The sequence below is a fragment of the Hemiscyllium ocellatum genome, chromosome 17 (assembly GCF_020745735.1).
Source record: "Hemiscyllium ocellatum isolate sHemOce1 chromosome 17, sHemOce1.pat.X.cur, whole genome shotgun sequence".
NCBI lineage: Eukaryota > Metazoa > Chordata > Chondrichthyes > Orectolobiformes > Hemiscylliidae > Hemiscyllium > Hemiscyllium ocellatum.
In genome coordinates this window covers 36,003,370-36,075,458 of record NC_083417.1, presented here as the reverse complement: position 1 = coordinate 36,075,458, position 72,089 = coordinate 36,003,370, and positions in this window count along the sequence as shown.

Here is a 72,089-nt window from a genome sequence, read left to right as displayed (position 1 = left end):
AGGCACAATGCAACAGAATTATTACAGTGTTAAGGTAAATACTGTTCAGGCCCACCAGCCTGCCCAATCAAGGGAGCCACACTGGCTCATTGACACGAATCTGACTGGGGCACACAACGTGCCTTAACTTTTAAAGGAGATTAAGTAAAATGAAGCATTAGCCTAAATGATGGCATCAATAAAATAAATCCATAGAAAGGTGAGCTGGGTGCACAGAAAGAGCAGGGAAAGCAACTCAAAGATCACAGTTGTCTGGGGCAGCAAGAAGAGCCTGGGAAATTGAGGCAGCAAACTAGGATAGAGAAGGAATGGCAAAGTAACAGGGGTGACAGGGACGGGAAAGGATGGTGTCGAGAGTGTGCTGCTGGAAATAGGCAGGATCCGAGGAGCAGGAGAATGGACACTTCCTGATGAAGGGTTTATGCCCGAAACATCGTTTCTCCTGCTCCTCGGATGCTGCCTGACCTGCTGTGTTTTTCCAGCACCACACTCTCAACTCTGATCTCCAGCATCTGCAGTTCTCACCCAACAAGGGTGGAAGCTAGCTATTAAGAGATGTGTGGATTGAGTTTATTTGGAGAGGGAGAAAGTGCAGAGGAATTGAATGAGGGGACTATAGGGTAAGGTTGGGCGTTGGGATCTCTATGGATATAGGATCTGGGGAAAAATAGGCAAACATTGAAAGTAAAAGATTTTAAGAGCAGGAGATTGAAGAAGGACGGGAGAAATAAAGGGAAAGTGACACGCCCATTCAGTGTAATGGGGGAGATACTAAATGTATTCACACTGGTGAGGGTAGAGGAAGAAATATTAACAGCTAAGAAATATACCATAATCATCTTTCAAAATTTTGATTTCCAAAAGAGAAATACAAATTGCAGAGGTCCCAGATTTGTTTGCAAGTGATAAGGCAAAATGAACACATATCTAATGAAAGCAATCCAAACAGAACGTAGAGGCAGAGAGTGCACAAACTATGTGTTGATGTCTTTGCTTTGAGAGAAAAGTATAAGTGCATATTAAAGGTCAATAAGGTGTAAAATCTATAAACAGGTACTGACCGGTCAATCATTAACCTTTCACATAAAGGGAAGCCAAAATTCACTGACGTGTTCGGGGAGTGGGTCAAAGCACATATCAGCCATGTAGAGTCATTCTCAGGCTGCTGTATGTGGAAGTTAATGATATCACAATGAAACTGCTACGCTGCTGGTCCTTCCGATGTCTAACAGCTGCATTGCAGGGGGAATGAAGGGCAAAGCGATTGATTCACTTTGTGCTATTTAGCACATGCATGAAAAGCACTGTTAAGATAAAGAGCACTCATAGTTTGCATGTAGCAGCACAGGAGCTCGTTATGGGTTATGGAGGTCACACCTCTCCATGTACAGGTCTTGACAGAACAGGCTTCCACCCTCGGCAGGAGGATCCAGACAAGGCCTAATGGTGCCAGTGACTGTGACAAGGAGCCAAATCTTGCCAGCAGACAACTGTGAATGAGAACTGCAGCATGCTTTACAATGGTGTACGTGTTCCACACGTGAGTATGCAAAGTCAAATTAACCTACCATTAAATGATCAATAGCTAGAAATGTTAACAGATTGAATGAGACCAAAGGAATTTAGATCGAATTGGTGTAACTTCCTCCAGTGTAGTGCTGTACAGAAGTTTTACATCGGTGTACTCAAAATAATTTTAATATTCTTCAATAACAGCAGAATATTGCAGATACTGGAAAACTGAAGTTAGGAAAAAAGAACTCAGCAAGTCTGGAAGCATCCATGGAGAGAGCAACAGAGTTCATCTTTTGACTCCAATCTGATTGTTCTTCATATTGAACTTGAAACATAAACTCTATCTCTTTTTTCATAGAGATGTGCCAGTTAGGTCGATTGGCCATGCTAAGTTACCCATAGTGTCCAGACTGGGCATGATAAATGTGGGGTTACAGGGAGAGGGTAGGGAGCTGGGTCTGGATGGGATGCTCTTCGGAGGGTCGGTGCAGACTCAATGAGCTGCATGACCACTATCTACACTATAGGAGCCAGACCTGTTAAGTTTCTCTAACATTTTCTCTTATTTGTTAATATTCTTTAAATTACTTTAATATTCTTCAATAACAGCAGAATATTGCAGATACTGGAAATATGAAATTAAGAAAACTGAAATTGTTGGAGAAACTCAGCAAGTCTGGCGACATCCATGGAGAGAGAAACAGAGTTAATCTTTTGAGTCCAATATGAGCTTGAAACATAAACTCTCTCTCTCTCTCTTCATAGAGATGTGCCTGTTAGGTGGATTGGCCATATTAAGTTACCTATAGTGTCCAGACTAGGTGGATTAGCCATGGTAAATGTCAGGTTACAGGGATAGGGTGGGGAGATGGGTCTGGATGGGATGCTTTTCGGAGGGTCGGTGCAGAATCAATGAGCTGCATGGCCACTATCTACAATGTAGGAATTCCATGATCTATGATCATCTCTGATCAGATGCTGCCAGAGCTGTTGAGTTTCTCTAACATTTTCTCTTATTCGTTAATATTCTTTAATCCTTCTACAAAGTGGTGCCAACACAGCAGCCACACCTGCTGACTGGTTTGTCACCATTTTTGATGACTTTGGAAGATGAGATTTGACCTCTGGTGACCTAGGACTTGCTGGCTGTTTTCTGTGCAATCTCCTCAGCCTGAGCTGCTGATGCCTCGTGGGTCACTGGCTGTCCAGAAGTGCTCAGCAAGACACCTCTGCTGCCAGGATAACTCCTGCCTGGTGAGTTGCCATTCCACCTCCAGTGTATAATGGCAGCTCCTTCACCCCTGAGGAGATCAGGTACATGGAGAGATGCCAAGGTCCCTCACCTCCTTCTTGCAGAGCCAATGAATGCATTCTTCATTTGAATGAAGCTCTAAGTGTAAATCCAGGCCATTGCTGGTCCAGGCTCTCCCTGATAGCTGCTACCTGGCTAATGGAGATAACCATGCACTCACCTTACAGAGGAACAATCTCAGACTGAATGTGGAAAGACTCCACTGTCCTTGCTCAATGTGCAAATGATCTCCAGTACTGCCACCGGGTGTTCCATTGCTTGCTTCTGTACTTCTGAATCAAGAGGGTCACCGTCTGGAGTGGCCTCAGCACTGGCCTGTTTCCGAGCAGTCTTCAGAGTGGCAGAGACTTCAGCTATTGCTTCCTCTTCTAGTAACAGGTCAAGATCAATATTCTAGATAGATTACCCATCGGGGTCAATGTCTCTATGCTGATGGACAGTGGGCTGGAATGCTTTGATAGTGCATCTTCTGGCTATTCCTCTTCAGAGAGGTCTTCTACAGGTGACAGAGAGATAAGCCTGGGGTCTGGAGCTCTTCCTCTTCTGGCCCATGCTGGGCTTTCTGTTCTAGATACTGCTCAAATAAACATAGCACTTTGTTAGTGTTGGAATGCACCATCCTTACCCAAAGTCTCTTTAAAACATAGATGTTTAATGGACAGTTAGCATTAGTTGCTTTCAAGCATTCTCACGAGACTATTGGATATATCAAATTTCCCACTTGCACAGCTCGGCTCCCTGTGCTCAGCTGCCAGCTCAGAGGGCTTCTCCCTGAATGTGGTGAGGTTCTGACCTCAGGCATGCACCTACTCAGCCCATCTCACCCTGAGTTGTGCACATTCACTGGCTGTGCGTGTTTCTTGCAGGAGGACAGAAGCATTAAGAAACATTAGTGTAGGTACACAAAGACAATGCCTGCAGTTAGAAATGTGAATCCCTCAAGCTGTGATGGTCCTTTTTTTTATTTGTAAGAAGAATCCTGTAATTGGAAAAGTTAAAACTTTAAAACTTTTATACAAAAGAGGATTCAGTGTGGTCAAAGAGCTAGAATTTATGGACGTCAACTTTACATAATGAGTACACCTTATGTCCTTGAGAGGTATTCATCCTGAACTTGGTACATTGTGGGATGGTGTCTTTGTCCATGCAAGCTTTTGGTGTGTAGCTATGTAATGTACACATTCTCCTCATTGCACTGGAAGATCAATGATCAAAGATCAATGGTGTGTGACTTGCTGACTATTGTAGCTCCTTTTCTGTTTTAACAGGGACCCCTGGCAGATGGCAGAGAGACAGTAACAATGCGCTGGAAGTGCTACAGGAGAGGTAGCTGCAATTAAGTGACAAACATAGATAGAACATGAGCCATGGTTAGAGATGCAGGGCACCAATCCTATGTCTGACAGTGTGTGCAGTGGCGAGCTCACAATGCTAACCCACACTCATGCACACCTAAAATAAACTATGGGTATTTACCTTCATAATGTACAAAAGATCATCCCCACCCCCCTCCCCCCTCATGCAGCACTGTCCAGTCTCACATCTGGTTGCTGCCTTGGGTGTCTCAAGATGACCTCTTGTTGCCATACCTGAGCAGCATTGCTTCTATTCATTCACAGATATTCTGCAGGAGACCACTAGGGAGGCCTAGTGAAAAGTGTGGAGCTTTCTTTTGTTGTATGTTTAAAATTTCCAAGAGTGGGAGACAGGGTCCACTATGGTCTTACATAGCCTGGTATGAAATGTTTTTTAAATACCTTTTAAGTACAGCATCAGGGTCAGAGCAGGTCTGTCCTGACACAGAGAATGTCCTGTTTTCCTACCTCTACATATAGCCTCAGAAATGAAAATTCCAATCTTTGAGACATTGAAAAAAGGGATCATAAACAAATAGCCTGTTATAACCTCAAAGAGTTATCGATCAAGCACAGTTAACACTTCTCTATCCTGGGTAAAGAAATTTATTCAAATAGTCATTTTATAAGAGTCTGGGGCGAACTCGCAACTTGGCTTCCTAATTTGCAATGTAACACTCTTGCGGCAGTATTGAATGTGAGAGAATAGTTGCTTTCTTGTCATTAACAGTAATTTCCTGCTGTCTTTCTATACTATCCATTGTGTTTTTGACACTTCTCAGTTCTATATCACTACTGGTTTACTTTATGTATTTAAACTGAACAGAGAAGGAGCTTCTTCACCCAGAGGGTTGTAATCTATGGAATTCCTTGTCCAAGGAAGTACTGTACTTCAGTAATCATTTTGAAAACTAAGGTAGATACATTTTTGAAAAATAAAGGAATTAAGGGATACAGTGAGAGGGTGTGTAAGTGGAGCTGAGTCCGTGAAAAGATCAGCCATGATCTTATTGAATGGCAAAGCAGGTTCGAAGGGCTGGATGGCCGACTCCTGCTGCTAGTTTTTATGTTCTTCTTATGTATGCATCCATTGTTGTGATTAACTGGTTACTTTTAGTACTAATATTTTCTGCAAAAGATCAGCATTTCTTTATGTACTTCTTGCCTCAGCAAGATAGAGGTGGGGAAATTTCTGTTAATGTGAAAGAAGGCAGGTCTGTTTTTATGATCAGGGTCTACCCAAGGGATCAATATCAAAATTAGGTTCAATATGTTCAGGACTATTTTGTCCCCATTGGTTTCACTTCACCTCCAAAGTCCTCCAAACTGAGACGGCCTTGTCCATAATGACTAATATGAACTTTAAGGCCACTGGCCAAGGAAATATATATCAGATCAATGAACCTGCAATGAACCACCACTCACATTAGATTACTGATGGATCACCAAGGTTAACATGCGTTCCACAGTAGGAGATGATTCTTCATCTTTTCATGAACTGCTGATGCTTCTAACTCCTACAGCCAAAAGACTTATTAATACAGAAGTCCTATAGTGAGGAGATGCAATCAAAGAACCATTGTTTCTCAGCATTTTAAGGTCTATCTTGATTTTTTCCACCATGATCCAATCATTTAGAAATATCAGGCTTTGCTGAAAGAACTTGTACATTTTAAAATGATCCTCTTAGCCTTTTTACAACCTTGTCTCCCATTGCTTTACTGCATCACTAAATTAATGGTTCTGTGAACATTTTGTTTAATTAAAAGTATCCTTGTAAATGGCTCCCTGAGCTGTTGCTCTGCTGCCCCACAATGCTTTGCTGACTTGCAAGGTTAATGGCTCCCATGGCTTTGCTGTCCTGCTAAGTTAATGCTCCCCGAGCATTTTGTTCATTGAAAATGTGTTTTAAAATGAATCTCTGAGCCTCTGTCCGACTGGCACTCTCTGGTTTGTTACCTTGCCCTGCTCAGTTAAGGGTTCTGTATCAACCTTTTGTGTATTAAAAGCCACGTTGTGAAACAAAATCAAATGAGTTTTTTGACTCCCCAGGATCCATTTTCACTTGCCTTCACCTTACATTAAAGAGGCAATGAGGATGATGATGCTGTACTTCCCACTTGCATTGTAGGGTGCTGTTGATTGCTAAGTGGATTTGCACTGATCAGAAACCCACCAGGGTCAAGTGGGAAAAGGTATCAATACACAAGTGGGAGGTTCTTTAGTACAAGTAGGATCTCAGACACATTTCACAGGAAATCTTGGGGCAATTGATCAATGAAGAATCTGTTCAGGAAAGTGGGTAATAGAGAATACAAACCAGGGATATTTGAAAGAATATCTTTGTTTGTTGGATTTCTGAAAAGTAGTGCGAGGATTGTTACAGATAAGGTATAAGCTTAGAGCAAGGGATTTGCTTTTCTTCAGGGCAACTTTTATCTGGATGGTGGAGAAGGAAGAAGTAGTTGAGGAATAGATTAGGCATGAGCAAGGTGCTGGCATAGAGGCTGCTAAAATCATGAGGAAACTAATGATGGGAAGAGAGTGTAATGAAGGTGTCAGGAACAGGGAATACCGATACCACATTATTTCTTTCCATTTTATAAAGGTACAATATGTTAGGAAGTTCTTGTTTAACAGTGAAGTTGGCACAAGCCAGTATCACGACTTTGACCAGACCTGAAGCCACATTGAGAACTGACTTGGGGATGTCAAGGGTAAGGCATCTTATTCTTATTATTGTGTTGTGTCAGGCTGCAGCAGGTAACAAACCACAATTAACCAATCAGTGATCCCTGCCCATGCCAAGCAGGTTGCAAGTACCATCATTAGAACAGCCAGCCATTCCATTAACCTTGCCATATAGGCAACATGACACAGTTGTAGCCTGCTGTTTAGCTTTACAACCATTGCAGGGTTTAACTCAAAGGACACATTTCACCATCAGGGTGAAAGAGTATGCAGGAGGTCAGATCGTCAAACCTTAAGGTTATGCATATGTGTGCACGGTTTCTTGCACGATGCCAGGGTGAAACAATTTAGAGTGTCTGCATTTTTTCCACAAGTACATAGATAACTTTTTGGTGACTACTGCCACCATCTATTTACCTGGAGCATGACAATATTTATAACATCCACAGTCTCAGCCTGAACAATGCTATGATACAACTGTAGAAGTACCCTAGCCATATTTGAGCAGATGTTTGGTGTTCTGAATTTGCATCACCCATGCACTGCCTGGCCAGGAAGATGGTCATAAAGTAGGTGCTGCATAGGGTGATGGCAGCCTGTGTCCTGTGAATTTCACCATCAATCATTGGCAGGTTATGGACAGTGAATAGTGGCTGGCCTAAAAGGACATCGATGAAGAGGAAATGGGAGAAGAAGCAAAACCAGCAATTGTGTCTATCTTGGGAAATCTGAGAATGAGTAATCAACCAGCAAACTCTCTCAAACCCATCAACACCTCCCTCCCCTTACATCTAGCCCAATCTTTTCTCCTTGGAAAGACAAATTACAAAGACCACTACAAAATGAAGGCATTGTAACTCTTAATGAATAAATCAAAATAGATGCAACTTTGAATTTTCTAATTTTTACATATTCTAATAAATTAGCTCAGGTTTCTCATTTAAATTTGCATCACCTAATTCCAGTACTGCAACATTTTGCTGTCCCTGTGGCTTCAGTGTAGTGTATGGATGACTGCTGTGGTTGTGGTAAGGTGCACTGCAATTATTTAAGTTGGGCCATTTCTAGCAGGGTTACTCTGAGAAAGACAGCTACAGGCTGGTGCATTTCCACTGTTATTAGAGGAATCTAGCTCTGCTGATTTGGTGGCACGAGTGTGTGCATTTTGTGAGGCTCTGACAAAGTCACTGTCCTCCTAAGGGAAGGCAACATCCACAGCTACCTCAGAGCCATTATCTCTCTCATGGGGTTCTGTAAAAGGGAAATCCTCCTCATTGACCACTTTTCTGATTTTTATGGCACTGAAAACCTCTTGACTATATCGCTTACATCTTAGTCTTATGTACACTAGGAACAGCAAGGCCCCCAGCAATGAGCCCTGCAGAGCCCCAGTAAAAATAGATTACCAATCATCTTGCTTCCTACTTCTTCCAGCCAATTTTGGATCCAACATGCTTCTTTGTCTTGCATTCTTTTGATCTTTTACTTTCTTGACCTGCTTGACATCTAAGATTGTACCAAAAGACTTGCAAAAGTCCATGTTGTCCAATCAAATGCAGCACCTTTATTGACACGCTTGATTACCTTCTCAGAAAACTCAATGAAATTTGTCAAATGCAAACCTCCTTTAATAAATCTTTGCAATTCCTGATTAATCCACGTCTCTCCTTGTTCAAAAATATTCTCTCTCTCAGAATTCTTCCTAGTAATGGCTTCACCCCCAAGGTTAATTTCCTGGTCTATTACTTCCTACCATTTTGTTAATAATTTAATTAAGTTACTTGTGATTGATTTAATAACAAAAATGTTCAGATTTAGGAAATCTCTTATATAAGAAAGAGGTGAAGCATTCACGACTGAGGCAGACTGCTGAAAGGAAAGCATTTCACTGTGAAACAGATTAGCCAAACTTTGCTACATCCACCTCTCCATCTCTAGTGCTAAGAGGCAGCCTGGAATCCTGAAAGTTCACAGTTTTCTGTTCCTTGCATTCAAGACCTTGATGTGAGAGGCTCCTCCCCCTGTTATGGCATCTTCTCCAGGCATCTCCTCCAGAAAGAAGAGGAACATATTTGCGAGTGGCCATATATCAGGCTTAAAATTCATTGTGAAGCATACTAATGTGATTCATTGAATGAACAGTTGAATGGCAAGATGTTACACAGCATGAAAGTGACAGGAAGGTGATTTGTGGGAATAAAGATAAGAAAAGTGCAAAGTTTTCTGATATGTCCATGTGACAGCAATATGTCACATATGCCATTTGTTGCTGTGAGGGCAACAGCAGCTGTTAACAGTTCAGCTGAAGAGATGAGGCTCAGTCCCATTGCTCATTAGAATACAACATTGGCAAAGGAAGATGCAAGTGCTTCTGGTTGGTACATGTGTCTAAAAGATGTAACAGGGTTTAATTCAGAAAACGATTCATGACAGGATATTATTGTTAAAATAGAAGCAAATGTGCCAGATGCTGGAATGAAAACAAATTACTGAAAATGCTCAGCAGGTCAAAGAAACCGTGTTAAAATTTCAGGTCAATGATCTTTTGTCAGAACTGCAACTGACTGGAGATGTAACAGATTTCAACAAGTACAATGAAATGACTGGGGGAAAGAAAAGAACAAAAGGGAAGATCTGTATTAGACTGGAAGCAAGAATAAATTAAATGATCAAAGGAGTGATGATGTTAGGTAAAGCATGCTGATAGTGGGAGAAGTAAAGAAACAAAAGTTGGTTCTTGAGAGCTTTACATCAGAAATGTTGCTAGCATTGTGATCCAGAGCAACAGGAATAGTGACTATGACCTGCAGCTCTTGAAATCAACACCCAGTTTAGAAGACTGTAAATGCCAAAGGTAAAGAGGTGGTGCTGTTCCTCAAGCTTCTGTTGCACCTTAATGGAACAAGTATGGAAGGTCAACGATGGTTAGTCAGGTCCTGAATTTGGTAGAGCTACCCAAAAACTCAGGGTCATGCCTGTGGACTGAATGAATTTGTTCAACAATATGATCACCAACATTGCCTTTGATTTCTCCAACGTGAAGGATTCCACCTACCAAGCAGCAGCTACTGTATGCTAAACTGAAAGAAGTAAAAGCAAATTGTGGTCACATCTGTTTGGAGTCCTGGACAGTAGAAAGAAAGGTGAGAAAAGGACAGGAGCTGCATTAATAAATAATTCGGTCCTTGGCTAACTTTGTGAGGTCATGCTGAAGCCATATCCTGGGGTTTTGCCTTTGACGCACTCCACGATATCTTTCCATGGCTACCAAATAATCGGACTTAAAGAGAGGACCAGAATATTCTGTACCTTCTTACTTCTTGCAGTAGAATCCCTAAAGCTACCTCACAGGATGTCTTATGACATTCCCAGTGATGAATATGATCTCAATGCAAGTATACAGCTCTCCTTACTTAAAATGATGAGTCCCTTGGCTATCAGCTCAAATTATTGGGGATTTATCCTCAGCCTAGCTGGACAGTTAGATGGAGATTTGTGCTGCTCTTTTTAAACTCCTTATGGCTTATTTTAAAAGCCAGCATCAATGGCAGCAATTCATTTTTGGTGGAATAACAAAACTTTGATATTTGAAATCAATTTATTGTATTTGTTTATACACAAAAGAATCTTAGAACTTCAAATTGAATGAGATATTTTTGGGTTAGGTTTTGTTAATGCATTTGATGGAGAGCTGGACTTGGCTGTTTTAAAGCTATTGCTTTTGGAAGCCATTATGTCCCTCCCATACTCTCAACTCCAAGTGATAACAGAATTACTGGCTAAAATTAAATTGTTTATTAAACTTCCATAATTTAATTGTGTTTCAGAGATAGAAAGGTGAGAAGAATTGAAAGAAAAAGTCTTAATTTAATTGTTCTCAGAAGAGTTTTTACAAATTTGTAAATCAGTTTTTAAGAGCAAGAGACCATTGGCCTCCATTAAGACTGCTAGACTTGTATGCTGAATCTTTCCCTTTTACAATGATGAAGAATCACAGGAATGCCCTCATGAGCTAAACCCTACATTTCACCAATTGATTGTGTCAACATGTTTCCCAGGATTCTCCAGCTTACTGGCCCCTTTCTCCTGAATAAAGAACAATTCACTTAATGCTTTCAAACCTGAGGAGATTATCTGCGCTACATGGTCTCAAGGCTCTGACTGTCTAACTGCTGGAATTCTGCAAATAGCAGGAATACTTTTTGCCAATGCACCCATTGTAGAGGATTGTCATTCCCAAGTGTTGGTAAATTAAATTATTTTATTTTATTTTTACTGTTCTATTGAATAGTTTTGTCTCTACTTTATGATATAGTTAACCAAAGCAGATTTCAAATTCCTTTCATATTGGCAATTCATCCACCATAAATAATACTTTTGAACCGATTTGAGAAGAAAAGGTATCTATATATAAATTTATATCTATCACCATCAAGGGTTACAGATTTGTGTCAAACAAAAAGCTTGTAATTGAGCAAAGACCAGTAGCAAATGAGAAAAATAAACAAAACATAAAAAATGGCAACTAATGTCTAAAAAATTAATAAAGAGGGAAAAATTAGAAGATGAAAGAAATTAGTTAGAAGTATAAAAACAAATATCAAATATTTAAATATAAATATTTAAAGCAGATAAGCATGAACATAAGTGGAAAATTAACAATGGACAGAATGGAAAAGGAAGAAGGACATTTTTTTAATACTGAGGCGGTGAGGATTAGACAGGGCTCTAGAGGATTACAAAGTAGCCAGGAAGGAACAGAAGAATAGACTTCGGAGAGCTAGAAAGGGGCATGAAAAGACCTTGGTGGATAGGATTAAGGAAAACCCCAAGATGTTCTCTCCCTACTTGAAGAACAAGAGGATGGCCAGAGTGAGTATAGGGTCAATCAGGGATGGTGGAGAGAACTTGCGCCTGGAGTTAGAGGAGGTGGGGAATGTTCTTAATGAATACTTTGCTTCAATATTCACGAGTTAGAGGGACCTTGTTGTTTGTGAGGACGGCTTGAAACTGGCTGATATATTCAAATAGGTTGATGATAAGAAGGAGCATGTGGTGGAAATATTGAAAACATGAGGATAGATAAGTCCCTTGGGCCAGATGAGATATACCTATGGTTACTACAGGAAGTGAGGGAAGAGATTGCAGCACCTTTGGTAATGATCTTTGTGTCCTCATTGTCCACTGGAGTAGTAATACCAGATGACAAGAGGGTGGCAAATGTTATTCCCTTGTTCAAAAAAGGGAATAGGATAACACTTGAACTTACAGACTAGTCAGTCAGTCTTACGTTTGTGGTGGGCAAATTATTGGAGAGGATTACGAAAGACAGGATTTATGATCATTTGGTAAAGCACAGTTTGATTAGAGATGGTCGGCACGGCTTTGTGAGCGGCACATCATGCCTCACAAGCCTTATTGCATTCTTTGAGGATGTGACAAAACACGTTAGTGAACGTAGAGCAGTGGATGTAGTGTACATGGATTTTAGCAAGGTGTTTGATAAAGTCCCCATGGAAGACTCATTCAGAAAGTAAGAAGAAAAATTACCTGTCTGGCTACATAATTGGATGGCCCATAGAAGACAGAGGCTGGAAGTAGATGGAAAGTATTCATCCTGGAGCTCGGTGACCAGTGGTTTACCTCATGTTCTGCAGGCATGTGTTCTGAGACCTCTGCTCTTTGAGATTTTTATAAATGACTTGGATGAGGACATGGAAGGATGGATTAGTAAGTTTGCTGATGACACAAAGGCTAGTAGAATGGTGGATAGTGTGGTGGGCTGTTGTTCATTGCAATGGTACACTGACAGGATGTAGGTTGGGAAGTGGCAGATGGCGTTCAACCTGGATAAGTGTGAAGTGATTCATATTTGGAAGGTCAAATCTGAATGCAGATTACAGGGTTAAAGGCAGCATTTTTCACAGTGTGGAGGAACAGAGGGATCATGGGGTTCATTTCCACAGATCAATAGATCCCTGAATGTCGCCACCCAAGTTGATAGGGTTGTTGACCTTAGAGTAGGACAAAAGGTTGGCACAACATCGCGGGCTGAAGGGCCTGTACTGTGCTGTACTGTTCTATGTTCTATAATAAGATTATTGTGGCAAAAACAAAAGCTCATAGTAGCATATTGGCATGGACAGAAGATTGGCTGACTAACAGAAAGCAAAGGCATATGGTGTATTGGCTTTCATTTGCAGGGGGATTGAGTTTAAGAGTTGCAAGGTTATACTGCAGGTCTATGGAGCCCTGGTAAAACCACACTTGGAATATTGTGTTCAGTTCTGGTCGTCTCATTATAGGAAGGATGTTGAAGCTATAGAGAGGGTGCAGAGGAGATTTACAAGAATGCTGCCAGCACTGGAGGACATGTCTTATCAAGAATGGTTGAGGGAGCTAGGACTTTTCTCATTGGAGCGAAGAAAGATGAAATGTGACATGGTAGAATTATACAAGATGATGAGAGGCATAGATAGAGTGGATAGCCAGAGACTTTTTCCAAGTGCAGAAATGACATCATGAAAGGGCATAATTTTAAGGTGATTGGAGGAAGGTATGGGGCGATGTCAGAGGTCAGATCTTTATAAAGAATGGTGGGTGTATGAAATGCAATGCCAGCAGGGTAGTAGCATCAGATACATTAAAGACATTTAAGCAACTCCTGGATAGGTACATGGAAGAAAGTACATGGAAGGGTATGTAGGTTAGCTTGGCCTTAGAGTAAGATGAAAGGTTGGCACAGCATCGAGGGCTGAAGGGCCTGTACTGTGCTGTACTGTTCTATGTTGTATAATAAGATTATTGTAGCAAACAAAAGCTCATAGTAGCATATTGGCATGGACAGAAGATTGGCTGACAGAAAGCAAAGGCCTTCTTTGTCAATTTGGCAAGATGTAATCAACGGTGTGTCTCAGGGATCGGTATTGGTTCCTTGACTGTTTTACAATTTATACAAGTGATTTAGATAAAGGAATGGAAGGACCAATGACCAAATTTGTTGATGACAGACAGACTGCAAAGTAAATTGTGAAGAGGATACAAGGAGGTTACAAGAAATATTGCTAAATTATGTGAGAGGGCAAAATGTGTCAAAGTATAATATGGAAATTTTCCATATAGGCAGAAAGAACAAAAAACATCCAAATGGTGAGAGATTGCAAAACCTCAAGAGGCAGAGGGATCTGGGGATTCTAGGCATGAATTGCAAAGAAGGTAATCAGGAAAACGAACAGAATTTTATCATTTGTTGCAAGGAACATTGAAGTACATCAGTAATAATGTTATACTTCGGTAACACAGGGGACTGGTGAGACTGCATACAATTTATTGTATTAGTCACCTCATTTAATGTATAAATATATTGGAGGCAGTTCAGAGAAGGTTTAAATCTGAACAGAGCAGGAAAATCGATGTTTCAGGCAAAAGCCCTTCATCAGGAATAGAGGCAGGGTGCCTGCAGAGTAGAAAGATAAATGAGAGGGGGGTGGGAGTGGGGAGAAAGTAGCATAGAGTACAATAGGTGAATGGGGGTGGGGATGGAGGTGATAGGTCAGAGAGGAGGGTGAGGGAAGGTAGCAAAGAGTACAATGGTTGAATGGGGTGGAGATGAAGGTAATAGGTCAGAGAGGAGGGTTGAGTCGATAGGTGGAAAGCAAGATAGGCAGGTAGGACAGGTCATGAGGGCAGTGCTAAGCTGGAAGGTTGGATCTGGGGTGAGGTGGGGGAAGGGGAAATGAGGAAACTAGTGAAATCCACATTGATGCCATGGGGTTGAAGTGTTCTGAGGCACCACTCTAATCTAGACTCTGGTTTCCAGCATCTGCAGTCTTTGTTTTTACCTAAAATCTGGAACAGTTGAATTTTCTTAAGAGGGAAGATTGGACAAAGAAGCTTTTATTTGTAACATTTAGAAAAGTGAAATGAAACTTGATTGAAACACATAAAACCCCGAGGGGTCTTGATAAGATAGATGTGGAGAGAGTGTTTCCACTTACAGAAAAATCTAAAACTAAGGGTCATTGCTTATGAATGAGGGATTACTATTTAAAACAGAATTTAGGCTTTTTTTCTCTCTCAGAATGTCTTACATCTTTGGAACTCTTTTATTGAAAAGGTAATGGAAACAGAGTCTTTGAATATTTTTAAGGCAAAGATAGATAGATTTTTGTTAAGCCAGTGGGAAAGTTATCAGGGCTAGGTGACAATGTGGCTTTGAGATTATAATAAGATCAACAGTGACCTTATTAAATGGTAGAACAGGCTCAAGGGACTGAATGGTCTTTATGATCTTCTAAAAGTGGCAGTATAAATAATTAGTTTCAAACTACCTTTCAGTTAGTTTCACTGACCAGACTTTGTTCGCATTCACCATTCTATTGTGAAGTCATGACAAAGTGTCAAACAAGTGATTTTAAAAAAGGTTTGAATCATATGTATGTGTGTTAAGTATTATTGGCTATAAGGCAGAGCGACAACACAGCTTCAGGACTAGCAATCTGGTCAGAGAGAAGAAAAGAGCTTGACAGATTAGTTGAAGAATTGAAAACATGAGAACAGGTAATTCCCCAGCAAGGAATACAATGGAGAGAGGTTTTCTGATAGAGTGCAGATTTCATAAATTGGCACCTTCCTTAAACATGGTAATGGGAAATTACATTTTTGGATACGAGGAGTGGACTATATAGCAAAATATGTTTTGTCTTTAATGTGACCCTACACAAATGCATAAAGTACAGAAAATGGTGCAGAAATCTTGTCTAATTAGGCTTTGTGACTTTTATTTTTTAAACATTATTTTTTGGAATGAAAGCAAACAGGATTGTGGAGTATTAAAGAACATATATAGGGTCAAAACTTTACATTTTCCAACTATTGAGATTTGTCACTATTGCCCATCAAGCAAAAGAATCATTTGTAGCAAATTATGTCAGGATTTCAAATTCTTTTCATATTATTTTAATTTTTTTCCATGACTATTTTGATTAAATGGTGAGTGCTGATTACTCCATTATGAAACTGGCTGAAATGCTTAATAGATGGAGAAAAGCTGAATCAACAATAAAGGGGTCATTAATCTGATAGCTCTGACTATGTTAATTCAGCTCACTCTCACTGTTGACCAAGTGGTACAAGGTAACATCTCCCATCTGATACCATCAGGCTTTAAATTTCAAGCAGTTAAATCAGACTGATGCTCTTGATGCTATACATATAAAAGAAACCAGGAAAGCTAGTTTATTTTACTATTATTGTCAAAAGCTATGGCTATAACTACACTGCCACGCACAGCATTATTTATTGTGCACAGGGCCAGTTGTCACCACATATGTGTCCATTCGCCTGTATGAGATACACATGTGAAACTTGATATATTAGAGAACCATAATATTGTTTAGGAGGCATTTGTGCCACCCCTCTCTTTTCCCATGGCCCTCAGTATATTTGTTGCTCGAGAATAGCCAATAGACTGCAGACTGACCCTCATTCCTGCTGACCATTGTTAAAAAGACAGGTAAATGCAATTATGAAGTAAACTTATCCATTTCTACAATCAGTGGAAAAAGTTCGATAAAAATATAAATAATAAACATATTATATATGTCACCATCCATTTGCGATCAGCTTTGGAGGCATGATTGAGTCACAAACTGTAGAATAGCTGCAGACCTCCGTTATATGACCACATGGTGAACGCCTAACAATGACTTTCAGATAAGACATTGGTTAGCATTACGACCTTGATAAATCATTACTTAGAAATACTTGATTAAAGTTATGGATGGTTTAAGTCAATATTTTGTTTTTAAAATCAGCTGCTAATACAGTATGTGCATAATTGTTGCAATGATTTTGATATCTGCAGCTTATTTCTTTTATTTTAAGAAAACTGTATGAAAACATACAACACCTTTTTATTTTAATTTAAACCTTTCACTACTTAATTTACAATGAGCAACACACGTCCTAGAATCAACATTTTAAAGCCCTGCATGAAGTAATTCTGATTTTGCAGTGATAATTGTTTTCTACACCCATAATTGAACTTCTCGTCACAGCTGCTGTTTTACTGGATTTTGCAATTCTTGATTAAGTGTTTTGCAGGTCAAGTTTTTTAAACCTAGTTAAATAATATTAGAATTATATTAATTGTAACGAAAATTCTATGCATCCCAACCCAAATGCATTTGGCCAATACAAGTATTTGGTTTTGAGGATTGCTTGGTTAGACTGAATGTGTTAATAGGTAAACAGGATGATAGGTTTGGAAAGAGCAGGGCAGGGATAAAATGCTGAGTATGTTATCTGTCACAATGAACTATTAAAAGTGCATTTAATGAATAGTTTGTTCTATAAAAGAATTAGAAGGGAATGAACGAACATTAGATGGCACATAAAAATATTTCAGTCTGGCAGCAAAAATAAGCTGAAAATGTGTTGCTGGTCAAAGCACAGCAGGCCAGGCAGCATCTCAGGAATAGAGAATTCGACGTTTCGAGCATAAGCCCTTCCTGATGAAGGGCTTATGCTCGAAACGTCGAATTCTCTATTCCTGAGATGCTGCCTGGCCTGCTGTGCTTTGACCAGCAACACATTTTCAGCTGTGATCTCCAGCATCTGCAGACCTCATTTTTTACTCGAATTTTTTAAGCAAAAATAAGCTAGCAAGTCAAATAATATTTAAACAAAGCTCAGTAAAGCATAAGTTGGCTAAGTTGGCAAAGGTAGTGTTAAGTTAATTCCAAAGTAAAAAGGAATGAAGTGAAATAGAGATGTCTGAAACAGACAGGAAAATGGGGAAATTACTAAAGCTGCAAAGTTGCTCACTTCAGTGACATGTTCCAGAATTTTACTTTGTATGCAGTCAGTCAGAATTCAGTGCAAGATCTTTCACTTGCAGTTGGATAAATTGTCAGTTCAAACATTCACAATCGTAGGAGGATCAAGGAGACTGGAAGCCAATCTAGAGGTTGATGCAAAGGGATATAATGCAGTCTTCATTCTTGAAAACATGTGTGCTCAGCCAAATTTCCTCCTAGGCTTCTGAAACATTGTAGCCACAACAGTATTTCATGTGTTACCAGAGGGCATGCTTACAAAACAGGACAGACAGGTGGGAAGGACAATAGAATTGTTCCACATCTAGGACAAAGTATAAAATGCTGCCAAAGAGGGTTGACATTTGGAGAATTGGCTGAGACAGAAATAGATAGGACAGTTTCACTTAAAGTCAGGCATTGTTTGACGACTACAGAGACTGGTCAGAAATTCTGAAGGGACAATGAATAACAGGAAATCATTTTAGACAATCATTAATCAAAACCTTTAGTCCCTCACGAAGAGAATTAAGTAATTAAAACTGAATTGTCGGATCTTAATTACATTTACATTCTCTCTAGCTGTTTGTTTCAAAGGATGTGTGCTGGTCCAAAATTACAGTTGCTGAATATGTAAAAATCTCTACAAACAATTGAACTGCAACTTTGACGCATCTTTAGGGTACTTTCAACCAATACGCACATGGCAGAAGCTGTTGATTATATTAGTAATTAATTAAACCTGATTATCAATATGACTCAAAAAATTGTTATTATTAGTGAAAAAAACATGAAGATTAAAATAGCATTAACTGTAATACAGAAAGGAAAATTTTAAGAAAGATCAATTTGACCAGCAGGCTACATTTAGTACTCACCACAGAATGTTACCATAGTAACCCATTGTGAAGGTGGGACTCCCAGAATCTTCTGACAGGTGAGAAAGCTTATGGGAAACTTGCCGCTTCAATTCAGTGCTTATGTAAATATTAACTGATTAGCTTGTTTTAGGTAATGGCTGCACCTGAAATTGAAAGTGCTGTGTGATAAATCATACCTTTATGATATTTGATAATTGTACCCAACTGGGTTGCTGTTGATTGGAATAAAGAGATTATCATGCCCTGAATAAAATAATCTAAGTATTTAAGCAAGGCTGAGAAAAGGTACATTTTATCAAAGCTTTTCATCTCGCACCCATCAGAACAACTTGCAAGAATGCCAACAAAGACAAAAAACAATATTGATATCGTGTGAGAGGAGAGTGCTGATTGGTTGGCAAGTGGAATCTGATTGCAGGAGGCATGCCATGGAGAATGCAACAGTTAATAGTGAATGTTAGTTATTTAACAGGCTTTGATTACATTTTAAACCACGCAGGTTCAGTAATACTCAAGTTCTATAATACAAAATGACCAAAAGTATTGAATTAGCTGACACAAAAAGTGACCTTTATCATCATAACTTAGCAAAATATTTTTACCTTCAAAACAGGTTAGTGTCTCGTACCTATGCTTTCTTGCCTCTATCCTCCTATTACTGGGAAAGATATGTTTACTTCCACTATTCCTTGGTCTCCTCAATAACAGAACTCCTATTCTAATGCATCCAGCATTTTTTTTGCATGAACTAGGTGAGTTTCCCTTTATTCCTAAGCCCAATCAAGTGGATCAGAGTGAACAATACTGTTTATTCATTTATGGCTGATTGCAAAAATAACTTCCCTTGTACTTCAAAAGGTTCACACTAAAGTGACACCAATGTTTCTCCAAATATGGACAAAGAGACATGGCTTTTTCAAGAGCTTCAAAATAAGTGGTAAATAAATCCTTTGAGAGGAGAAGCCTTGGAGCAGATTTGTTAGAAATTTTCAAAATCATGAGATGTCGCGACAGAGTTTATAGGGAGAGGTTCTAAGAATTCTAAGGAGTGAGACTCAGTGAGCACAGGTTTAAAGTGTTTTGCAAACAAAACAGTTGTGTGGTAAGAAGAAATATTTTCATTCAGTGAATAATTAGGGTACAAAGTGAGTTGGAGGCATTCAATATGGTGTTGGATGATTATTTGAAGTGAAATGATGTGAACAATTATGGGAAAATGATAGGATAGTGGCATTAGGTTAGAATGTTCAGATAGCCAGGGCAATATGATGGGTTGAATGCTCTGCCTCTGAAAGAATTCAGATTAGATTCCATAGAGTGTGGAAACAGGCCCGTCGGCCCAACAAGTCCACAGTGACCCTCCAAAGAGCAACCCACCCAGTCCCATTTCCCTCTGACTAATGCACTTAACATTATAGGCAATTTAGCATTGCCAATTCACCTGACCGGCACATCTTTGGACTGTAGGAGAAAACCCACACAGACAGTCACCCGAGGCTGGAATCAAACCCAGGTCCTTGGCGCTGTGAGGCAGCAATGCTAACCACTGAGCCACCATGCCACCCCATTGGCAATGCTATGGCTACCAGCACCTAATGAACATACTTTAACTTTCTCCATGGTTTATAAAGAGTTACAACATCAATGTTACAAATGATTTAGTCTTCTCTGTTATGATATGGATCTTGCTTGGTTGCTGACCAACCTTCACAAACTTGAAAACTATTACCTTGATTGTGTTGTTTTGTCTTCTGTCTCTGTTTTCCAATATTATCTTATAAACTGAACAAATTATTAGCATTCATGTAGGTCCTGACCCTGAATGCGAGTACTTTGTGTCTATTTATAAATCTCAAGCCTTCTTGATGCAAAACCGCCACTTCTTTCTATTAAAGTATGAGCTTTCAACATATGGATGGATTATTTCTTGAGCAGAATCTTATAAAGCCCTGGCCAACATAGGCTATAGTGAGAAATTGTGAGAATCATGTGAGATACTTGGAAAATGGGCAAAAAACCCATTTTCCAGCTCAGTTCCAGGCATTGAGATGAGATTCACGCTAAGGAACAGAAGAGTTCCTATCAATGGGGATTAGTGCTCACTATCACCCGCATTTACATTGATTCTCACCTCATTAATATGCAGGTTCTTTTCTACCACATGCTCGAAAGAATCCCCATCCTGAAAGTCTGAGCAGATACCTGGCAACTCCAGCTCACCATTTGCTCCTTTAGACTTCCATCTTGGATACCCAGCACCAACATCTCAGGATATGCTCCATGGGCTGTGGCTGTATACATCCCAAATCAATGGATCTTTGCACCCGGTACATACCAGTCTCTTTGATTCATCACCGCATGCATCCAACTCTTTGGTTCGATATGCTAACACTGTGCCCTTCATTGCAATTCTGCTGCAAGGATGCATTGTGCACTTGGCAACCAGCTCATGGAATACCAGGCTGCATCTCAGGGCTGTTCACTTTGTTACGACATGGTAGTGAACCCATCTGCTAATTAAACCAAACACCCAAAAAAGCTCACCTCGCTCATAATCTGTTAAAATATGAGTGACAGAGAAGTCCCAAATTCCACTATTAAAAAAAAACCAATTTATTCTTTAGCTCTAAAAATGAACATTAAACAACAAATATTTACAACTCTCAGCTTCCTTTCTCATAAGTGTTTGTTATCTACCTCCCAGTTTATAACAATATGCTGTTTTGATAAACCCCATATTAAAATTACATCAACTTAATTTCAAAACTACACAGTGGCTGTTGTTGTCAGTGCCTGTCTTCCTCTGGCTATAGATCTCCGTGGGTCATCTTCAGTCTTTTGGTGTGAAGATGTTTCATATGTGAAAGGTACCTTTGATGGAGAGTGTTTTGCTGGCAGTTACTCTGGCAATGGCAGCTGGTCTCTCTGTCTAACTTTCAAAATGTCTGCTTCTTTATATCCCAGCATTGGATAATTTCATTGGTTCAATATTGGCAAAACAATACTCGTATGCTGGGGCATAACTTAAACTGATTGGTTCAATTCGAATTGTTGTGAAAATAGCAACCAAAATTCAGGTATTTGTTTCACAGCCAAATGTAGCATATTTTCAATTCTCCCATAAACTCTGAGACTGCCAGTCAGTCACATGACAGGTGCCTGCAAGCTCTCAGTGCAAAACTGCTTTCATTTTCTTTTAAAGGTACAGTACACACCTTCACCTTCATAACAACTCTGCTTGCTCCTACTTACCTTGCACCTATTTGGATGTTACAGCATCTCTTCCTTGCTTTGTTTACCAGTTGGCCCATACACAATGCCAGGCCACTTGTCAAGATTTTCAGCTATTTCCAGGGATGCACATGTTCTATATAGCAGCATGCTATGTCAGTTTTACACCTGCATCATGTGTCAGCAGTTGGTGTGATAGACACAGTGTATGTGTTTCAACTAAATGGACACGACATGAAACGGGAGAAATGGTGTGCTTAGTGATGTCAAGGGATACATACTTTAGTGAATGAATCTCAATACATTCAGTCAAGGGCTACCTCCAATATTAATTCAGGACCTTGGAAATGGTCATGTAGCTGTTTGGGTCTCTCAGGATCAAGAGTTTTGTCATAGAGGGTGAAGAGGCAAATGTTGAGCATTCCACCAGTGTCTAGTACCTTATTATAGGCCATTTTCTATTGCTTCATTTTGTTTCTCCAGGACAAGGTCAGTGGTGCAGTAGAATTTGGAAACATTGCTGGATTCCCCCAGATGTAGAATGTCAACACAATGCATTGAAAGAGTTATATCACAACACTGTAAAGCTAATCAATACAAAGTATCTCCATTCCATTAATGTTCAAGTGATCTGCAGTTCCGATTCCTGGGAGTGAGTGACCATCAACCTGGCAGATGCCACAATTCCTCCATCCTGGATAACTTCAATGTACCTGCTGCATTTTCAGGGTCCATGTGCCTGATAATGCTGGATACTGGAGAACACCAGCTAGTCACTGTGATCGTGATGCATGGTACTATTCAAGCAGCATGTGTTCTTTACAAATGCAGCATATTTGCTGTTGTATCCAGTGTCTCCACTTTGAAAGGTGATAAGGCCAAGACATATATATATCCAGTGACTAACATTACACAATAGTGTTTGAGATAACATCTTTGTAACAACTTTGTAATGCAGCAATTTTTATGGTACAGTGAGTGGCATCCTGCTCTGAGTCAGAAGCTTCTTGGACAAGTCCCACTCCAGGACTTGATGTCTAAGGAAGGCACACTTATTATTGATACATGTTGACTATCAATTTGAAAATCCTTTCAACACATGCCAAGTGAGAGAGATTCCTGATTACCATGTGATGGAAAGTACACTGAAGCTTCTCCCATCGCTATCCATTGTTCGCTTACAACAATGATTCCACAGTAACTTGGACACACTGAGTAAAGTGTAACACACTAGCAACACATCGTAGTTCTACTGTGTTTTAGGTTGTGCCACATCTGCCCTTCAAAAGATTGGATTAGATTCCCTACAGTGTGGAAGCAGGCCCTTTGGTCCAACCACTCGTCGCTGACCCTCCGAAGAGTAACTCACCCCGCCCCATTTCCCTCTGACTAATGCACCTATCACTATGGGCAATTTAGTATGGACAATTCACCTGACCTGCACATCTTCGAACCATGGGAGGAAATCGGAGCACCTGGCGGAAACCCACGCAGACACGGGGAGAATGTGTAAGCTCCACACAGGCACGGCGGGCGGTACGGTGGCACAGTGGTTAGCATTGCTGCTTCACAGCGCCAGAGACCCGGGTTTAATTCCCACTTCAGGTGACTGACTGTGTGGAGTTTGCACATTCTCCTCGTGCCTGCGTGGGTTTCCTCCGGGTGCTCCGGTTTCCTCCCACAGTCCAAAAAATTGCGCAGGTTAGGTGAATTGACCATGCAGTGTTAGGTGAAGGGGTAAATGGGGCTGGGTGGGTCGTGCTTTGGCATGGACTTGTTGGGCCGAAGTGCTGTAAGTAATCTAATCACCCAGGGCTGGAATTGAACCTGGGACCCTGGTACTGCAAGGCAGTAGTGCTAGCCACTGTGCCACCACAAAAGGCACCCATTCTGAAAAGACCATCACTGTTAACAGCTTCCCACAATGGATTCTGTGTGGAAGAAGCTGTGTAAATGTATGTTGTCACTCTTCTCTCCTCTGGATCATGACTTTATGCCTTGAAGATTCTGTAATAGATTCTACAGTAATGATTGAGGAAGCTGGTCGAAAATGAGAAGGTGACAATTCTACACAGAAAAGAAACACAAGGGATTGAATCTTAGAATATTTTGGTGAAGGATTATTTTTGTCAAGTTTCAATGAGGCTTTCTCTCCATGAGGCCCAGCAGGTTCTCCTTCTTTGGTATCCTAAACTGGTCTGTGATCTCTGCCTGAGCCCCGGCAGCACAGCAGCTTGCTGAATTAGAATCCCTACAGTGTGGAAACAGGCCCTTCGGCCCAACAAGTCTTCACCGAACCTCCAAAGAGTAATCCACCCAGACCCGTTCCCTATATTTACTCCTGACTAATGCACCTAACCTGCATATCCCTGAACACTATGGGCAATTTATCTTGGACAATTCACTTAATCTGCACATGTTTGGATAGTGGAAGGAAACTGAAGCAGCTATAGAAAATCCACGCGGACACGGGGAGAATGTGCAAACTGTGCATCATCGCCCAAGGCTGAAATCAAACTCAGGTCCCTAGCACTGTGGGGCAGCAGTGCTAACTACTGAGGCACCATGCCATCATACTGCCATGCCTGGGATTTGCTGCTGCTTCTGGGATTTGCTGCTGTTCCTGGGATTTGTTGCTGCTCGTAACACAGACTCACTCTCACAGTAACATTCTTTAGGAACTGTCCAGCTTGATCAGACGTGCTGCTGCTGAGCCACACTTGGCGATGGAGATTGAAGTCCCCCACCCAGACTACATTCTATGCCCTTGCCTCCCCCAAGTGTTGTTGAACATGGAGAACTCCTAATTCATCAGCTGCAGGAAGACAGTCTGTGCTGATCAACAGGAGGCTTTCTTATCCATGTTTCACCTTAGGCCATGAAATTTCATGGGGCCCAGAGTCAGTGTTGAGGACTCCCAGGGCAACTCCCACCCAATTGTATACTACTCTGCAACTACCACTGTTGGGTCTGCACTGCGCGGGACAGAACATATCCAGGGAAGGTGATGGTGGTTGTCTGGGACATTGTCCGTAAGAGATAGTTCTTCGAGTATGATCATGTCAGGCTGTGGCTTGACTAGTCTGTGAGACATCTTTTTGTACCCTCCTCCAGATAGGAGTAAGGAGAACATTGCAGCATTGACAGTGCTGTTTATGCTGATTGTTTCTATTGTTTCTGTTGTCTAGGTCGATGGTGGGTGGTCCATCTGCTTTTATTTCTTTGTTGAGATTTCACAGTAATTAGTACTCCAGTGGCATGCTAGTCGATCGCATTGCTTTAGGTCTGGAGTCACATGTAGGCCAGACCAGGTGAGGATGGCAGATTTCCTTCTCTGCAAGACATCAATGGGTCAGATGGGTATTTCTGAATATCAACAATGGTTTCTTGGTCATAGAGTCATAGAAATGTACAGCAAGGAAACAAACCCTTCAGTCCAACTTGTCCATGCTGACCAGATGTTCTACATTAATCTTGTACTATATGCCAGCATTTGGCCCAAATCCCTCTACATCCTTCTTATTCATGTACCCATTCAGGTGTCTTTTCAATGTTGTTATTGTGCCAGGCTCCACCACTTCCTCTAGCAACTTATTCCATACATGCAACACACTCTGCGTGAAAAAGTTACCCCTTACTTCCCTTTTAAATCTTTCCCCTCTCACCCTAAACCTATGCCCTCTAGTTTTAGACTTTCCTATCCTGGGGAAAAAAACTTGACTACTCACTCTATCCATACCACACCACCCCCCCCCCCCATAAAAGTCTATAAGATTATTGCTCATTCTCCGACACTCCAGGGAAAATAGCCTCAGACTATTCAACCTCTCCCAATAGCTCATTCTGGACTTCAGATTTTTTTTTAATTGAATTTAAACACCCCGCCCACCCTGGCAAGACTCAAACATTAGTTGCATTTTTGGATTATAAGCCGAGTGATAATACCACTAGGCCATTGTCTCCCTTTGCTTGCTGTAATATCCATCATTACACTCATAGTGCAGGGGTAAACAAGATCTGTTCTATGTTACTGAAGGTTTCACAAATATTGTGTTGGTTATGGCTGTTATCTTCCTCTTAAAGCCAGTAGCTGCTTCATTGAGATCTCTATGTGCAATTTGCAAGGGCCCGATAACATGTTGGACATCACCTACAACCAGCGCTTGGACTCTAATTAGTCTCACGCTAAATGCATTACACATAGTCAATGATTAGGGCAGCATGGTGGCTCAGTGGATAGCTGTGCTGCCTCACAGTGCCAGGGACATATGTTTGATTTCCGCCTCGGGCAACCATCTATGTGGAGTTTGCACATTCTCCTTGTGTCCATGTGGGTTTCCTTTGGGTGCTCTGGTTTCTTCTCAAAGTCCAAAGATGTGCAGGTTAGGTGGATTGTCCATGCTAAATTGCCAGACCATCCAGGGATGTGCAGACTAGGTGGAATAGCCATTGGAAATACAAGGAAAGAGTATGGAGTTGGGTCTGAGAGCGATGCTCTTCAGAGGGCTAGTATGGATTTGATGGGCCGACTGGCATGTTTCCATATGTAGTGATTTTATAATCCTATGCTATAACTTTGAATAAAGTGTACCTGCATTTTACAAGTGCCTGATTGAAGCATTTATCCTCTTAGGTCCTCCCAGCCAGGTGAAGTATAGCCTATGCTTTTGCCTGTCAAACTGACACTAATTCTGCTCACCTTGGACACTGTCCCAGGCATTTCATTTAGTTGCAGGTTATATCCAGGCAGTGATAAGTAATGGCAGGTCTTGCGGTGGACACCCTCAGCCTCAGACTCAGCCTGGTTGCCAGGTTACCTCCTCAGAGACACCTTTCACATTGCATTTTCCAGACTACCCATTTCTATGATATTCCCACTCACTCCATGTGCAAAACCATCACATCTGCTTCCAAGTTTCCTCTTTCCCCCGACACCTGACAATACACTTTAATGATTCTCATAGTGGTCCATAATGCTATGTTCCATCAGTATCCGCTGAGCCCTTTTAAATTCACATCGAAAAGAGGTATTGAGTTGTCATCCTACATGGCATGATTTGTAAGGCACAAATGGGGTGGTGATGAAAGAAAATGGAATACATCACATCATTATATCACTTCAGTATAATTTAGATAAACCTATATATTTTGTGGTGATTGTTGTGCACCTCCAGCTAGAATTTCTCAGACACATTTCAGCAAGTTCTAAGCTAGCCAGAGATCTGGTATATTGATCCCTCCCCATTTCCTCAATTACTGCTTGAATACTACCAAAGATTATGCTGTATGTTTTTTTTTTAAATGTAAGGTTCTTTAGTCTGGGGATAGCTTCCAAATCATGGCAAGTAGGTTTTTGTTTTTGCCTTTTTATCTATTTTTCTTATCACATTTCAAATTGTCTGGTGGTAGAAATACTAGTAATGAGGCAAATGACATGCTAATCAGGTCCATGATTGGCCTGTTTTCACAAATCACTACGAGGCCCAAAAAATATATTTCAGCACTTTCTAAAACCCGAGAAGATGCAGTGCAATACTGCTTGTATATTGGTACTGGGCACTTTAAACATCAGCTTATTAATGGATAACAATTAACAATTCACTGTGGATTGAGAAGGAGTCTTGAAAATTGATTTTAAGTGACACAGCGTAAATGAGGTAATAATAATTTTGATCTCTAAGCTTCCTTAATAGTTAGGTGGCACAGAGAACTATAAATGCAGACGATTGCGAGCTGAACTCACCTGAGAGAATCATGAAACAATGAAGTTGATTTTAATGTAGATACTTTAAATCGAAAGAAAAATCAGCAACGGCACCTTTTCCTGAGTGTTATCTAATTGTTCATTCTGTACACTTGGCATTAAGGAGAGAACCGAACTGAGCTTGGTTATGATCGCTATACACAACAATGACACTAAAACAGTAGCTTTTCTCTGTCCTCTTCAGTGACCAGGACAACACTGGGCAGAAGCAGGTCAGAAAATCCCATTATACCCTTGCAGGCCTGAATTTGTCCTCATCAGATTTTCTGACAGGCGATTTGGGGTAAGCATTAAGACTCGCTGTTGACATTTTTGGGACCTATTTTAATACTTAAGTCCTGCAAAGACAGCCCATTGATGAATTTCAGGAGTTCAATTGGAAATGATGATATCATCATGATATTAGTCTTCTGAACAGTCAAAATGTCAAAAGCAAATCAACAACCATTTTACCTCAAGTTTCCTGTTCAGCAGCCAAACTAGTCCAAGTGTGTCTAAGATTAATGATAATGGTCTACCTGAGAAACTGGAAGGACATAGTGATGTACTTAAAGGCAGGGAGAACTCTTGCCCCATGTATAATGAAAGTAAGTGTGGACCCATTGGCAATGTAGGGTGCTAATTTCAGCAGCAAAGCATCACAGTTTCATCTGTGAATCAGACAAAGTGGCAGTGAAAATCCTGAGCAAAATGAATTTAATCTCCATGGAGAGGATACCTGAATTTCCGACGGTCCGTGGGTTAGAACTCTGGATGAACAGTGAAGCGATGGAGCTCACCACTGATCTTTAAGAATGGCCACCAAAGATCAAATGATCACTGTGCTATGGATATTCCCTTTCAAACATCAGTTTGAATCATGTGCAGCGTCAACAGATCTCCTAGCGTTTAGCAACAGTGATGTCATCAAATAGCCTAAGCAGCCAATAATATTGAAGTGTTCTAATAGACAGCTAACCAGGAAGTAAAATGCACTGAATTGTTCAATTTATTTAAAAGTTTACAGAACATAAAATAAATTACCGGGATGTACACATGGATTGTGGTAGAAGCTGAAATATCATGAATATATATGTTACCAATGTCTTAGCAACTTGTTTTAATTATAATAGAGAACTTTGAAATTGCACAAGAGTAAAATTAGGTTTTCAGGTAGAGTAAAACTCTTCAGCAGGAATTAAGAAGAAACTGTTCTCTAATTTGGAACTGCAGTTTAGACTTACCTTAAAACAAAAGGCATAATATTGTTCAGAAAATGGTCCATATCTGGATGTAACCTGTCACGATAATGTTATTGACTGCAGACTTCTTTTGTTATGTCTTTGTACTGTTGTAGTTTGCATCCTGTGATTCTCAGTGAGTATATTGTTGTACTGCACTTAATATAACACTTGTATTTGCATTTGCAATTAGATGCAGTGGGTAATTCTGTTTTTTTAACCTGAATTATAACAAAACTTAAATGGTATAAACATTACGAGGAACACAAATAATGTGATGGCTTTTTTTCCTTTATCAACCTGACCAGTGGAAATTTCCAGTAAATGTATACAATTATGCTACTACTGCATACTGGCAATTGTAATTGACATGATTTGTATGAGGTGCAATGTAATAACTGAATATATTAAAAAATCTTATAGCTTGATTAGCATGAGCACATTTCTAGTGCTGCAATGTTATTAACAGCACAATTATCATGGCATCCCTAGGACACGCTCTTAGCACTTCAGTGAATAAGCAAACCTTCACTAACGAAGAAAAAAAATTAAAGTACAGCAAATTTCAAAGCACCAGCTATGCTGAATATCATTAAAAATTTATAAAACTTTCCCTGAACATGACAAGTGTTTGGCTTAACTGAAGATCTGCCATAAGTAGTCTAAGCTAAAGAAAAGAATCTTGTCAATCTGTAGTTCCCTTGGACTTTACCCCTCACCTCAATCCAGCTGAAAGATGTAGCCATTCAAGACTGACAGTTTGACTCACCATGACCTGTCAGAACATTCATCTTTCAATGCTTTGTTTTAGTTAGGAGCCAAACTGCACACAACATAAGCAAGTTGTTGCGAGGCTTGGAATGAGATCAAACATTTCTGGCATCTCCACTTACCAAAGCCTTGATTTATAATGTATTTGTCAGAGACTGATTAGATGGCGAGTGCTAAACCCTTGTAGAAGTCTAACAATTTTACCACCTCTTGCATCTTACCACTGAATAGGTTATACTCTGATCCATCTAACAAATTCACCTTCATTCAGTACATATGTTTGGAAAAGCTTTTCTTTCCTATTGTGTTGCTTCACTGTGACCCTTCTATCTTGTGTGTATGCATCAGCAGACATACTGATACAATCTTAAGGTCATGTTCTTTTCAAACTGACAGAACCTTCCAAAATTTTGACGAGGTTCATCTCATAATTATGTTGTGGAAAAGACAACTGATTTCATACAGTAAATCAGAGTTATTAAATCACAATACTTTTTTTAAAAAAAAATATGGTTGAACTGAATTAAATCACTTGGAACTCATATGCATTTGATTTCTGTATTGTTACTTAGAATTCTGCAATCATTTCTTTCTCTGGAAATACTTTCATAACAATACATCCATTAACCATATTTAAGCCAGAATGATAGGATAGTGCTCAAACTGCTCTTGCAATAGCCTGCTTTTATTTGTTTGCTGGTCTCCCATGCACCAGATCAAGTCATTTCCCACTGTCACATTTTGTTTTATCTGGGAGGGGTTGACAGTGTATATTTCTCCAATGTTGAATGTTCCTTCATGATTAGCTGCCAGGAAATGCTGTTTTAAGGTTAAATTGGTGTGGACACCGCCTGTTTCAGTCACGGGTGGAGTGTTCCACTACTACAAAAGTGCTCCATCTCATGGTTTAGCTAGAAACTGAAGAAATTAACCATTGATTGTGGATGAATTTCACTGACGGTCAAAATCTAGCTCCCCATACTCAACACTTTCTTGACTGAGGGATTCTCACTCAAGCTCGCAGCTGTTAAATTTCTTGAACATTTCTGGCCAATGTATTCATTCTTCTTGTTAAAAATGAATTCTTTCCAAGTGACAAGGCTTTCATCAAAAGATGATCTTTTGTTGAGAATCTTGTACTGATAACTGACACGGGAAAATTATGCAGAGTAATTCTAATAAGAAAATGTTTGATATGCTGACATCCGTCATGATGATACTTTGACGGATTTGTCATCTGAAGATCTGACAGAACAGACATATCCAGGTTACACAGATCAATATCAGAGAATGAAAGTGAAAGGTGCTATGCAAATTCTAGTGCAAAAGGTACAATAATATGAATAAGCATGTTTTTAGCTCTTCAAGGTTTTGCATAACAGGACAGAAAGGAAAAGTCAAAATATAAACATAAAAAAAGTCCAGAAATCATGGCAAAGGGCTGAGATGCAAATACATTAGGGGAAATAAAGGGCTCAATTTTGTGATCCTTGTACTCAAGTGGTGCACTCTTCTAACAATCAGCAAAAAGAAAATGGAAGCCAATTAGATGGGTCTCCAAACCTTACTGTTCTCTCTGGCAACCCCAAAAGGTGGAGCAGAGCCAATGTTTAGGGCTAACATGACTTATTTGAATGATGAGAGAGGAAAATCAGAACAAAAGAACAAATTGCTGGTGAAACTCAGCAGGTCTGCCAGCATCTGTTTGAAGAAAGCAGAGTTGGGGTTTGAGTCTGGTGACTCTTCATCAGAGCAGATGGCAGCTAGAAAAAAGTGGTCTTTATGCCGAAGACGAGACTGGGGGAGGGTGGAGTTGGAGGGAAGAGGTGAGTGGATAAGAGGAGATGGAACCTAGCAGAGAGAGATATGAAAGGGGTAAACAATGGGATAATAGATAGAAGAGAAGCTGAAGTGAGAGCTGAGGATGGTCAGTGCTGAAAACAAATAATGTAATATGATAATAGGCCGAACAATGGGTGAAAATGGTTTGCCTGCGCTAAAAGTAAACCTCGTCATAACAGGAGCAGGTGGTCGTGGGTAAAAATAAGACATGGAAGGCTCTTAAGATATTGAACTCGATATGGAATCCTAGAAGCTGTAAGGTCACCAAACAGAAAATTAGATGTTGTTCGCCCAACTTATGCTGAGACTAGAACACTGCAGCCGGCCTGTGACAGAAATGCCGATGTGGGAACATGGCGGTGTTAAAGTGACAGGCAACCGGAAGCTCTGGGTCATTTTTATCGACAGGGCTTAGGTGCTCTGGAAAGCTGGCACCCAGTCTATTTTGCATATTGTCAATGTAGAGGACACCCCCAACCATTGATACAGAGATGCAGCATTGTTACTTGGCAGAATTTAAAGCTTTAATAGAAAGAAAAAAAATAGTTTTGTAATACAGAATTTAAAAAATTAAAAGAAGAAAGTAATGCAGCATTATTTTATTTCAGGTTGAAAAATTTATAACCATTGAAAATAAAAACAACATTATTATTTATGGGAGTACAAGTCTTCCAAAGAAAGAGAATGAAGCATCCTGGGATAAACCTTGCCTATCTTTGTGTAAGTTCAAGTCGTGTCATATTTGGTGGGGTGTTTAATATCACGAGATGGTTGCACTTTCTCGCTGAATCTCACCAAACTTGCCTCATTATTTGATATTTCCACCCTTGAGGTGAAAAACATATCCAATTTCTGGTCCATCTAACTACATGACATTCCCAGAGCAGCTCACCAGTCAGCGGATATGTTCTATAAGATCAGCATCTCTTGTGGCTGGGCCACTTTCCAAAGCCAGCTGCGCACCTGCAGGAGTCCAGGGCGTCTATCAGCTGCCGAGTGCTGTCCAGCTCAGTCATGGAAGGAGTGAGGAGAGACAAAGACGGGGAGGCTGGCATGATGCTTCTCTGAATTGGGCCTGGAGCTCTTTATGGATAGGATAGATGAGAGAAGAAGAGTCCTCTTTACAAAAGACCAGCAGAGGAGGCCATCTTCAGCAGATCATGCCAGTCTGGTCAGTCTTGGCACCTGATTTAGAAGCAATGACAGCAGCTACACCTAACCTGCTCCTGGTCTTGCCAATTCTTGAGGGAGACATCTTTAAACCCTAACCCTGGTTTACTGATTCTTGTGGGGGTGGGATGCAGGGAGATCTCACTCTGCCTTCAAACTAAGCCTCACTCCTACAAGTGTTGCATTTGGAATGGTAATCTCACTCTCTCTCTTGGTTCTTTAAGCCCCACTTGTGTCTTTGCTAATGTATTGGAAGATGCACAAAATATCTTATTGGAAAGAGATCATCTTTTTTTTAATAAACCAGCAAGTAGATGTGGGTTAGTGCTGTGAGGTTTTTTTTAAAATGAAGCAGTTAAAGGTCATTCTGGAAGTGACCTAATTGGATCAGTTCAAAAAAGATAAAAACAGAAGTTATTGATAAAGCTCAGCAGGTCTGGCAGCATTTGTGAAAGGAAATCCGAGTTAACGTTTCAGGTTCGGTGATCCTTCCTCAGAACCCTTTCTCAAAGAAGACATGTGACTGGAATGAAGGGCTTGGGAGATCCCTGGAATGTCAATGGAATAAGATGCTTTGATCTTTGGGCTTATGACATGAAGGTTTACTGTTGTATTCGATACCACAGGTTTAGTTGAGTGGAAGTTAGAGTTGAGTTCAAAAACAAGTTTTAATATCTCCTTGAACAGAATTCAGTTGCAAAGAAAACAGTTTTTCTCCTTGTAGGTTTTAAGTTCAGTTTGAATCAAAGGAAAATACTTACTGCAGCAGTCGTGTGTGTTTTTTTAAGTTTGTGAAGTTTTCAATGTCGGAGAGTTTGAATTAGATACCTTCAGGTTGCAAGCATTGAAAACGTTCAGATGACCAGATTTGTGAAATGTTCAGGCTGTCTGACTCAGAGAGTCATAGAATCAGAGAATTATACAGGATGGAAACAGACCCTTCAATCTAACCAGTCCATTCCAAACACAATCCCAAGTTAAACTAGTTTCACCTGTCCTCTCCTGATCCATATACTCCCAAACCTTTCCTATTCGTGTGCTTGTCTAAGCGTCTTTTAAATATTGTAATTGTGTCCACTTCCACCACTTTCTCTGGAAGTTCATTCATCAGATGAACTACCTCTATTTCTGCCTCTATTTCTTGAATCACTGTCATCTCACCTTGAAAATATGTCCCTATTCCCGAAATCTCTCATTTTAGGGAAACAACATGTACTATTAACCCGATCTATACTCCTCATGATTTTATAAACTATATAAGGTCACATGCCAACCTCCCATGCTTCAGTGAAGAAAGTCCCAGCCTATCCAGCCTTCCTTCATAACTCAGAGTCACAAATTGAGCTAGCAGCTCATGACAGAAAAACTGGAAGGAGTAAATGAAGAAAAATACTTAGTGTTGAAGTACGAGTGTAATTTCTCTGGCTTTGAGTCTGTGTTATGTAGTGTTGAGAAACAAATTAAAACTTTATGTTATAATCATTCTAATTGTAATACATATACTTTGATTTGTTTGTTTCCTCTCTGTTCATAGAATCCCTACAGTATGGAAACAGGCCCTTCAGCCCAACAAGTTGACGCTGACTCTCTGAAACGTGACCCAACCAGACCCATTCTCCTACATTTACCCCTGACTAATGCACTGAACCTACACATCCCCAAAAACTATGGGCAAGTTTTAGCATGGCCAATTCACCTAACCTGCACATCTTTTGGACTGTGGGAGGAAACAAGAGCACCTGGAAGAAACCTATGCAGACAGGGGGAGAATGTACAAACTCCACGCAGATAGTCGCTCAAGCCTGGAATTAAACCTGGGTCCTTAGCACTGCAAGGTAGTAGTGTTTACCACCAAGCCACCGTTTACTTTTGTCCTGCTATTAAAGAACCTCTCCAGCTTCATGTTGATATGTTTCAGTGACCAACCACCATGTTGACTAACTAACCAAAAAAATAAATAAACAAATTGAATGGAATCTTTTAAGGCTGTGACCAATGTAGGTTATGAAAATAAATCTGGGACAATGGCATGCGGGAGCAATTATCTGCATTTTCAACAAAGTTCTAGAGATCGCAATAAGGTTAAAGACAGTCAGGAGTGAGATGCTTATTGGCTTAATTCACTGCATATTGCCTTGTTATTGTGCAGGCTATATCCCAGTATCCAGTTGCTCGGATTCCTGATGTGGAAGTTGGAGCAGGTACTCCCAGCTCACTGCTTGTTCCTCGTCTGGGATACCTGATACCAATCTCTCAGGACATACTCCAGGGCATCAACACACTCAACCTCAACTACAGACACTGGCGACCAATACCTGCCAGACTTTCAGGACCCACGTGGCACCTTTCCAATCCATTTACAGGATGTCGTTCACTTTAAGACGATGGAATGCACTACCAATTGGCATTAAAATGCTGTTGCAAGGAACCTTTGTGGCACAATCACACACATACGTCATAGACTGGACGAGCTGAGTCTCAGGGCTGCTCACGTGCTCTTCCAGCATTAGCATAGCACCCCCTGCCCTGCCTTGTCTCTTAGTGCACTCACAGGGCCACTCATGTCTTGCTGGTCAGCATTCCACAGTCAAAGGGAGGACATCTTGCCACACAGCACACTGCAACAGCAATCTCTCACTGGCACCATGTGGCAGCAGTTCTTGTGGTAAACACACTGCATGTGTTGCAAGCAACAAAGTCTAACAGGGGTGCTCTTCACTGAAGCCCATCGGAGGCACGTTTGGGACAATATGGTGAGAAATCCCGCTGGGCCTCATGGAGAAAATTCCTTCGTGAAACTTGGGAAATACTGACAGTGAGGCAAAATAATGTAAAATTTAACACATGACCTATATAACCAGGTTCTTTTACATTCTGAGATCTGACTTGTTCAGTAATATTATAAGTAGAGATTATAACAAATATGGGCTGTTCATGGGATCTGAATACATTGAATGTTAGAAGGATCTTTGTTTCTTTGGAAGGGAAAGGTCCACAGGGGTATTAGATAGGGGTCTAATAGGAGTGTTTTGATGGAGCTTATTACAGGATGGCACTTTCAAAATGTATTTGAATGTTGCTAAGGTTTTTTTTCCTGAGTGGTATGATAATGGATCATTTCAAGTTTTTCACAAAGGCTAAACTAAGAAGGTTAACAGATAAATGTATCAGAAAATAAAATGATAATAGGAAGTCTCACAAAAACGGAATTGCTGGAGAAACTCAGAATGCTTGGCAGCTTCTCTGGGGAGAAAACAGAAAACAGAAAGCAAACTCTGCTTTCTCTCCACAGATACTGCCAGATCTTCTGAGTTTCTCCAGCAAATACTGCTTTTGTTTGTATTAGATCACCAGCATCCACAGTTTTCTTTTAAAATTATTTATCATAGGAAATCTCTATGCCTATGAAATTGAAATTGGGGGAAATGACCTTTTAACCCCTCCTTGAACGGTGGAGGTGGGGTTCCTTGAAAATAAAGCCAAGTGATTGAGAAGCCACCAAATGTAACTAGGAACCTCATGGACAAATGTGATTCAAGAGTGTTATGATGTCACAGAATTATGAAAGCTTTGCCATCTTGACCTAAAAATAGAAACATCCAAGAACTCCCTGTCAAGTGAGAGGAGATCATTAGCCAGCAAGAAAATGAAAAGGCCCTCTAAGATAAGTGAAATACAGTCACCAGGATGGACAGACTTTGGCTCCCGTGTGTTTTATGAGAAAGTTGTGGCTTTCCTGACCTGGACCCCTCAAAACCCTCCCATAATAGAATCCTAACGTTCCTTCCCTGAAGCTTACTGAGTATCAGAGAGCCTTACTTCAACTGACATCTTTGAGTTGCCTGAACAATATTGTCTTAAGTTCTTCACTGTGTTGTTTACCACATGCTATTTTCATGGCTCACTGGAGTAGCAACTGGAAATCAAACTCTGTGATTCCCAGAGTCAGTACGTCAAATTTAAAGATTTGATTATTAACCATCATAACTCTATTATTTAAACTCTAATTCAGAAACAAAGTTAAATAAATTCACATACACACACAGACATAGACTGGGAAGAAAAGGCATGGTCAGAGGGAAACGAGAAAAGTGGTGAGTAGTCCTTGTTCACAAGTTCTGTTCAGTTGGTTCTTGCTGATCAGAAGGATATTTTTCTGAACTTTCCTTTTCCATATCCTTCCACTGGTTCGCAAGAGGCACACAATGACGGTTCACTGACAAGTGGACTCCAATTTTCAATTATTATTCATAGTTAACAACAAGTACTGATTGAACGAAAAACTGTTTTTATTCAGGGTTAAAGTGTGTCTTGACTGCAGAGAACAGAGAGACATCTCCTGACCTGGTGGAGATCTAATCACTTCCCTGTATTTTATTCCCAGCCCTAAGCTATTCTGTTACTGGAGGACTAATCACATTGTTGTTGGCAGACAAAACACCTTTGACATCACTAACTGGATGGGTTTTCTCTGGGTCCTCTGGTTTCCTCCCACAGTTCAAAGATGTGCAGGTCAGGTGAATTGGCCATGCTAAATTGCCCATAGCATTAGGTGCATTAGTCAGAGGGAAATGGGGTTGGGTGGGTTACTCTTCGGAGGGTCGGTGTGGACTTGTTGGGCCGAAGGGCCTGTTTCTACACTGTAAGAAAACTAATCTAATCTAAAATTAGGTGACTAATCCACAGGCTAATAAATTTATTATTGCTAACTAAAGTTGCATCTGTACAAAATGCCTCAGCTCCAGTCTTAAACCTCAATTACTTTTTGATCAAGCAGTTGTTTGAATGGAAAGATTATTTGAAGTGTCAGATTATTTGCTTTACAAAACATGCAGCTAACCTTGAAAGTCATTGGTTTTACAACAATTCTTTCTGATTTCAGACTACAATTTGACAAAGCACAAAAATAAAAAAAAAATCACAGTACTTAGATTAAGCATAATTCATTTAAAGACATTTATATGGAATTTTCTTAAAGTGTAAATTTAAACATAAGACTAAACATAAGTTTTATATAATGTACCCTAGTTTTGCATCTAATCTGTGTGACCCTAACACGTGACTATATGTCAAGTGTTTCAACATTCAGTAATGAAGATCTACCAGAATGTAATGGGTCAAAGACCAGTCCTTGAAGTTACTAATCTGGGTCCAGAATTGATACACAAACTATTCCTATTTGGAAAGATTCAGATCTACGATTTCAGTACGCTCTGTTTTAAAACACATGCCTGACATTCATATATGTTAGGAATATTGAAGTATTTAACACTTGCCACATTTATTAATATGAAAGCAACACAACATTGCTTTTCTCATTGTCCCTATTACAACCTACTGTTCTAATTTATGCACATATTTTTGCAATTTATTGAAACAATTATGTTAACAGCAGATGAAAAGATTACTGTACTATAGACTCATGGGGTTTCACTTACAAAACAGTAATCCAGTGCAGGATAAAATGGCACTTCTTACAGAGATGTGTATTGTGAGAGCTCAACTAAAAGTACCAAAGTGAGAAACACATTTTTCGTGGGATGTGGGCATCACTTGCTGGGCCATTTCTAATTGTGCTGCAGAAGGTGATGGTGAGCCGTTGTTCTGGACTTCTCCAGTTCTTAGGGCTGTAGAGACATCCATAGTGCCCTCATGAAGAGAGGTCTAGGATAAATAAACACCAACACTTTACACATTTCCAAAAATAAAGCTCTTAACATCTTTACCTCTCACCGCGCAGTGTAAAAGGAAACCAAGAAAAATGTTAAAATGATGCACAATTATTTCTATGCCTTCTTCTGTACTTGAATACCAAACCCCCTGTCACCAAAGTATCACACTAAAAACTGGTTGTGCAGCCATTGCAGAAGTACTTCCCAGCTCGCAACAAAAGGTCTGACAAGGCCTGAGTCTCATTTACAACACCTACTTGAGCAGAGTGACTCACTCCTTGTGTGCATGTGATGAGCTGGTCAGGTCCAACCTAAGAGAATTAGGGAGACAATTTACATTCCTCCAGGGCTCACCGAAACCGCTTAAATACATTTTTAGTGTCATTTTTCTCAGCACAGAAACAATAGGCTGAATACATTCCTTCTGTGCTGTAATCATTCTATGATTTTCAGAGTGGCCTCCAACAGGCATTTTTAAATAGTGCTGGTTAGACTGCTCGTGGCCCGGTGTAAATTAGGAGCATGAATCTTTATTTGCCTACTTGTATTTCCAAATTGCAAGCAAGACACTATTCCAATGACAGGACCACAATCAGAACTCATGCCTAACATTCAGAATGGAAATTGTGAACCATTGCATGATAGCACTCATGCAGTTGCAGCATCTGGTGTTTTTTTTAGCTTCCATTGTGGCACAGTCAGAATTGCCAGCCAGGGTCTGACTGCGAGGTGGGAGATCAGACTAGGGACATGTAATTGATATTTAATACAATACCGGCTCAGCCTGCTGCCAGGTTCAATACACAAAGGGGCTGGCAGAGTCTCACTGCTCTCCAACAGATTGTAGATGAGTCATCCTAGGGAAATCATGGTGACTCTGTGAATCTTGCAGGATGACAGCACACATGTTTCCACAATTGTAGCTCTGATAGTGTCCTTCATCAGCCATCCCAGACTGCTGCCACCAATACTGAGTTAGTCTGTCTGAAACCAAACCTCAAGGCCTAGAACTGCTTGAGGTTATCCCACAAGACCATCTGCAATCTCCCCCTGTGTAAGCCATTACCCTTTCATCGGCTATGCTGTAGTCACTGGGCTAATACTGCAGAGAACTGGGCCAGGCAAAGACACCTACAATACCAACAAAAAAAGGAATCAATGAAGATAAGTGCCTGAGGCTGTTTTAGTTGGAGAAGAGAAGGTTGAGATGTATAAAATAATCAGAGGGTTAGATAGGGTGGACAGTGAGAGCCTTTTCCTCAGATGGTGAAGGCTAACATGAGGGGACATAGCTTTAAATTGAGGGGTGGCAGATTTAGGGCAGATTTCAGGGGAAGTTTCTTTACTCAGAGAGTAGTAGGAGCATGGAACGGCCAGCCTGTAACAGTAGTAGACTCACCTAAGTTAAGGGCATTTAAATAGGCATTGGATAGATATATGGATAATAATGGAATGGTGTAGGTTAGATGAGCATCAGATTAGTTTCACAGATCGGTGCAACATTGAGGGCTGAAGGGTCCGAACTGCACTGTAACATTTTCTGTTCTAAGTAAGTATTTTGGTTTTGTATAAATTAATGGAAATGTTGTTGGTTGAAGCTTTTATTGACTGCCTTTGGCATGCAGTGTTTAATTTCAGCTTTTGCCCTTAAGGATTTTATCTATTGTAGAGGGATAGAAACTGCAGTCCCATTAATCACACATGACATGGGGAACTTGGAAAACCCCTTTCTCACCTTCCTCTTTGGCTTTTAGCTCCTGTTCCTCCTCCCATGTTGCCCATTGAATACCTGGTGGTATAAACTGGTCCCACCTGATGGTAAGCCTGTGGAGAATACGCAGACCACTATGAATTGGGAATTTGGTCAGGCTTCTCTGTCCAGGTAGATTATTCCATTGTTTCGGCGTGCCAGTGAGTTGCGTTCTTTGCAGTAGCACGGCTCTTTTATCTGTGCCCTCCACCTACCTATGGGTGACAGAGAGCAGCCAGGTGGAGTGGTGAGTGCCCCTCATCACCTAGCAGTCAACCATTGGTACAATGTGGCAGCTCAAAAAAGGTCAGATGTTCACAAGTGCCTCAAGGTGAAAATTTTGTCACTCCTACCAGGATAGTGGGAATTCACTGTCATGCAACTGAAATGATGTATTGAACAAACCTGGGTTGTTCAATATGCCATTTTAGTCCAATAACACTGTAATATTTTGCTATCAATTCTGTGTCTTATGATCTTGTACTCCACAACCATCTGATGAAGGAGCAGCGCTCCAAAAGCTAGTACTTTCAAATAAATCTGTTGGACTACAACCTGGTATTGTGTGATTTTTAACTTTGTCCACCCCAGTCCAATACCTGCTCCCTCACATCATATCCTCACATCATTTCCATTAACTACAAGTCCAGTTAATGGAAACTCTACAGTTCAATGACCATCTCCTCAGACATCCATCTCAGACATCAATTCTGTCTGAGGTGAGTAAAGAGAACTGCTCCTTGAAGACAACAATATTAAGAGCCCTCTTCCTGCTCTCTTTGTCTGCAGCTTCCTTTCTCTGCTGCCTGTGCTTCTTTTCTTCTTCTTCTTGTAGTACATCCCAGGAGGGACTCCAGAAGCTTTGAAATCAACACAAATCCAGGGAGTTCTGCGCCATTCATTTCTGCAACAACAAAAGAAAGTCAAAATCAGCCTATCTGGAACTTCTATCTCTTTAAAGACCATTGGTGGAGAATTATACTTCATAGAGCTACATTCATGGCAGCTGAGAATGTCAACAGAGGGCATGAACATGATTTCAAAGGTCTAAAGAGCAGATCAGGCACAAAATCAGCATCTGTTTAATGTCACCAGGCCCAATTTGAATGCTTCAGATGTACACAACTCAAGTCTGCACTAATGCCCTGCCAAGCAGAATACACTACATAAGCTGTGCTGGAAGTGCTTGAAAGTGTCAGCTGCCATTTTCTGAACTCAGAGCTTTCATGACACAAACTTTGCAGCTCATGTGATTCTGCAATTTTCTGCAGATTCAATAATACTTCTATGACATTGCCTGAATTTAAGCGCCAATGATTTGGAACAATATCCAATTACATATTTAATCAATTTAAATTCTGATTTGTGTGTGTTATATCCTCTTGCATTTGTAAATGCTAGCCATTGCCGTAAGCAGTTCCCATATCTCACATTCTGAAGTGCAAACATACTCTCTAATAGTTTAATTATTCAGTTGTAATCTTGCAATTGTACTCATTGTCCAGCAAACTTCTCACAGGATGTCATCAGGACCCAACACCAATGGAGAAATCCCAGTGTACTGGCTCTCTCCATTACAGCGTTTTCCCTCACAGTTTTGTTATTCACATAACATTTCCCTTATAGACCGATTACTGGTTAGGGAAAAAGCCAAGACTGGGCAATCTTTAAGCCACTCCATCAACCTCCCTCTTCAGGCTATTTTTTGGTCTTTTTTTCGGCAGCGTCTTAGAATGGCGATTGAATTGCTTGCTCTCGGACAATAATGGTTCTTAACTGGCTGATAAGCCAAAGTACTCTTTACAGATGGACACATTTTGGAAAGGTTGTGCTAGGAGACATGGGTAGCTGGATTACTTGAAGGATTTATTCCCTCTAATGCCACGTATTCACTTCTGTGTGTACCTGATTAAGTTTCTTTGTTTGATGGGTGCCTTCACAAATGAACCTTCCCCATAGTGGTAAAAACACAATCTCCCATGAATTAGCAGATATGATTTTCCACTTCAGGGATATTTTGATGGCATATGTAAAGCTTTTCTGCTAATTCTTGGGAATGCCTTTCTTCAATCAAGTTAGAGTAGAACAATTTCTTGAAGAGATTGATTTCAGGCATGTGACTGATATGTCCTAGCCAGCAGAGTGATTAGTGTCTTGATGCTGGGCATGTTGGCTTGAGAGAGAACACAGCGCTAAACAGTCCTTCTTGCCAGTGGGCTTGGAGGATTTTGTAAAGGCATCTTTTGTGGTACTTCTCCGGTGTTGTGAGACACCTGCTTTAGATTGTCCAAATCTCCCTTGTATATAGGAGAATGGGATCACTGCTAAACCATGATTTTAGTTTCTGGTTTGTGATGCTGGTCTTCAAATAGTCTTTTCCTCATTTGGCTGAAGGCTGAGTTGGCACATTGGAGGTTATGATACATATTAGCATCCATGTCATCTTAATTAATGGTAGGCAGTATGAGTGGATGGATTGTTTTGTTGCAGGAACCTTTTGAAATAGAACATTAGTTTTCTGTGTATTTAATGAAATGGTTCATTTCTGACCTTGGGCATACTGGACACTGTCCACAGGAATGCTCGTGATGAAGAATGTCAAATGGAAATTGATTAAAACAATATCAGTCAAAGAGTGAGCTGAATGTCATCAACAGTCTTGATGATTGGTCTAGTGGTATCTGCCAGGAACAACTGTTGGTATCTACTTTTGTGAAAAAAATACTCCTAACAATTTTGCTAGACTATCATCCATAGGCGATGAAGGCTGGATCTCCTAGTGCTGTGAAGAAGGCATTTGGTGTACTGGGCTTTATTGGTAGAGGAATTGAGTTCCGGAGTCCTGAGGTCATGTTGCAGTTGTATAAAACTCTGGTGTGGCCTCATCTGGAGTATTATGTGCAGTTTTGGTCGCCATACTATAGGAAGGATGTAGAGGCATTAGAACAAGTGCAGAGGAGGTTTACCAGGATGTTGCCTGGCATGGTAGGAAGATCGTATGAGGAAAGGCTGAGGCACTTGGGGCTGTTCTCATTGGAGAAAAGAAGGTTTAGGGGAGATTTGATAGAGGTGTACAAGATGATTAGGGGTTTAGATAGGGTTGACAGTGAGAACCTTTTTCCGCTAATGGAGTCAGCTGTTACTAGGGGACACAGCTTTAAATTAAGGGGTGATAGGTATAGGACAGATGTTAGGGGTAGATTCTTTACTCAGCGGGTTGTGAGTTCATGGAATGCCCTGCCAGTATCAGTGGTGGACTCTCCCTCTTTATGGTCATTTAAGCGGGTATTGGATAAGCATATGGAGGTTATTGGGCTAGTGTAGGTTAGGTAGGCTTCGGTCGGCGCAACATCGAGGGCCGAAGGGCCTGTACTGCGCTGTATTTTTCTATGTTCTACGTTCTATGTTTTGTGCAGTTTTATTGAACATGTTAAGTTGACATAAGCCTATTTGGTTTGGGAACATTACTAAGGCTATGCATCATTTTGTCAGTTAAATAACTGATTAAATTATTTTTATATTCATTTATCCAAAAATTTTTCCTGGAGAAGGTTGAATTGTCTTCATGGACTGCTGCAGTTCTTGGAGTGTAGCAATACCCATAGCATTGTTAGAAAGGGGAGTAGAGGATTCTGATCAAGCAACAGTGGAAGAACACATCAGGGTGGTGTTTGGCCTGAAGGGGAACTTGCAGGTGGTGTGTTCCTCTGCATCTTCTGATCTTGTACTTCCAGGTAGTAGAGGTCTCTGGTTTGGAAGCTACAGTCAAAAAAGTCTTGGTGAGTTAATGCAGCACATCTTGCAGATGCTACCCTCTGATAACACTATGCATCACAGGTGGAGGGAACAAATGTTTAAGGTATGGATGGGGCTAGAAACAAAAGTGAGCTGCATTGTCCTGAATGGTATCCAGCTTCATGAGTGTTGTTGGAGCAACACTTAGCCAGTCAAGAGATTTCCCTCACACTCCTGATATATGTCTTGTAACCTTATGGGCAGGTTTTCAGGAGACAGGAGATAAGTTACTCAGAATAAAATTGCTCTTGGCCTGCTCTTGTGGCCACAGTACTGTCATGGCTGAAGATGTACTCTGACAAACATTATCAGTGATGCCCTGGAGCTGTGATGATTCGCCTCCAACAATCACAAGCATCTTCTTTTGTGCTAGTAGAGAATGAACAGTTTTCCTCTGAATCCCATTAAGTCCAGTTTTACAAGCTCCTTGATATTATGGTTAGAATCATACACTACAGAAGAGGCACTTCAATCCATCAAGTATATACTGCCAACATTTTGCTAATCCCACTTCCCAACCCTTGGCCCATAGCTTTGAATGTTATGATGCTTCAGCTGCTCATCCAAGTACTTTTTAAAAGTTCTAAGGTTACCAGACTCTATTACCTCCCCAGCAATGCATTTCAAATCCCCACAACTCACTGGGTGAAAACTGCTTTCCTCAACTCCCCTTTAAATCTCCTGCCTTTCATCTTAAAAATGCATGTAGGTTTACTCACTGAGCTGGAAGGTTCATTTTCAGATGTTTCATCACCATACTAGATAGTATCTTCAGTGAGTCTCCAGATGAAGCACTGGTGGTGTAACCCGCTTTCTATTTATATGTTTGGGTTACCTTGGGTCGGTGATGTTATTTCCTGTGGTGACATCATTTCTCATGGTAATGTCATTTCCTGTTCTTTATCTCAGGATGTGGTAAATGGGACCAAGACAATGTGTTTGTTGATAGAATTCCGGTTGGAATGCCATGCTTCTGGGAGTTCACTTGTGTGTCTCTGTTTGGCTTGTCCTAGGATGGAAGTGTTGTCACAGTCAAAGTGGTGTCCTTCCTCATCTGTTTGTAAGGATACTAGTGAGAGTGGGCTATGGTCATGTATCCCGGTGGCTGAGAAAAAGAAAGGGAAATTGTATCACAACAGAAAATGACATCACCAACCCAAGAAAACCCACACATATAAATAGAAAGTGGGCTACATCACCAGGAGCTTCATCCAGATGCTTACAGAAGATGTTACCTAGTCTGGTGATGAAACTTTTGAAAATGAACCTTGCAGCTCAGTGAGCAAACCTACATCCAGAACTTCAACCTGAGATAGAAATCTTCACAAAACCTGCTAACACCTCAAAAATGGGTCCCCTTGTTGTTGACCCTTCAACTTGGGAGGATTGGGCCTTAGACTTGGTTAAATGCTCTCTTGATGACAAGGACAGTCACTCTCATCTCATTTTAATCACATAATCCACTATATACGCGGCAGGTATTCACGTGACTTGGCTAACATTGTCTAACTTCTACGTTGCAGGCAAGGATGCCCCGAGGCATGGAACATTGGCAAGATCAAGCAGATGCTATGACACTGGAAGAATGGACACCACGCAATGATCACCAGGCAGGTATTTTTCTTCCCAGTCAGGGAACACTTCAGTGGTACTGGACATTCAGCCTTGGACCTTTGGGTAACCATCCACCAAGGTGGACTTCGGGACAAGCAACAATGCGAAGTGACCGAGCAGAGGCTGATAGCCAAGTTTGGTATCCACGGGCATGGCCTCAACTGGAACCTTGGGTTCAAGTCACACTACAGGTGACCCCACTGCACAATACACTCTCTTACACACACACCACACACACTTGCGTGTATTTACAGACACACACTCCTATATACTCGCACACTCTCACAGAACCTTTCTCATACACAAGCTCTCTCTCATATGCACCCATGCACACACCCTCTCACAGACTTATACCCCATCACACTCACACGTGTACTTGGCCAAGCTTACACACACACATATACACACTCTTTCACATGCACTCACACCCATACTTACACACTCACACGTACACACTCACTCTGTCTCCCCTGCGCACACATGCACACACACACACACACGCACATATACGTTTATGGGATGAGCTTGTATTTGCAGAATTACATTTTATTTTGCTCAAAAACTGTATAAATTCATGTAAGATTCTGTAAGTCCCACTTTAAAAATAGACCCAGTCTGACTAAACATAGGGACACAGACAGACTTTAACCTCACACCTTTAATGCATTGTCTGAGCTGAGATGGCACCTATTGTTAGAAAAGCTGAAGCTAATCTTGAGAATCTAACTTAAAAGGACTTCTGGGATTTACATATTAAAGAACTAAAACTAGCATATCCCGTTCTAAAAGATGAAAGACTTCATCTGAATTTGTTTAATATATCATTACAGGTCCATAACACTGTAATCCTTCTGCTATAAATTCTTTGTCTTATTGTCCTGTTCCACAACCACCTGATGAAGAGGTAGTGTCTCGAAAGCTAATGCTTCCAAATAAACTTGTTGGACTATAACCTGGTGTTATATGCTTTTTAACTTTATCTACCCCAGTTCAACTAGGAGAAAGTGAGGACTGCAGATGCTGGAGACCAGAGTTGAAAAGTGTGGTGCTGGAAAAGCGCAGCAGGCCCGGTTGCATCCGAGCAGGAGAATCGATATTTTGGGCATAAGCCCCGAAACATTGATTCTCCTGCTCCTCAGATGCTGCTTGGCCTGCTGCGCTTTTCCAGCACCACACTTTTCAACTCCACCCCAGTTTAACATTGGCACTCATCCTCCTCAATTATTTTATAATTTAATATCTTCTTACATTCTGCCTTCAATTTGTCTGTTAAAGAATGTGGTGTGCTGCTGTGACTAAATAAACAAGTAGGTTTTCATCTGTCAGTCATGTGTTATGATACCTACTTTCTCTTCTTTCCAATTCTTGAAATAATTTCAGAAATTTGTACCTGAAAATTATCCACTGTAGTCTTGTTTGCCTTCAACAAGTTTACGTAAAAGTCAAATTCAAAAACATTTCTCCACTGAGCAAAGATATTTGAAAGTTCTGTCAAATGGAAACATTTTCAGTAATTTTCTTATTGTATGGTGAAGAACTATGGTAATCTATGCTTTGACTTCTAAGTTTCGGCCCCTGGCCCTTGTAGTTCCCTATTAGTTGGCTAGATTTCAACTCTTAAGCCATTCCTGATGGTCTGACAAAATGGATGCTGTGTCGCTTGTATCTAGGTTAAATTCTGGTGTTTTATCTGTTAAGATTCTTAAATATTCCCGGGAATCTGTTGATTGGCCTTCTTTATTTCTCATTTCATGGACCCTTACACTATCAGGTTTGTACTTAATTTGAAAGTACTCCTCAATTTACCATAATGTTTAAATGTAGCCTATTTTTCAACCAAGATAACATTTTGTGCCTTCTTGTTTTCTCACTCATCAAAATTGTGGAAAAAAATGCTTCCTACATTTGAGTTTTGGCAGAATCTCTTCATAGGTTTTCTAATGAAAGAAGTGCCATATTTGGCCCCACCTTTTAAATAGTCCAAGCATAAGTTTCAGAGTTTCCCTGAAGTGTGTCCTGGTTTGGCTTCTCCATTCCATTTGCTTCATGTATTGCATGGTTTGCTCTAGGACCAGATTTTCCATCAACTATAAGAGGTCTGATAGAGCACTACCAATTACACCAATGATTATTCAGTTGTGGACTAACTCATCTCATAAAACTCCACAGCCACCACTGTTCACTAACAGGAAAAGCTCATGTAGAATGCGTTGCCAGATTCATCCAAATTCTGAACTTTCTTGTTGCACCTTGCAAGATCCAGAACTAAATATTTCTTTGAACTGGAGGTAGTATCAAATGCTTTTCAGATCAGAAAAAAATGATACCAGAATCTTGCCAATTCCATCTCATCTGCCACCAGTTCTTTGCCATATAAATATGCATCGACCTATTTTTCCTGAGGTTTGGCTGCTGCACTGTCTTTCTCTCCCTATCAATTATTTGCCAATAGTCTTCAATTAAACAGATTATCCGCCCACCACACAGCAACCCCATTAATCCCCACCCCCATCTCCATGACAAGCATACATCCTCAGCATCCAGTCTATGATTGTTCAAATGAATAAATCGCTCCAATGATAGTGGATCTGGATGTTCTTAGGAAGCCTGAGACAAGATAATGAATTATCCATTGTCCCCAGCAATTGTGTAAACATATATTTAATGCTTGGGTCACTGTCCCTCTGGCTGCAGGATATGATTATAAGGAGATTTCTAAACTTGTGTGAATCCAATTCAATTTAAAAAATGCCACTTAACTGGAACTCATTTCCAAATCCTTCCAGTGGAAAATTACTCAAGAATCCAGAAGCATGACGGGAATTGCAGATCAAGTGCGCAATGCCAACTTGTTTTTTGACCTTTTCAACATGGCCACTTCTGCTACATATTGACAGAGAATGTCAAATACATATTACTTTATTATAATCAGCAATTCACAAAAATCATTTTAAAGCATCAAGACCCAAAAAACATTGTCACATTTTACAGCAGTTATGTAAAAAGGTGACAAAAACCTATTTTGAGATATCTAATTGCTGCACTGAATGAATATGTGTAATTGCCACGGTTTGTGATATTGTTGTTTGTTTAATAAATGAGCCGTATATATTTGAAAGCTTTTGCGGGGGGTTTCATTTTTGACAAGACAAGGTGTATCAGTGTTATTGATGAGAAAACACTCGTGTGGAAAATTTGATCTGCAGATTTCTTTAAATATGCAACATATTCTGAATTTTATGTAGAATTTAACAGAATTTCTCCATAGGTTTCCACAGAGTCTGATAATAAGTAGCCATAGTTTATGGTGTACATGTACAGGAATTAACACTTAGACCTAGCTTGTACTGTAGGTCAGGAGACAGCCATTCTGAAACTTTCTAATGGTTGAGTAAGTAATTTTAATGGCTGTGAGACTGTATTCTTTATAAATTACACAATAGTATAATACATATGGTTAAAAGACAGTAAAATTTCCACAAAAGTAATTGGTCAGGTGTTGGATTTTTTACTTATTATCTATAAACTAAGTTCTGAGAAAGATTGCTGTTATTATTTTTAGCTATTTTAGACAGATGTGCTTGGGATACAAGTGAGCATGAAATAGTGTTTGGAGAATATTATTTACCTATTATTCAAGACTCAGCATCATGTAAATACAACTTAAACAGAACCTTGCATTGTTTATGTTGAAATCTCTGGTAATACACAAAGTTTCATTCGTATAAACAACTCAAATCAGAAAAAAAAACAAATTAATATTCAAATATCAAATGTACCGATTTAAATAAAGCACAAACAAGTGGAAAACAAAAATAGGAATTTGTCTTAGTTTATGTGGTTTCCTCATCATTGACTAATTTCTCTGTTTCAATTAAAAGTTTTCCATCGAACAGCTGCTCTCTTAGAGGAGCCATATGCAATCAGTCAAAGATGAACTGAATAACCAAAACGGTATTCTTAATAGATAATAGGGAGAAATCTATTGGCAACTGTGGCCCTAGTAATGATGCAACTAAAAGTTGGCAGTTTGGAAGTTCTAATCATGGATTTGATCTTCTTAAATAATTGATTTTATAGTTGAGGTAGAACCCTATCTCATACTTTGACATTCTGTAAGAAGAACATAAACCTTTGCTCATGTTACTCAGTTAGAAAACAGATGACATACTGACCATATCTTGTTTTGCTGTCAGCACTGTTTGCTTTTGATTTGGGTTTGTATCTGCTTCGCACATCTCAATTTTCATTTCTTTTTGATAGATAAGTGTACAATGGATTATATCCTGAAAGTAATATTTTGCTGAGGAAGGAAACATTAATCTGTTTCTTCCATGAATTCATTTATGTCATTGCCATTCATGTGATTCTGAGAGCTGGAGTAAAGTCTTTTAGGTTTAAGGGAACTTACTTTAATGGGAGTGAAAAATATGTGTTAATGTGTTGGCCACTCTGTCATTCACCCTCTTGGAAGTTCTTATCATGGATTTGATCTTCTCAAATAAGTTATTTTATAGTTGGGGTAGAAATCTATCTCACCCTCTTGATTATCCTTTCCAATTTAGACTCTACTAAAAGGGAACAACCTATTGTTACACATTTCATACCCCTACTAGGGTTGAATTTCACTCAGAAAGTAAGATGATTGAACTGAAAGAAACCAAAGAAAGTTTCAATCGTGGATTTGGAACTCAAGTTTAAAGCAAGCTTTAACATCTAACCAGAGTTGGAAAGGAAGATTATAATTCAGGGTTATGGATGGGCAAGAGGCAGAGAAGGCATCAATGACCCAACATCAAATGTGTGAGAACTATTTTAATTTTGGAGTCACATTCTAGCCAGCTGGGGCAGAAAGGAAGATAAAAGATGTAGATGCCCTGCTTCCAGTATCACAATAAATCACATTGAAGCTTACGGTGGCTGGGACAGGAGGGTGTGGATTTGGAGCCTTATTGCTTTGCTCAGGTATGGTGTTAAAATGTCATTATGATCTTTTTGATATCATAGGATCATGGTTTGCATGACTTTATAAGCTCATCCAAAACAAAGATCTAGTGGCAATAGGCAAAAAATGAGTGGAAAGGAGTACTAAGTCTTCAGGCAACGACACTACCTGTGCATGTCCTTGGAGTGGGATTGTTTAAATCTCCTCTGGAATGTTGCATGTGCCTGTGAAATCACTGATCTATATCGTATGAGAGAAAAAATAAAGAAACAAAAATATTGCTGTGCAATTTTAAGCTTTTCATCTATGTTAAACATTACTAATAAAACAAAAAGTAATTTTATTTTACAAGTCCCCTGAGGGACTCAAAACTGTGCCAAATTGTATTGAGAGATAATACTTGAAATGCATACTAATTACGTTGGTCAGTTATCTGAGGCCAAAACCACCTTGAGGCATTGTGACTGTTCTCGCTTGCGATTAATGTATCAAATGTTCTTTTGACACTTATGACACTTAGAAGATGATTTCTTTCAAAAGGAGAATGTAGTATCCTAAAAATGTGTTATAAATGCTTTCATAAAATGTTGCAGTATGAATATTGATCATCTGTTACCTTTGCTAAAACCTTTGATGATTTTGCAAATACATGTAATCTCATCAGTCCTACTTTTAAAATGTCATTTTCAGTGTCGCTTGGAACTGTCTTAATTTGAAACAAAACTTCATAAATCTGGCTATTGGTTCATCTATCTGAAGAATTGCTGTTTTAATTAAACCACTATCAGTATCATTGCAGTCCTTAGCTTTTCAGTTCTTTGGGTTTTTAATTTCCCAATGAATCAAATCAAAATTCACTTATATAAAACTAAAACATTCATCAATTCGAGAATTATGTTCACTTACAAGACTGAATGAATAATTGTTTTAACCAATTTAATTCTGATGTCAGAAAATAAATTATTAAACCTCCTGGAAACTGTTTTCAGATCATTTACTAATAGGTGATCTGAGACCAGTTTGCCTTCAAATATAAACCAATCATACAAAGCTGAGGTGTAATGTCACTCAGATTTCTTGAATATATCAGGATTTCCAAAGTCTGTTTTGGATCCAGGGTATATGTGCCATACAGACATCAGTATTGTGTGAGTTTACATTCATTTCTGCACACACACCATTTCAGGAGCAGAGTTATGGAATTTTTACAGTACAGAAAGAGGCCATATGCTGCATCATCTCTGCACCTTCTCTCTGAATGAACATGATGCCTTGGTGCTTTTCTGATTCTTCCTATTGTCCTACACATTCAATTTCTATTTGAATAATTGTTGAGTGTCCTCTTAAATGTTTCAATTGAACCTGCCTCTACCAAATCCAGGCTGTACGAGAAAATTATCATAGACCCAGAGGACGATAGGCTGCAGCCTGAGGGTCAGGCAAGAGGCAGGACCGCTATGGGGATTTCAGCTTTGGTACAGAAACTGAACTTGTGCTGCAGGCATCATTCTGCATTGCAAATCTGCTTCCCAGCCAACTGAGCATTCCAGATCCAAACCACGTGCTGCATGAAAAACAAATGTCAAATCAAATGTGTTTCTTTTGGAATTTACTTTCAATCTGTACTTTTTCAGTCTTCATTCTTTTATGAGTGGGAACAGTTTCTTGCTGTCAACTCTATCCAGAGCCATCATGATTTTGAAAATTTTGGTCAAATCTCATTTCAGCCTTCTCCTCTTCAAGGAAAACTGTTCCAATTTTGCAAATCTATTTTCCCAATTGAAGTTTCACATTCCTAGAGAAAATCTTGTAAACTTCATCACTGACACTGATGTGTTCACATCCACCTAATATTCACATCCACATAATATTCCAACTCAGTGACTTATACAAGTTCCACATGTTTTCCTTGCTCTTGTATTCCATGCTTTTATTAATGAAGCTGAAGATACTATATGCTTCACTAAAATTCTCTCCACTTATGCTGCTCCCCTAGAATGACCTGGACACATATATACCCAGATGTCTCTGCTCCTGCACACTTTTGAAAGTAGTATCCCTTGTTTTACACTGTCACTCTATGTTTTTATACCAAAATGCATTGCCTCAAACTTCTCTGCATTGAACTTCATCTGTCACCAATATGCCCACTCCACTAATATGCGAATGTCATTTGTAGTTACACATGGCCTTCTTCACAGCTTATAACAGTTCCAAGCTTTCTTTGATCCACAAACTTTGAAATGTTCCACTGTAAACCAATGTCTAGATCATTAGGGCAGCATGATGGCTCAGTGGTTAGCACTGCTGCCTCACAGCACCAGTGACCAGGATTCGATTCCAGCCTTGGACGACTATCTGTGTGGAGTTTGCACGTTCTCACAGTGGGTTTCCTCCGAGTGCTCTGGTTTCTTCCCACAATCCAAAAGATGTACAGGTTAGGCGAATTGGCAATGCTAAATTGCCTATAGTGTTCAGGGATGTGTAGTTTAGATGTATTAGTCAGGGAAAATGGAAGGTAGGGGAATGGGTCTGGGTGGGATACTCTTCAGAGGGTCAGTGTGGACTTGTTGGGCCAAAAATAGCCTATTTCTACACTGTAGGGAACCTTCTTTAAAATGTTTTAAATAAGGGTCACTCGAGCTGATATATGAACTCTGATTTCTCTCCATAGATGCTGCCAGACCTGCTGAGCTTTCTGATTTTGTTTTACTCTGATATTGTCTCTTCCTGCCATTGGTCAATTGAATTTGGCAATATCCTTTTAATCAAAGAAATATTTTAACAAACTGTCTATGTCCAATACTCAAAGTAATCATCCAACTGTGGATTTGGATAGGTATCCACTTTCGTTACTGCATTGACATTGCAATGATCTATTCACAATCTTTGGAATCCAATTGTTTTTGAACCCATTTAATTCAAAGCCATGTCCCCACAGCAATAGACCAGGGGTTTAGATTGCTAATTAGTGATATTCCTGCCTCACCATTATTTGGTGAGTTTTAAGTGCCTTTGGGATTGTGGTGTTATGTTAAGATGATAGCGGAGTCCTAGCTGAAGGAAGGGCAGGAATAAGTGATAAGCATTCCTGGTTATAAGGAGTTGAGGAAAAATAAGACAGGAATGAAAGACGAAGAGGTGGTGCCATTTATTATGAATGTCACTGCAGTACTAGGGGTGGCACGGTGGCTCAGTGGTTAGCACTGCTGCCTCACAGCACCAAGGACTGGGTTCAATTACAGCCTTGGGTGATTGTGTGGAGTTCTCACATTCTCCTTGTGTTTGCGTGGGTTTCCTCTGGGTGCTCCGATTTCCTCGCACAATCCAAAGATATGCAGGTCAAGTGAATTGGCCATGTTAAATTGCCCATAGTATTAGATGTGTTAGTTAGGGGTAAATATAGTGGAATGGGTCTGGGTGGGTTACTCTTTGGAGGATTAATGCAAACCTGTTCAGCCAAATGTCCTGTTTCCACACTGTAGGGAATCTAAAGTATTTAAAGAAGAAGGATGTTCCAAAGATTTCAAAGACAGTCTCATTTGGCCTCAGTGCCTTGTCACTCTAAGAATTAACTGCTTATCCAACATCTCCTCCTTATCAATTTTAAACCCCCTAGTGACTGAGTTTCCTCCCCTGACATCATAGCCCAAGTCACATCTAATTCCTTGGTAAATTCAGATACAAGGTATTCTTTTAATATCTCAAATATTCCTCTGTTTCTGTTTGGAAATCCCATCTTAGTCCCTATTCAGACTTACCCCTCCTTTTACCATGTTTTGCTGTTATATACCTGGAGAGGATTTTGGGAGTTTTTTTGACGTTTGTTGCCCACCTACTTTCATAAAGTTTCATTGCTTCCCGTATTTGCTTTTTCACCTTCCATCTGGCCCATCTATATTCAGCCTGGTGCTCAATGTATTTTTGACCTGAAACACATCAAATGCAAACCTTTTCTTCTTTACCTTAATTTCTGTTTCCACTTTCATTCAGGGATTTTTATGCTCTATCTTACCCTTTTGAGGGAATACATCATGACTGTAATCAAATCATTTCCTCTTTGAAGGTAGCCCTTTGTTCAGCTATGTTTTATCCTGCTAACCTTTGGCTTGAATCTATGTGGTCCACAAACTGAAAGTCAAAATGTAAGAATGTGAAGGTTATTTAACGTGCAATTATAGGTATGTACAATATCTGGACTTGCTGGTTAATGTTTCTTTTTGCCATGTTACCTTCACATCCTGGCCTCAACCAGATTCTGTAGTGTAAATGTTAAATTGCTCCTCTGTAAGCTGGAGAAATGACAATCCTACTGCTTCAACTTGGGTTACACAGTACAGAAACAGGTCACTTGACACAACTGGTTTGCAGCAGTCTACTTTCCTCATCTAAATCTATCACTGGGGCCAGATTTTTCCTTTTCTCTTCTCCATCAAAGATTTCTCCAGATTCCCGTTTGGTGCTTCTGCATGCTAAGCATTTCAACCACGACCTGTAGTAGCATGTTCCAAATATTAATCACTCTTTGAGTAAAGAAATCTACTCCAAATTCCCTTTGGATTTTTTGGTAACAATACTACATCAATAGCCTCTAGCTATGATGCTCTTCCCTACTATTGGAAACTGTCCCGATATCCACTTTCATTATGTTAAAGGCATTTATCACGACATACCTTAGCTTTTCCTTTTCAACAAAAAAAACTCCAGCCTATCAACACTTTCCTGATAGACATACATATACAGTTGTGGTACTATCCTTAGCGATATTCACTGCACCCTCTTCAATGCCCCTATATCCATTCTGGAACATGAGGTCAGAATTGCAAGCAGTCTGATATAACCAAGGTCTGATGCAAATTTAGCATTATCTCTTAATTTTCAACTCTATCCTTTTGGAATTAAAGTCTGGTGCTTGATTTGCTTATTTTTTACGATCTCACTAACCTGTGTTGCAAGGTTTAATGATTTGAGTGGGTGTAGATGTTGAACCAGGTTAATGTGACAGTTCAACTGTAGCTGAAGAAGATGTGGGTGCTACCATGAAATCATCAACTTTACCTGGGAAACGATATTCTCACAGCTTCAGAGGCCATAATCAATCTTAGGTTCAACATTAAGATTTATTAAATGACGACAGCTCATGGTTCATCACTTAAATTTACAAAACAGACAGACAGTCTATAAAATCATACTTGGGAATGTTTTCCATTTATAACTACGAACCTGCATTTATCACAAGCTCCTCCCACAAAAGAACAACTGACTGCCTAAACATTTCAATTCACTGGATTGAAAAATATTGTAAACACAGATTTAGATAAACGGACGTGCAGAACTGTTCAAACACTGACCGATTTATGAATGCCGAGGCTTCATTAATATTCAAAACTCAATGTTGCACACTTGAAATTCAGTATTACTATCCATTAGTATTTTGCATCACCTTTACTTTCATTGGACAGTGTTATATTTTCAAAGGGAAGGGAAAGAGGAAACATTCTTAAGTTTTTGTTTACGTGGAGTCATAGAATCACACAGCATGGAAACAGACCTTTCGGTCCAACGAGTCCACGCTGACCATAATCCCAACCTAGCCCCATCTGCCTGTACTTGGCCCATTTCTTATTCATGTAGTTACCTAAACGTCTTTTAAATGTTGTAACTGTGTCTGCATTCACGACTTCCTCTGGAAGTTCATTTCACACACGAGCCACTGTGTGTAAAAAGATTGCTCCTCATGTCTTTTTGAAGTTTTTTTCCACTCTCACCTTAAAAATATGCCCCTTGGTCTTGAAATGTCCCATCCTGAGGAAAAGACACCTGCCTTTCACCTTATCTCTAACCCTCATAATTTTGTAAACATGTAAAAGGTCACCCCCCAACCTCCTACACTCCAGTGATAAAGGCCCCGGCCTATCCACCTCCACCTTTTAACTGAATCTCACCATTCCCGGCAACATCCTTGTAAATGTCTTCTGAAATCTTCTCCAGCTTAATAATATCCTTTCTATAAAAGTGAGACCAGAACTGATCATAGTACCCCAGAAGAGGCCTCACCACCTTCCTGTACAACCTCAACATAACATCCCAATGTTTGAATTTAATTTTGTGTTGTCCATTGGTTTTACCACCACACCAATGTGCTGAATCATTAATGTAACAAATTAAATCAATGGCAACCTCTGTAAATTATATCTCTGCACTAGACCGGAAACCTTTCATAAATTCAAAACACGCCTAGGAGACATGAGTTTTAGATGAATTTCAACATTTGAAGGCTCTTTCATAGCTTGAAAATGATTATTTCAATGAAAAGAAAAGATTATTTCTATATTTGTTTTAAATTACTGGATTTTTGCAAAATAAATTACTCCTAAACAGTTCTAAATAAGGGCAAGCTGACAGAAGAGACCTGTAACTAATTAATAATTTCCAAAAATCAAGCTGATACAAAAATCATAACTAACTACTCATTTCTGGTAAATGCAGGGCAAATTTGCCAGCCATATTTAAAAGATAATTTAAAAATATGTTTTACCAATACCCAGCAGGATCATCTGAAGTGCAACATTTTCAAGTGTGGAAGATGGACTACAATATAAAAATGCCTTTAGTATTTTGAAGCCTTTATGGTCTAGACCATCACTACCACAGACTGCTCCAGTGGACACATAACAAGTAAGTTCAGAGTAGTTAATTGAGTTCTGAGCATTGCTAACACACACAAAAATGGTATGATGCCAACTCTCTGGTGATGCTGTATCCAGTAAGCAAAAAATTGCGCGTAAATTATAAGCTGAAATAGACAACACTAGAACACAAGAAAATCAAGTTTATGGAAGAGCTCTGGGACTATTTAATTAACTCATTAAGTGGATTATGATAGCAGATGTGAACAAGATACCATCACAGTGAGGCCCCGGGTTACATTCTATATCCCTGGGGGGAAGGAGAAACAGTATCAACAGCTTACACTAGATACCAACCTCACTCCATTGGGGAAGGCTCAGAGAGGTTGCATGTGTTTATCCTCATATTTGTGTTTCGATAAGTATTAACCAGAAATCTGTTTTGAAATCAAATTACACAAGAAGCCAGTGACTAAATTCAGTTGAGTACCAGTGATTCCTGGCTGAAATCCAGCACCTCTACGGAATAAAACAATTTCTGAAATTTGGTTTAAAAAACGGTGAAAACAGAACTGAAATTAAAATGATTTCTCATAACCACAACATCAGTGCAGGCACCCAGTTGGACAGTTGCTAGGTTAGTGAAAACATAGGACGAACTTGAATAAATCTCACAGAAATTGTGAGCCTGCTGATAACAGGACATTTTCTATAAAATCAACAAAGCAATACAAGATCAGGGGAAACAATATCCAAGTATGTGATCTCAGAGAACTTAGTGTCAGTAGTACTAACAGAAAAGTAGCAGCGAATCACAAAACAAAAGCATTAATATTCCTTTGCTGTTTCTCAAGCAGCTAAGAAGCTACTTAACTTGGTAATGAACATCCACAAAGTTGATTGTCCTGATGCAAACTCCATAGGTGCTGATGGAAATGGCTAAATAATGTTGCAAATCCAAACTTTATAAAAAGATTTTGTCAATTTACTGGCAGAAAATCACTGTTATAAAAAGTAATGTAACAGGATGCTGTTCAGGTGACCACCAAGAATGTTCTCATATGACTTCATGGTCTCAGTATTACCTCATATTTCTATTAAATAACCCTGCATCCTGTGTTCTCCCTTAAATCGACTTTTTGAGGTGAAACCATCTGTAAAATTCAGACGTTCTACTGTTTATGGACCTTTCAAAACTCAAAATCCATGAACTTATCCAAACACATGTATTTCCAAACTTGAAACTTAGCAAAAAGAGCTGCAAAGTAAATAGTTCACCATAAATACATCTAAATAGCCACCATCCATTCATCATTATACAGTAATGGCTTCTAATTTCAAATAATTCTTGTGGATAATGGAAGTATAGATCAGGTGGAGACCTGAACAGGACTGACGTCAGGTAAGCTGTTTACTCCAAATAGCAGAAAGAAGCAAGTCAGTCTGGAAACAAATAGCACAGACGGTGTCTGAGTGAATCTCTTTCCATTTCTGCCTACTCGTACAACCTCAAACCTAGTCTGCTGTTTTCGTTCTATAGTACCTCTCTCATAGAATCAGGTGAGAGAACAAGTGGAAGTGTTCATCATTGCTGGGACCTTCCAATGTTTACACCACTGGCACCATTTTTAAATCCTACTCGCACCACTAATTCAGACACTGCAAATCAGGAATTTTCTTCACAATGTGGTGCTTATCACAGAAGACATGCTCCCGAAGCCTAGGTTAACTCCCTGTGACACTATCTGGGATGTGAATGTACTGGTGGATAGAGTGCAATATTTATCCAGCAGCTCAGTATAAGATACAATATCACCAGACTCTGTCAGTGTGGACACAGCTAGCAGTCCAGACTAGTACTATATCCAAGGTAAAATGGAATGCACAGCAATGGATGAAGAAGTCTAATGATCTGTGCTCCACATGGGTAAGTACCACCATCTTCTCTCTGGTTCTGAAGAAGAGTCATAACAGGCTGTATACACTAATTGTGTTTCTCTTTCCTCAAATGCTGCTGGACCTGCTGAATTTCTCTCACATTTTCTGTGTTTCATTCAGATTACCAACATCCATAGCATTTTGCTTTTATTTAACTCGACTCTGTTTGACTTCTCAGGCTTAATGATATATTCTTCTATCCTGCTGCCTTGGATTTAACTTCCAGTCATTGTCCTGATCAAGATCCGCATCCTCAGAAGATCAAAACCCATCTTAAGAAACCTGTGATTTGTCCATGTACACATCATGTATCTGGCACAAACTTCCAAGATTTAGCATCATTGGGCATATATAATTTCAGCACTGACAGAATGGAAACCTTTCCATTGATGAACTCTACATGTTGATGATAACAACATGGTTATAGTTGATAATGCCCTGCGATTAGGAAATTTCCTCCTCCTACTGGAGGCTGTGGAGCAGCTATTGAGTTTGTTACCTTGGTGTTACAAAGCTTTTCATTGTACTTAGGTACATGGGACTACCACCATGAATCAAATCAAATCAAATGTTGTCTTGTTGAGCTTTCTTTCACTGATGTTATCTTTGCATTTGCAGCAATTCTACAAGACCTCTAGCCATTGTGATTGCTATGTTAGATGCAGTAATAGAACATCTGAGGGGAATATTAGAGTTCATCAGATCTCACATCTTTGATCAGTCGATGTGTGAGTGAGGATGTCTGATTAGAAGAACAGGATGTAGAACTTGTTTGGGTGGAGCTAAGAAGCAAAAAAACGTAAATACTGGTAGGAATGATACATAGACCATCAAACCCTGATGGTAATGTAGGGCGTGGTGTAAATCAGGAAATAAGAGTGGACATAGTTAGAGGAGTGCAACAAACATGAGCAACTTCAATCTACATATAGATTGAGTAAATTTAATGTGCATCAGTAGTGTGGAACATGTTCAAAATAGCTTGCTGGAGCAATATGTTGAGAAACCAACTAGGGTGTAGGTTATTTTCGATTCAGTATTATGCAATGAGAAGCGCCTAATTAATAATCTTGTTTGAAAAGAATCTTTAGAGAGTTGTGACCAGTATATGATAGAATTTTCCATTAGGTTTGAAAAAGATGTAGTTCAATTGGAAACTAGGGTCTTAAATCTAAAGTTATGAATGCATGAGGCTGTGATGGATTGGAAAAGTGCATTAAAAGGTTTGACATTAGGTTAGCAATGGCTGATATTTAATAATTAATGCTTTGCTTTAAAAAAATCCAACAATAATATCCAATAGAAATAAGTGAGAACCATGATTAACAAGGGAAGTTGAAGACAGTATTAAATCAAAGGAAAATACTTAAAATGTTGTCAAAAAATATTGTAAGCTGGAGGATTGGGAGATTGTTAGAGTCAACAAAGGAGGACAAAAAAGTGATAGCAAGAATATAATATATGTATTGTCGAAACATATTGTAAAAGCTTCAATATGTAAATAAAAAGGAAAAGACTAACAAAGGCAAATGTTGACCCATTATTGACAGAGACAGGAAAGTTTATTGTCGGAAGCAGGAAAATGGCAGAGATGTTAAAGAAGTACTTAGCATCTGTCTTCACTGAAGAAGGCACAAGAAGTATCCTTGAGAAACTTGTGACAAAGTGTTGAAGAAGAGCGTGGAACTGAAAGAAATTAGTATCAACAAAAGAGTGGTCTTGGAGAAATTAATGTGACTAAAATTTGACAAATCCCAGAAACCTGATGAACTTCACCTTAAAGTATTAAAAGAGATGAAAGAGATATTGAATCCAATTGTGACCATCTTTCAAAATTTGATTAATTCTGTAATTGTGCACCCAATTTGGAAGGTTGTAAATGTAATCATGTTTAAAAAAAAGGTCAGAAAACACAGCAAGCTACAGACCAGTTAGCATGATATAAGACGTAGGGAAATACTAGAATTGATTATTACTGATTGAAGTACTGGATGCACAGAAAATTATTGCCTGACTGTACAGAGTCAACATGATTTTATGAAGTATAAATCATATTTGATAAAGCTGACAGATTTGTTTTTGGGGATGCTTAGAACAGAATCAATAACAGGGAGCTACTAGATGTGATGTATTTGGATTTTCAGAAGGTTTTAGTAAAATCCTACTCAGGCATTTAATATATAAAGCTAGAGCGTATGTGATTGGAGGTAATGTACTAGCATGGAGTGTAGTTTGTTAACAGGTAGAAAGTAGAGAACAGAAATACATATGTCACTCTCAGGATGGCAGGCTTTTACCAGCATTATACAATGGTCACAACCTCCAAAATATTCTTTTTAAACAAGATTATTTATTAGCCATTTCTCATTGAATAATACTGAATTGAAAATAACCTTCACCCTAGTGTTTACATTCCAACTTTTCACAATCAATGTGAATGATTTGAATGTGGAAGTAAGTTGTAATGTTTCTAAGTTTGCAGATGGCACAAAACCCGGTAGGAATGTGAGCTGTGAGAAGGATACCAAGAGGTTGCAAGTGGACAAACTGAATGAATGGGTAAGGGTATGGAAGATGAAATACAATATGGATAAATGTGAGGGTATGCATTATTTACTGCCTATGAAGGAGGAAGAGAGGTGCACAGTAATTCTAAAATAGTGATAGATTGGTAAGTGTTACTGTTGAAAGTGTTACTTGTTCATGAGTCACAAAGCTTGATTGCAGGTGTAGCAAGTAAATTGGAATACAATTGGTTTGGTAGCTTTTAAACCAAGAGAGTTGTGAACAAATAAATCTTGCTTCAAATATAGAGAACACTGATGAGGCCACAGCTGGAGTACTGTGTGCTGTCCTGGCACCATGCCTTAGTTAAGGAAAGATACTTTTCCATGGTGAAGTTTAGCAGATTTGTCAAATTGATTCCTGGAATGGTGGGACTGCCCAATGAGGAGTGAGTGAGGAGACTGTGGCCTGTATTTTTGGGAGCTTAGAGGAATAGATCTCATTGAACTTAAAGTGTTAAAGGGATGGAGCAGATGTGAAAAGGATGTTTCCTCTGTCGATGGAATCTTGAATTAAGTGTCAGAATAAAAGTAAGCCATTAAGGACTGAGATGAGGAGAAATGCCTACACTCAGAAGAGGTAAATCTTTGAAATTCTCCAACCCAGAGGGCTTTGGAAGCTCAATTATTAAGTAAATTCAATGCAGAATTTGAAGGTTTCTTGTTACTCATTACATCAAAGGATAGGAGAATAGTCTGGAAGTAAAGCATTGAGAAGATCAGCCATAATCTAAATCAGAGAAGCAAATTCAAGTGGCTGACTGGTCTGCTCCTGCTCTAATGTTCTTAAAAACAAACAAGGAAACTTGTCTAAAACTTTTGCAGTTCAAGCACTTAAAAAGTTAAACACACACTGAAATGGCAAGCGTGTTGTTTTAAAGTAAACCTGTTTCCTTCAACTGAACTATGGATATGCTGATACATCCATTACTTTTACCCCCCTGGCAAGATACAATTATCAAGCTGAACTTTTGGTTGGGCTAACTCCTCATCTAAAAGAGATTATAAATTATTATCGGGAATTTAGTCAGCATTGCTAGCTATAGGCATGGAACTTCCTGTTAAGAGCTTTCAGTCTACCAAATTTATCTCAAAGGTAAAATATATCTACAAATAATAGCAGAAATAACTCACTTGAGTTAACCAATATCAATACATAGAATGCTGATTTAAGAAATAAAGAATGTTTTTATTTGTTTATGGATTTTCCAGATATTAAGTGTGAGTGTGCAACTTTTTAATGATTGTTTAATAATATTTTATTGTAACAATAAATCCTGGATTATATTATCATAATGGTTACAATATTGTAGAGAATAGCATACCTGAAATCATCAATTCATCTAGAAATAACATGTAGCAATGAACCCACATAGATTTAATGTTGTTTATCTTCATGCCCCTATGAAGAAATGCAGTGTAACAATTCTACTTAGAAGTAGCACACCATTTTCAAATCCACATAAAAATAAAGAGGATGTACAAACAATGCCTAGATAAAAATTACACTTACTGTCTTGGTATGAGTAAATAGTTTTTTGGCATGTCTCAGTCTTTTTCAAAGAGTTCTCTCTCTTGAAGACCTGTAATCCTATAGCCAAGATGGTGATTCCCTGTTTTCTTACCCACAAAGGCTCATATCTACAGACTTCTTTTGCTGTCTGAAAAACAGGTTCTCTTGTTTTTGTGTGACTGAGAGAATTTATAAAGACAAAAATAATGCTTTTCTTCTCTGTGTATCTGTAACTGTCTTGAGGCAGCCTATAGTTTTTTGAATACAAACTTCTTTATGCTAGTGGTAAAAGAAACTCAAATTTTGCAATTGTGTTTTAGTTGAATTTACAGTACTGTCTAATTCTATCTCAAGTTTCACACATTCATTTCTGAACTAATGGGATTGTCTTGTTGGAAAAAGCAATGAACCATTTTACTCCTCCCCAACTGGGCATGACAATGACTTTCATTTCTTATCATTAACCGAAGGTTCCAGTTATGAGTAACAACAACAAAATTGCCTGAAGATATTCAGTATCCAATGTTAACATGGAGTGCAAAATAAGGAAGTAAAATAAGCTGAAACTAATGGAAGATGCTCATGACTATCAGCTGAGTGAGTCCTTGTTTATTTTAACTCCCAGGTCTCATTTTAATATTATACCTACCTGATCAATTATAAATCAGAAAATATATGGGGTGGCTGCTTCCAGCCTATATGGTGTCAACTTTCAGAGTGTGTGAAAATGTGACCACATCTAAGTTGATGCTCAAGAGCCTTCATAAAAACGAAGTGCCTTCAGTCATGATGCAAGGTTAACTTACTTCCATGTAGGCCTCAGACTCTTATGTAAAGACACAAACATCTGTCATGGTCTTTGTAGCAAAGGTTTAAAGAGTCACTCACTTTCTGCTCTCCCACAGATCAATGAAAGTGATGAGTCCCAGCTCTACAGGAATGTCACCTGATGGGCAAGGTACATTTTATCATCTCTCAATATGTCTTCCTTAACTACTTTCTCAAATAATAGCCATCATTGTGCCAGTGAGTCAGCTAGTAAGTACTCTGTATCTGGCGTAATCAACTGCACAGCATATTCTTGTCAAGAGGACAGAGCTAAAATCAGTCTTTAGATATTCTGACACATTAATAAAGAATTGGCATTGTTATGTAATGTGCTGAAAGACTTGATACCTGCAGAGCAATAACCAATATAATCACTGCTTTCAGCAGACTAGGAGAAAAATATAATTATACAATTAAGCATCTTTTCCATCCTATTGCATAAAGAGAAGTGAATGCTGTCATTAAGAGATAAACCTTATATACAATGAAATATAAAAAATAACTCAATGAAATCCAAAACAGCACATATTCCTAATGAAACTACTTCAAAGATTTTCAACTTTGTTACAACTCTGAAATTCAATTACTGCCTTGCAACTCTTTTTAATATATTCTAGGTAATATTCTATTTTGTTCTAAAACTACCTGACTTTACTGGATGAGTACTTTCAGAAGTTCAGATCTCCTACACTAGGAAGTGAAGTTTGTGAACTAGGTGATGTAGATAATAATGCCAATGAAGGAGCATACATATCAGGAATGGTGCTGAAATAGTATGTGGGCTTTCTGGTAACAACAATAGCATAAATATATATAAAATACACATTACATAAATTATATAGAATAAGTATATTTGGATCTAATCTTCATGTTGACATTTATGATGTCATGGGAATCCCATCTTTTTTGCAACAATGCAGCAAACCACAATCTGCCTTTTTCTATCTGCGCAATTTATCAAAACCATCATTCAAACATCCAAGCAATACCATTGTGGCCAAATGGCCACTGTCCTAAACAACTAGGCCAAATATAAAATTGGCTAAACAGTTTCTGCAAGCAAAGCCTGATGGAATGCATTTTTAATGTAATTAGGGGTATTTGTATTGTGATAGGGTTAGGGATTTTGGACTGACTGTCTGAGACTCGGATGCATGCCTGCAAAGGGAATTGATTTGGGTTGTCTGATCCTCTTGACTGAGGCTCATGGGATTGAGAGGAGGGACTGTGGCCAAGTGGCCAATGACTTAAACAACTAAGCCCAGCATGAAATTGGCTAAGCAGTTTCTGTAAGCAAGGCCTGATGAAATGCAGTGAGGCCAACGTTACCGCAAGTCAATAGCCATTGAGAACCAGACCAGGGGTGTCTTGCATATTGAACAGAGATTCTCAACATTAACAATGAGAGAATCATTATGCCCAAAACCCATTAACAGGCTAACAGCCAGAATAATAAGGAGAGACATTATGTTTGTGTGTTCCTCAGGTTTGGCCTGACCCCTTGGCACCATGGAGTAATCATATGTTGAAAAAGCAATGGGTACACCTAGGATGATTTGGCCTAACCTCATTGATGCTCTGACTCTATTGGCTGGAATCGGAGAACATTCCAGAGAAGATATAAGATAGACACCTAGCAGCATTCCCGCAGGAAAGACTCATCTTCGTATCAAGAAGACCATAGTGCACCTATCGAACAAGCTCAGTGAATTGAATGCAACAGCCCAATCATACTCACCAGAACTGGTAGCATATGTGTTTTTCAGGAATCAATCTAGTTTAGCGAAACGTTCACTTAATTAATGTGTAAGAATTATTTCTTTAATTTGTGAGTGTTTTAATAAAACTAAATTTGAAGCACAGTCTTTTACTTGTCTCATGCAGCAGAGCACCTGGATTAAAGCGTTTTATGAGTAATAACTGGTTTAAGTGTCTGTATAGAATATTTGACAGGCAACACCATTTCAATAAAGGTTTTTTTGATATTGAATAGATTGAGATTGAAACTTGCATGAAAGAACTTGTATTTTCAGCACTTAAAGCTTTTAAATTCTAAGCTTTAAGAGAATCCATGAACTTCATGGTTTTTTTTAAAGGAAAGCATCGATGGAAATAGTCTGTCACAGTGACACTGCTGAGGGTCAATATTTCATTGCCTTCAGGTGCACGTGTACATGCCTTATATATCCAAGGTTTGTGCACATATTATTACAAATCCAAGCTCTCCTGCATGCCCCTTTATATGATCCCAACCTATAACATAAATCACTGAATTGCTTCTTAAAATATATGAAAAAGTCCCCAGAGTTTTCTTTTTCTTTTATAATAAATGTTAGCTTTATTAATTAATTGTTAATTCCCTATTATTTGAGTTTGTTAGATGTATGTTAACCAATTAATCAATTTGATCTAAAGAGTACCATTTTGTTATTCTTGATAATAGTTAAAAATCCTTACTATACTCTTTATGGCATATTATTATAATACTTCACACTAACTTCTTGGTGAATAAGTAACAGCAGTGCACGTGAGATCCTAAGAAACACATAATGGAATTTCTACCATCTGCCACAGAGTAAATAGACTGGATACATAAATGCAACTTGGTGAGTAATCAATATTTCTCAAATGTTTTGTCTTCTGCATTATGGATGGAAGTATTCAAAATGCAGGATGAAATGTAATACAACTAACAAAACAAGAAATTGTGATCCAAAGATTACAGTGCTTACTTAAATGTAAGTTCTGAATGTACAATGAGATTTCTGTGATCAATAACCTCAAAGAACTCAATTCACTTGCTATGGTGATCAAACTGGCAATATGATTGCCACCTGCTACTTTAGAGAAGATATTAACACGTTAACTTTAATAAGTTAAGGTTTACACTAAATTAGTGGAAAGAGGAATGCCCAATGAATTTGTTAAGTACTTATCTGCCCACGAAAACTGAAGTCATTTTTGAGCTTATGAGGCTTAATCCATCTCAAAGTAGAAACAAAATCATATGAACAAAATGAACGGTGCAATGAGACAATGTCTCTTGCAAAGTTCTGACCTGTGAATAATCTGATGGATGACAAAGTTGTGAATAACAGAGGTTCCACTGCAACATACACCTGGAAGTGCAGATCTCCTAATGTGGATATCAACCCACAGAATAAAGCCATTTCACAATTTATGCTGTTAATGGAATTACTTTTGAAAGCAGGCTATTTTTCATCACTTTAAATCCACTGCAGGTGACCTTTAAGTGTTCCCTACTATGTTTAATGTACTGCCCAAAGAATGTTAATGCAACAGACTGTAGACTTACAATAGAGTGTACTTCTTGAAAGGGATTGCTTCTACATTTTCTTTTTCTTATTTTGCCTATGCCGGTAGGCTGAAAAGTACTGAAATTCTAATGACAACTTATTTTCTTCCCTATATCCAGTTTGATTACTATAGCAAGTGAATTGAGTTCTTTGAGGTTATTGATCACAGAAATCTCATTGTACATTCAGAACTGGAACCTTCACCTTAAGTAAGCACTGTAATACTCCACACTTCTTTGGGCTGGCCTGTTTTTCTTTATTGTTACCCCAGTTGCTATTGGGATCTGACTTAACAGACTTAAATATTACAGCATTATTATCCAGACCATAATGCAACATGACATTCAGGATGAGTCTTTACAAAAATTGATTTTTAAACTTTTAAAAAAAACTCATTTTGCAAAGCTATAAAAGAAACTTAAATCACTCCTGAATTTCAACATATAATTGTAATCCACCTTGTCATTAGGTTGTTGGTATTTTCTCACATGTGATGAGAACTGATTTTGTCAGTGCTGCCAATAAAAAACATCAACTCCCTGGTAAAAGAAAGGTGTTCTCCTTTTTTTCCCCTAACCAACCTGTTCAGAAAAGTTATTACCCATCTTTGGAGCAGGTAGGACTTGAGCCCAAGCATCTTGATTTAAGAGTAGAGACTGTACCCCTGCTCCACAAGAGGGATTTTCCTCTATCCCCTAATATTCTTCAGTCACTCTTTTCAACTGTTTAAATAGAATTAACAGAAAATTAGGAACTTCTTCCCTGCTCGCCAGGGAACAGGGGAAATCTTAAAAGCTCATTACCACATAAATAAACTATTTTCCTCTTATCACAACTTCTGCTATCGTATACTGACAGAATAAAGCCACATTTTTCCTTCTTAACAATACGGCATGTTCCCTCTTTCCATTTCCTGTACTCATTACTCTGTAGTCATTTATGACAGAAACTTGTGATTTTGCAAATCAGTGCCAAGTCATTTCTCACTTGCACAATAGAAACCAAGTTGATGCTGTCTTAAATCACTTCAGAATTGAAACCTTTTTAGGTAATTGAGAATGATTGAGATTCAACCCTGATTCAATACTGCTTGGAGATGTGAAAGTAGAATGTACCTACCCAAATTCTTCTAGCTCAGATGTTACTACAAACAAATTGAAGGTTTATTGAAATCTAATCATGCAGTGTAATTAACCAACTTACTTTGTCAAATTAGTTATCCACATAAACAGAAACTATTAGTGTGAACTATATATAACAAAAATGTTAGCATTGTCTTCTCCAATGCTGGAGTGAAATCTATCGCCATTAGTAAATTTTAGTTAAGAGCATTATCCTAATGCATATCCCTTCCATAGTGCTAACTCAAAATTATTCTAGGATGTAATAAAAAGAATGACATACCACCCCTCTTATTCCCTGTTGTATTAAAATAAATTCAACCTATGGCAATACTATTCTCAGTGGTAAACAAAGTGCAGCTGGTAACTCATTTATTGGTCTCTCTCCAGAAATGCAGAGTTAATTTGAGTAGAAAAAGGGCAAAAATTGACAGAGAAGATAAGCCAGCACAGCCCAACTTTGTTTATGTTAATTTTCACATTATGCGTTGTTAGCACTGATAAGTGATTTTCATAATTTCAATATGATTTTGCAAAGCAAAATGTGCTTTTATGATCATACCTGTACAGGATATTAATGATGAAGATTCATTGCTTCTTATTACTTACAGTTTGTCCCTCCCAAACCAAAACCAACAAATTCTGTATTTCACTCTTCAGAAAACAAGCCTGAAAATTGCTTACAGTCTTTAATTTCAGTGACTTCATTGGGCAAAACCATTTGGAGGTTGCACTCCAGTTCAGAACAATTGAATAACTTAAATAACTAAAAAGTGCAGATGGGGGAGCAACGTGGAACATTTTTCAGTTAAAGTGTTTTGTCATCTGAGATTCCTGATGCCATGGCTTGCCGTGACATTTTTCATACAAGATTCCACACGCCCGAATTGGACACCTTGTTCAGGGAATTGTGCAGATAGAGAGGCACGAGTATTTGCCATTTCTTGTGCTTTGATGTGTTTGAAGCCAAACTTATGCCACTTCACACACTGTAAAAACCAGGAACCACACCCCACACTGCAATGCTCAACCGTTAAGAATGAAGAAAAGGCCAAGAGTAAAATAAAAATTACTTCCTGCTTCACAGACAGGGAGCTGAAGGCCTTGTGGACATGGTGGTGAAGAGGAGGGCAATCCTTTTCCAGCCACAGGAGGACATGCCACCAAACCAAGCCAGTGTGGGCATAGGTTGCAGACCAGGTCAGTGTAGTGTCTCACGTGAAGCAGAACATGCAAAAGTACATGAAAAAGGTCACTGACCTTCAAGGTTCCACAAGGGTAGAATCATAGAATCCCTACAGTGTGGAAACAAGTCATTTGGCCCAACACATCTGCACTGACCCTCCAAAGAGTAACCAACCCAGATCCATTCCCCTACCTTATTAGTCTACATTTATCCGTGACCAATAGACTTAACCTATACATCCCTGAACGTTGTGGGTAATTTAGCATGGTCAATTCACCTAACCTGCACATCTTTGGACTGTGGGAGGAAACTGGAGTACCCAGAAGAAACCCATGCAGACATGGGGAGAATGTACAAATTTCACACAGATAGTTGCTGGAGGCTAGAATCCAACCCAGGTCCCTAGTGCTATGAGGCAGGGCTAACCACTGAGCCACTGTGCCGCCTACTATAAAATGGTAAATGGCACCATCTTTGTTCAGCTCACTGGGTCACAACATAGTCTAACTCTGCCACTGCACATGCACCTTACCAAGACTCATGATTACAACCACCAATACTACATGCATCATATCCACTCAATGGCTTTCATCCTCAACGTTCTCTCCACTAACCTTTATTGCCCTCTGTTTCCTGCTCACTTACTGGAATACAACCTCTCCTGCTCATACATCACCAATCACTCCTCATGCACCACTTCTATCATACTTAATTCCCCCTTCTCATTGCAAGAAAACTAGCCCATTCCCCCTCCCTCAACACACCCCTCCCCTCCCCTCCCCATAAGGCTGATGTTTCAGTAACACCCCAACTAAACTGCCTGTAGTTAACAGACTGCTTGCACCCAGGCCTGCAGCATTGACTCTGTCAACATCCTGGGAATTAGAATAGGATAATCCCCTGACTGACTGTGTTGGTACCTGTTGACCAACCGTAGTCCCCTTTTACCCAACTAAAGATTACTCCCCTCTGACTTTCAGCAATGGCCAGTTGCTTGAAGCATTAGTAAGATGTAACCCATTTAAACATCTTGCACATGTTGCAAGTCTGACTTTGATATAGGTCAGCATCAAATTTTGTACCCCAATATTACTGATGGATTGACTGTTGAGAGCTCCCCGCTGCCACAAGGTGACAGCTTCTCTTTCTGCACTAAATATGAATGCAAAGCACATAGGCTGACAGATTGTAACTGAATACTAAAGTCCTTGTGCACATAGAAAGCAAGTGAGGAGGCACAAGGTGCAGATATCCATGTGAGGACAAAAGCATTAAGACTAGATGTAAGTATCCCTGCATGCAAAAGGACCTGACAGAAACACGCAGCTCATAGGTATCCCTGAGCTCCAAAGGGACGTGTCAAAAAGCTGAAATGGTGTTTGACTTAGTGTGAGAGCAAGTCATGGGGACAGTGCTGAGCTGGAAGTTTGAAACTAGGATGAGGTGATGGAAGGGGAAACGAGGAAACTGTTGAAGTCCACATTGATGCCCTGGGGTTGAAGTGTTCCGAGGCGGAAGATGTCAGCCTTGGAACACTTCAACCCCAGGGCATCAATGTGGACTTCAACAGTTTCCTCATTTCCCCTTCCCTCACCTCATCCTAGTTTCAAACTTCCAGTTCAGCACTGTCCCCATGACTTGTCCGGACTTGTCCGACGTGCTTAGCTCCTTTTCCACCTATCCACTCCACCCTTTCCTCCCTGACCTATCACCTTCATCTCCTCCCCCACTCACCCATTGTACTCTATGCTACTCTCTCCCCACCCCCACCCTCCTCTAGCTTATCTCTCCACGCTTCAGTCTCTCTGCCTTTATTCCGGATGAAGGGCTTTTGCCCAAAATGTCGATTTCGCTGCTCGTTGGATGCTGCCTGAACTGCTGTGCTCTTCCAGCACCAGTGATCCAGAATCTGGTTTCCAGCATCTGCAGTCATTGTTTTTACCTTAGTGTGAGAGCAGGTCTGGTGGTGTGAGAGGCTAGAAGCTTGCTTAACCCAAGGTGAATAGATGAAGGGTTGAGGACAAAGGTGTTTGCAGTGATGGTTTTCTGAAGAAGCAAATGCATAGTAATCACAACAAGCTGCACCCACACCCTGATTTCCATGTCAGGATCTTGCTTTCTCGATGATGAAAAGGAGAATTAGAAGTGGGATGTAAAAAAAATGGAGCTTCTGTTGATATAACGTATTCACTACCCAATGGCACAACTCTAAAGTTGCCAATGTACCTTGAGGAAAATGTTTCATGACAACAGGAGTCTTGATTTTGTTTTCCACTCTCACTGGAGTTTCCTTCTTTTCTCACCTTTACTCGTGTCATACCAGGGAAGAGATATTTCACCCATTGTCTTATCAGAATATAATGTTGAAAATTTGACACGTACATTACAGTGGACATGGTAGGACTGGTTTACTTGGCTTTTGTCAATGTACACTACTTACATAATGGATTAGTGCATAACAATGCACTTTTCTTTCTTGGAATTTGCTGCAAAAAGATACATTTTGTTGACGTTTTTAATCTGGACAATGAAGTCAATGATATCTATTCAGATTGACAAACAATTTTGTGAATTTGCCCAGTGACTGTCCAACTTGCATCAACACTGGTGGCTGGGTTCTCTATTGTAGCATAAATATAGGATTTTTT